General features: G+C 49.4%; 1 protein-coding gene across 2 annotated transcripts; it reads left to right on the forward strand.

The window, feature by feature from the left end:
- Window positions 1-11,421: 11,421 nt before the first annotated feature.
- Window positions 11,422-17,093, forward strand: SLC52A3 (solute carrier family 52 member 3; the record flags this gene model as incomplete). 2 transcript variants are annotated; one of them, XM_082671643.1, is made up of 4 exons in its annotated part: window positions 11,422-12,003; window positions 13,647-14,152; window positions 16,186-16,309; window positions 16,817-17,093. In XM_082671643.1, 4 exons carry the CDS (start codon window positions 11,437-11,439, stop codon window positions 17,027-17,029), a joined length of 1,410 nt encoding a protein of 469 aa, XP_082527769.1. In that variant the 3' UTR covers window positions 17,030-17,093. The 2 variants fall into 2 exon arrangements, with proteins under 2 accessions (XP_082527769.1, XP_082527768.1); XM_082671642.1 differs by having other exon boundaries at window positions 11,437-12,043; window positions 13,687-14,152.
- Window positions 17,094-71,710: the final 54,617 nt, after the last annotated feature.

Genomic DNA, 71,710 nt, shown 5'->3' on the forward strand with positions numbered 1-71,710 from the left:
ATGCCGCGGAGCGGCTGGGCCCGTGAGTCATGGCCGCTGAGCCTGCGCGTCCGGAGCCTGTGCTCCGCAAGGGGAGAGGCCCCAAGAGTGAGAGGCCCGCGTACCGCAAAAAAAAAAAAAAAAAAGTCTGTGGTAGATTAAACGTATCAGTGCACCTCAAGCTCAGGGCCTGGCACAGAGTCCGCTCAGCACACACTGGCTGTTTTGACTTCTGCTCCACAAGGAGGGCGTTATTATTATCCCCACTTTCCAAGTGACTTATTTAAGCACCACTATTTGAACCAAGAGTTTCTGCTCCAGGGGGCGCCATTTCTGCACGAAGGGAATTACGGTGGCCCGAAGGTGGGGCCGGAGCCAATGCCTGGCCGGCTCTTTTGTCTTCTGGGGGTTAAAGCGCTGAGTAAACAGCCCTTTATTGTTAAGTTGAATCATCAGGATCCTCTGGATTGGGCTGCTTGGGCTGATTCAGACACACAGTTAGGCTCTTAGTGAGCCCCGCCCACCCTGCCCGCGCCTTTCCCCCTCCTTGGGGCGGGGACAGGTTAATACTAACCGGCTGCCTCTGGCCCCTCCCCTGCAGAGCCATTTGGGAACACGACCAGCAGGTAAGCCAGCCGACCTGGGCGACTCAGGCCTGTAAGTGCACAGCTGCAGGTACCAGGGGCCAGTCTAGTCCGGGGACAGCAGGTGGCCCATGGCCTTTCCCTTGGCCGTGGAGAAAGGACATTTCAGCTGCTGGGTTGGAGGCCGAGGGATAGCGGGGAAGAAGGGTCTCCTCCTCCGCTGGCCCGCAGGTCCGGCTGGAGTTGGGGCACCCTGAGCCGGCTGGGTGGACTCCAGACCCCTCCTCCCCAGGCCAAAAGACTGCGCCCCCCGCCCCGACCTCTATCCGGCTGCATCTCCACACCATTGGGACAGCTGTTCCTACCAGGTGGGGGCCGGAATCTCACCAGCCTGGCACGGAGACCGAGGGTTGGGATGGGCCCTGAGGGGAGAGGAACCCAGCCAAGGTCAGCCCCTTGGGAGGCCTGAAACCCTTCCAGGCCCTGGGAGAGGCGAGAGGGAGAAAGGGAACTCACAGTCCCCACTGGCTGGCTGGGGTCCTGTTATCTCCTTGCTTCCTCCCCGGCAGCCGAGCGCTAAAAGCCTGGGCATCCTCAGACCCTTTGGAGACACAGAGACCCAGAGAAGGTGAGCAGCTGGCTTGAGGGTGCACAGCCAAGTGAGCACAGGCCTGGTCGACCAGGGGTTGGACAGGGTGTGGGCAAGCACTGCTTCCTCTCTGGGCCTGGATTCCCCACATCTGTGAGATGGGAACATTGAGATGGGATGCGGCCCAAGGTAACGCCAAGCTTATGGCGAGGAGAGGTGAAGCCCTCTTGATACACGTGGATGTGAGCCACGAGGGCGGTGGCTTACCTGGGCCGGGCCTCCAGCACACACAGACTCTCCCCTCTGCTTCTACCTCCTGTTCATCTCAGCCCCTCCTTTTGCCCTGCCTCTGTGCCTCTGCCTTCCTGCCCATTTCTGCTTCTAGCTTTTGGTTCTTTGTGTCCCTCTGTGTCTCAGTCTCTGTCTTTATCTCTCCATCTCTTCTTCTAGGTTTTTTGTTTTTGCCCCTCTCTGTCTCCCTCTTCTGTCCACTCAGAGCCATCTTGCTCCTGCCTGGACCACATCCCCACCCCTCTAGTCTTACTAGGAGTCTGGAACCTGGGACAACATTGACTCAGACCCTTGTCTGGGAGCAGTGTGTGGCCAGTGCCCATGCCGTCACCTGGCACTGCCCGGGCTGCCCTGGCCGACTTAGCACACATGGTTGGGGAAGGCTCGATCAGGTGGCCCAGCCCTTAGCAAACCAGGTGGCCATCTGGACACTGGGAGAGAGGACAGGGCCGGGCTCACGTGGGAGAGAGCAGCACACAGAGAAGCTCCCGTCCCCAAGCTGATGCCCAGCGATGCTGTAAAGGAAGAAAGCAGAGAGCAGGACCGAGCGCAGGGTTGGAGGCTCGGGCTCTGATGAGCAAGGCTGGACAAGGCCCTTCCTGCCTGGTGGGGGAGGAGATGGCCCAGCCCACACATTGAGGGTGTGCTGGCCCCTCACCCTCTACTCCCTTCACTCCCTTGGGCCTGGGACTCAGCTCTCTGTGCAAGAATGGGAAGGGAAGGGACACCTTTGCCTGAGGCTGTCCTTCTGGCTTCCCTGTGTTTGCCCATCTGTTGTGGGGGCATCTCAAGTGTCTCACTCAAAGCCTTAGGTTTCTGGTCTCCCACAGTCACCGAAGGGGCCCGGGAAACAGATATGTCTTGGAGTCTCTCCCAGGTTCTCCAGGGCCTGAACCCCATTTCTCCCTTTCCTAGCCCAAGTGCTGGGGAGACTGGAGGTGAGTGGAAAGGGATCCTGCTCAGCTTGGCCCCTGCAGCAGCTTCCTAACCCCCTCACCCACAGGGCCCTGCTCAGGCTGGTTAAGAGGGCTGGATCCACAGTCAGATATGCCTGGGCTCAAACCTCAGCTCCCAGATGACCAGCTGTGTGACCTCGGGCAAATGACTTTCCCTCTCTGAGCCTCAGTTTCCTCATCTCTTAAATGGAGACAATTACAATGCTTGTCCCAGGATTGTTGAGAGGATTTGATGGATAGCGTGTGTGAAGTGCTTAGCGCCAGGCCTGCAAGACAAGCAGCGAGAAATAGCAGCCATTGTTGTAGTTGTTGTTACTGTTATTGTTTTTATCTTTTCTGCCTGGGGAACTGCACCAGCTTCCTAATGGGTTAACAAGTTTCACTCCTGCTTTCACCCTGGCCCCCCATTATTCTCCTCACAACAGCCAGCATGGTTCTGTTAAAAACGAAATTAGAGCTGGTCCCACCTCTGTCCAGCAATGGAGATTTTAGCTCAGAGAAAACCCCCAGACTCTTGCCTACAGGGCCCTCACATGACCTGCCCATTCCTCCCCACGGGAATTGCTGTGGCCACGCTGGCCTCCTGGCTGTTCTTCCAACACCAATACCTGTTTCTGGCTGGGGCAAGACAGGTGAGACCCTGCCCCAGGGCCTTTGCAATTGCTGCGCCCTCCCCCACCACCACTCTTTCCCCTGACATGGCTCACTCCCAGGCTTCCTTCAAGCTCCCTCTGACAACCCCATTTACGACTGCAGCCACCCTTCCCGATTGCCTGCTCCCCCGGCCAGCTTCTTCCCTCCACAGCCCTATCACCAGCTGACTTGCTCTGTGTTCCTACTTTGCTTAGTGACTGTTTCTTCCCACACTTTCCTGAGAGCAGAGGTTGTGTCCAGCACACACCAAGTATCCAATAAATACTGGATAAATGAATGAACAAGAACTGCAAGGTCACTGTGGAAAACAGATAACAGAGATGTGCACTTTTTTTTTTTTTTTTTTTTTTTTTTTGCCATACGCGGGCCTCTCACTGTTGTGGCCTCTCCCATTACGGAGCACAGGCTCCGGACGCGCAGGCTCAGCGGCCATGGTTCATGGGCCCAGCCGCTTCGCAGCATGTGGGATCTTCCAGACCGGGACACGAACCCATGTCCCCTGCATCGGCAGACGGACTCTCAACCACTGCGCCACCAGGGAAGCCCACAGAGATGTGCACTTTTAAACAATATCCCCAACACACTCTGAGCCACTCCTTAGATCTCTGAAGAAACGAGGCCTCTGCACAGGCAAGTCCCTCTGCCTAGGACATCCCCCATCCACTGCCGTTGATGGCTGTGTCGCCGGGGTCCAGGAGCACATGGCACTTGGTGTGGCTGGCTGGGAGTGAGCCAAGGCAGGGGAACCATAAAGGAGATGGGTCGCGCTGGACCTTACACCACTGTGACTTTTTTCCAGGTGAAGAAACAGAAACTTGCAGAGCCAAATCAGTTCCCTTGCAGCTGTGGTGGCACCTTCCTAAGGACCCAGAGAAAGCTCTGTGGGCCGTGGGGATTTAGGCTCTCAGTGCATGGGACCCATTGCACATAAATGAAATTTAGGTTCCTTATTTCCCCTGTCTGCCCTCTTCTCCCCTTTAAGCCCACTGTTCCAGCCACACTGGCCTAGGTTCATTCCTGCCCCAGGACCTTTGCACAAGCTGTTCCCTCTGCCTATATGTTCTTTGGAGTATTTTTATGATTTTTTTTTAATTTAAAAAATATTTAAACATTTGATCCAGCTAAAATTGATTTTTTTTGGTGGGGGTGGGGGCTGAGTAAGAGATAAGAAAGAGGTCCAACTTTATTTATTTTCCCTAAATGACAACCCAATAGAAGTCTTATTTTCTAACTGGTTCTATTCAGGAAAACTACATATTTGTCAATGTGTAACTGGCCACCTTGCTGACCTCATAGTTGAATAGCTGTTCAAGTGATAAAAGGTAACCATCTTCTGCAAATTCGCTTCCTCCCTTTAATTATTTACTTATTCCTTAATAGACATAGGCATATGCCTATCATATCATTTATTGCATATCATTTATTGCCTCTTCTAGATCCTTGTTTATTTTTTACCTTCTTCTCTCAAGGCCTGGAACAATGAGTCAAAACCCCACCATTTACTGTGCTTCTGTCCTTTCTCCCAGCATTTCTGAGGCTTCTGGAGAATGTTATTCAGAATATAGATGTTCACCACTGTTTTGACTCCATTATGAATTTGTCTTTATCAATATGAAATGACTCTGGGTCTCAGTTCCTACTTTTGACTTTTGCCATCAAATTCCATATTGAGAGCTACCTCTCCCTCTCTCTCCCCCCACCCTGCATTTTTCTGGAAGACCTTTGCCCCCACATTTACTCCTAACCTTTTCCTTTTGGTATCTCTTTAAGGTGTGTCTCAACAACTAATTTTGTTTGAGTTTGGTTTCTGATCAGATCCTAGTTGTGGCAGGACCTGAGTTTCTGAGGCTGGGCTTTGATAGTAAATGAGATAAATGTACTCATTAGTTTTTGGCTACTATTGTAACCAGAAGTGGGGTCCAGCTGCTCGCAGCTCAAAAGCCAATAAAGAGGCAAGCTTGGTGGAAAGGAAAGTTTGCTTTATTTTGAATGCCAGCAACCAGGGTGGTGGGGGTGGCAGGCAGATGCCTGTCCAAAGGCCGACGTCCCCCCCCCCCGCCGCCCCCGTCCCGACAATCAGGGGAAAAGAGCCTTTACAGACAGAGGGAGGGGGCTACATGCAGAAACAGCATAGTCGGCTCTGACAGTCATCTTGAAATTGATCATCAGTGGTCTGACCAGTGTCATCCTGATTAAGTACAATTAATCTTTAGTTCCAGGGTTGGTTTGTTTCCATTTCTTGAGGCCAGTTCTCGGAATTGTGGCAGCTTATGTCATGGCTACATCCTGATCATCATGCAGTTAACTTCTCCACCTGGCAGGGGTTTCACTATCTATAAGACTGCTCATAGAATATGGCTCAGAATATTATCTAGAGCCCTTTGAGAAGGAACTACAGGTCCTTGACTATGCTTAATGACTAAACTATTATTATTTAGTTTTGTTGGACTGTTTTCCTTTGTTTCTGCATTTTCTCACTTTTCTGATTAAACTTATTCTTTGGCTAAAGTTTTTCCACAGACAAAAGGCAGGCTGAGGACATGGGGGCAAGGACCGTAGGGTCCTGCTCCATTTCACTATCACTGGTCAATATACATCCTTGAACATATATCTCCGTACACTTAGCCAGTGCTTTGCTATTTATAAAATAAGAGTGGCTTAAGCAAGATAGAAGCTTATTTATACCTTAACATTAAACAAGCAAAATGGTCCTACGGCAGACAGAACAGGGCTGGTGTGGCAGTTCTGGGCCACAAAGTCCTGAGGGCGTCTAGTCTCCATCTAGCCCCCGTGTCGTCTCCCATTGTGCCAAATGGCTGCTGGCGTTCTGGCTATCACATCTGAATTCTAGACAGCAGGATAAGGAAGGGCACACTCCCTTTAAGGAGACTTCCAAAGTCGCTTCCAACTTCGTTGGCCTGGTCTTGATTGGATGGTCATGTCCAGCTACAAGGGAAGCTGGGAAATGTAGTCCTTTAGCTCAGTGGCCATTTGCCCAACCAAAAATCTGGTCTCAGTAATAACTAAGGAAGAAGGAAGAGTGGCCAGTGGGAAGCAGCTAGTAGCCTCAGCCTTGGAATATCATACAATGCTCTACCTTTTCTTTCCTTCTGTATTGTTTCACCAATCCTAGGCAGAACTCTACCTTAACTGATGTGGGTCAGCTTTTTTCCAGTGGGATTCTGCCTGCTTTATACCAGATCCTGGTCTCAGGTGGGAGTGGGCGGGCAGCACCTATTTCTGGGTCTACTTGGACAGTACTTTGGGCAGCTGAGAAGCTGCAATGAATTGCTGGCTTTTGAGAAAGGTTCTCTCCCTCCTCCACTCCGCTGATCCTCCAGGGCGGGACAGCCCCTGTTTTGCAGCTATTGAGTTACCTGCCTTGGCCAAGGTAGGGTGGTGTATTGCCGAAAGCCTGCTTTCAGTTTCAAGGTTCGTTGGATTCGCTGGCAAAATAACCACTCGTCTCACACAACTGAACAGATTTAATTAATTTCTTTAATAGAAGATTATTTAACATAATTTCAATATACAGTCATTAGAAGGGGATGAATAAAAGTATTAGAGAGATATAACCGAGTATACATCACCAGATTGGGCCAACACCTTCATCCAGGTTCAAACAGCAGCTGGGAAGTCCCGAGTAACAGCAGTCTGAAGTCCCAGTTGGGAAGGGTCCCGGGCAGTGCGTGGCCGCAAACGGATATCATCTGTTTGCGTGCAAAAATGCAGCTCTGGTTCAATTGTAACAATGCTGTTGATTTCACCATGTGAGTCACAAGATTTTCCAGACGGCAGGGGACTGGCCAAGTCCCCAGGGCTCAAGAAATTCCAAGACCCACTCCCTTTCTTATGGTAAGTGCTGCCTGACTAGTTAGTAACAATTGTTAAGTGTGTAAACAGGCAGGCAGCACAGTCGAGGCAGGGTCACAAGTCAGTCAGAGGCCTACTTCTGCCTCTGAAGCCTGAACAAGACTACTTTACTAGTTTTCCCAGCAGGTGGGAAACCCTGTCTTTCCATCCAGTCCCAGCCACTGCACCCTCCCCTCTACCTGCAACTCTGCCCGCTTTGGCCCATGATGCATCTGGGTCCTGCAGCCCACACACCTCTTCCTCACACTTTTCTCTGGGCATAGCCCCTGTGGCTTTTCTGCTTGCATCCTCACAGCACTGGGCACAAAGTAGGTGACTAATAATACCGGGTTGATTGTTTAGGGGGAAGTGATGACAAAGTTTTGCCATCAGGAATGTGTGTTGTGGTATCTAGAAGTGTGCTCAGGAAAATTGTGTGTTTTTAAATGCAATTGACATGTTTGCTGAAATCGTAATCATGATCATTCACGTTTATTGAGCACTTACTATGTGTCAGGCATCATGCTAGTATTTTGCAGGTTCATGGTCCTAACAATTCTGATGTTGGTACTGGGACCCTCCCATTTTGCACAAGAGGAATCAGGTTAAGTTGTTTGCGCAGGGGTTGAAGCAGAGGTTAAGCAGAGGTTAAGTTGTTTGCACAGGGTTGAAGCTGCAATTTCAGGCCAGGCGTCTGCCTCCAGGTGGCTGGACTCAGTGCCCGGAGTCCAGTACTGAGAGGCCCAAGGTTGGATCCCAGCCCCCATTTTGCCCCCAACTAGTGGGGGATCCTGGGCAAGCCACATCTTGCTCTCAGAAAGAAGGGCTAGGCTTGATCAGGGGTTGCAGTGTCTACCGGGCATGGAGGGGCCCAGGCAGGTGCCCTAAGTTACAGAGGGCCAAGGGTGATTGTTGCCATGTGGGCACATTGTCCTGGTGTGGTCTTCCAGAATATTCCCAAGAAGCCAGAAATCCTGAGTTTCGTATGCCACCTCCTTCCTGACTTGTGGATTTCAGTAACTAATTATTTACAACATGCCACACATCAAAATAATACATCTGCTGCTCGCCTGCGGCCAGTGAGTTACCAGTTTACAAATCCTGAGCTAGGTCATCTGTAAAGGCTCTTCTGCCGTCAAAATGCCAGATTCCAGGGCTTCCCTGGTGGCGCAGTGGTTGAGGGTCCGCCTGCCGATGCAGGGGACACGGGTTCGTGCCCCGGTCCGGGAGGATCCCACGTGCCACGGAGCGGCTGGGCCCTTGAGCCATGGCCGCTGAGCCTGCGCGTCCGGAGCCTGTGCTCCGCAACAGGAGAGGCCACAACAGTGAGAGGCCCACATACCGGAAAAAAAAAAAAAAAAAGCCAGATTCCAAAGCAGCCCCTGCCCTCCAGGGGCTTCAGTCTCCCCGGGAAATGTACCAGCATACACCCACACCAGGAAAACTCTAAATGGAGGGTCCTGGGTCCCAGGGCTGGGCAGCCAGATGAGGTTTCCTGGGGGGTAGGGTCCTGCAGAAATCTGGGATATGGACGGGAGGGAGATGGCGCCCCAGGCAAGGAGCAGTGAGTGCACAGGCGAAGGCAGAATTTTGCCCTCTCTCCATGGGTCCTCTGGGCATGCCCAGAACCAGGCCTGTCCTGGGCTGTTAGTGGGCCAGCTTCGCAGGTGAGGAAATGGAGCTTAGTGACTCACCTAAGGCTCCCAGACAGGAGGTGGTGAAGTGGGACTGAAAGCAGGTCGGGCTGCATTCTGCATTCTGCCTCCCAGAGAGGAAGAGGTGGCAGCCCGAGGATTGTGTTCCCTCCAAGGCGGAAGGAGGAAAGGAGTCTGGAACTGGAGAGTCAGTTCTGTATGTGGGAACCTGGAGGGGAGCTTCCTGGGTGGGGCGTAGCCACAGGGCTGCCCCTGCGGGTTCTAGAAGAGAGACGAGGAGTTAAAGGCTGACCGTGTGAATTGAGCAGAACCAAGATTAGCGTCATGAGGAGAGGTAGGTGGAGCCAAGTGCTGCAGGGGACCAGCTCCAAATCCCATCACCAGCCTCAGCAGAGCCCCTACACCCCTGCAGACCCTACCCCTTTTCCCATCGGTAAAAGGAGGTGATTGGCCCAATCAACATCTCTTTCCAAAATGGTGCATGTGCCACCAGTATTTCAGGTGGTACCTCATGGGGAACTTTTTTCCTTTATTAATTTTAATAGTCATATGTTAATTTCCATGCAAATTAGAAAAACATAATTGTCACCAAACCTGGCGTTGCACCATAGCAAAAACAGCTAACCCTTAGTGAGCGTTTTCTGTGCGGCAGGCACTGAGACGACACATTAACACATTGCATCTCATGACAAACCGTGAGGTCGTGACTATCATTGCCCTCTATTTACAGAGGGGGGAAATGAGGCACAGAGGCAAACTCAGTTGTCCAAAATCATCCAGTTAGTTAAGAGGCAGAGCTGTGTTCAAGTCCAGGCAGCTGGCTCCAGAGTCTCACTCGAAGCTGTAAACAAAGAATGTTGTCTGACATTCCAGCTCTCCAAGGATCTAGCTGCAACCCACAGAAGTTGACCACGGACGGGGCTCCCTGGGGGGAATTCAGGATGGAAAAACAGCATGAAGCATTCTGTTTTGGATATAGAGCCCCTAGACAGTTAAGATGCATATCTAAGGAAGAATTTCAATGACCCAGAAATCTTGCATCTTCCCGTCCATAGAAAAACACTAAAATCATTAGCTTGCGCTATCTGGGTTTGTGTGTGTTTGTGTGTGACCTTTTACCAAGATGTATGCATGACTACGTGTATTTCCCAGCCAAGAAATTCCTACATATCCTGGCTCCTCCCCTACCTCTCCCGAGCAGTTCCTCAGAGCTATCTGAGGCTGTAGTCCTCAGTAAGACCCCTGAATAAAAACTGAAACTCACTGCCCTTATGTTGTGCGGTGCTGATTTTTTTTTTCAGTTGACAAAGCCTCTCCAATATTTTTCCTTAGACTGAGGGTAACTGCACAGGTGGTGTGACACAGGTAACTGGGAAGGTGGTAAACAGATCACAGAATGGTTCCAGGGGGGCTCCAGTCAGGCAGTCTCCCAGGGCCTGTCCAGAGAGGGAGCTCTATAATTTGAGGAGAAAAACTCCAGACTGCAATTTTATATCAGATAACCTTATTTTTGTAACAGGTAGTATGTTTTTTTAATGTTTTTTTGACAATGATCCTGACTTTTTTTAATATTTATTTTATTTTTTTGTTTTGGCCGCATCGGGTCTTCATCGTGGGATGCAGCATCTTCGTTGCAGCATGCGGGATCTTTCTGTGGCGCGCAGCCTCTTCGTTGCAGCATGTAGGCTTCTCTCTAGTTGTGGCATGCGGGTTTTCTGTCTCTAGTTGAGGTGTGCGGGCTCAGTAGTTGTAGCGCGTTAGCTTAATTGCCCCATGGCATGTGGGATCTTAGCTCCCGACCAGGGATCAAACCCACGTCCCCTGCGTTGGAAGGTGGATTCTTTACCACTGGACCACCAGGGAAGTCCCCAGATAGTATGTTTACATGGTTCACAAATCTAAATTATATAAAAAGCTCTATACTGAGGTGCTGAACATCCCAGCAGTTTCTGTGTGTCCTTCAAGGGCTGCTTTGTGCAAATACAAGCAAAGAGAACATATCCTTCCTCCTTTTCTCCTGTCTACCTACCTTGATGTTGTTCACTTATCAGCTCGGCCTCGAGGCCTGTCGTTATCCTATCAGCCAGTGAGCTCTCCTGCATCCCTCTCCTTGTAACAGGTGTGTGCTATTCCAAGAGGCAGCCATCCCTTCCACTAGCCCCTCTTCTGTGGGTGGCAGGGAGGTTGTCTCCCATGTTTTGCTATTACCAACAAGGCTGCAAGAAATAATAACCTCGTACATACATCATTTTGTCCAGGGCAGGTAAACATTGGCTTTGGGACAATCTCACAGTGCGAAGTGGCACCTTGGAGTCATTGTTAATTGACATTTCCCATGGTGAATGAAGGTAATCTTTTCATATGTCTAAGACTTCTTTGTACTTTTTCCTCTGAACTGTTCATATCCTTTGTCTACTTCTCTATTGGGTCTTTTTGTTCTTAATCTATAAAAACTCTTTATACATTAGGAAGATAAATCTTCTGTCTGTGATTTACATGCAGTATTTTCACCCAGGATGTCATCTGTCTTTTGATCTTGTTGTTGGTATTTTTTGGCATTTTTGCAGAGGCTGTTTTGTTGGTTTTCTTGCTTTTGTGTGTTCTAAGGTTTATGCAGTTGAAAGTATCAAATTTTTCTTTTGTGGTCTGGATTTACAAGTCATGATAGGAAAGACTTCCCCACTGGAAGCTTGCTTATAAAGGAATTTGTCCATGTTTTCTGCTAATAAAAAGCCACCTTGTTCGTGGGGAGGGCCCAGAAGCACAGTCTTTTGCTCGATGGTGAACCTGACTTTGCTCACCTAGTATTTTTCTCCATCAAACACTGCAGGCTGATCTGTGGAGGCAGCAGCCTCCGGCCCAGGGCAGACGTCACCATGGCCTTCCTGATACACCTGCTGGTCTGTACCTTCGGGATGGGCTCCTGGGTGGCCATCAACGGGCTCTGGGTAGAGCTGCCCCTGCTGGTAACGGAGCTGCCCGAGGGCTGGTACCTGCCCTCCTACCTCACAGTTATCATCCAGCTGGCCAACGTCGGCCCCCTGCTGGTCACCCTACTTCATCACTTCCAACCCGGCTGCCTTTCCGAGGTGCCTATCATCTTCACTGTGCTGGGGGTGGGCACCATCGCCTGCACCCTCTTCGCCTTCCTCTGGAATGTCACCTCCTGGGTGCTGGGCAGCCACCACAGCATCGCCTTTCTGGTCCTCACCTTCTTCCTGGCCCTGGTGGACTGCACCTCCTCCGTCACCTTCCTGCCCTTCATGAGCAGGCTGCCCACCCACTACCTCACCACCTTCTTTGTGGGTGAAGGACTCAGCGGCCTCCTGCCTGCCCTGGTGGCTCTCGCCCAGGGCTCGGGTCTCACCACCTGTGTCAACATCACTGAGACATCAGACACCACCCCGATCCCTGAGACCACCAGGAACACGGACAGCCCACAGGTACCTGGCATTACCCAGAGCTGTTGCAGCTCTGTTCTTGGTCATAAGCAAGATCCTGCGGAGGGCTGGTGTTCCCTAGATGTTGGGTAGACCAGTGTTCTTGACCTGGCCTGGGGGAGCTGCTGAGACATATGCCAGCGGGCACCCCCCTCACCCCCAGCCCTGAAATCCTTGGGGTCAGGTGTGTTTTGGAATCTGCAGTTTCAGATTTTAGAACACACTTACCCCAAGTCTGGGACAGGGCCTGTGACTCAGCAATGCAGCACAGTGACCCCCGCTGCCCACAGCCTGGGGCGTTCATGCCCAGTAGGCAGATGAAGGCTGTAAATAGACTCATATCCAGCTCAAGTGTTGCTGTCAAATGAGTCACAGAAAAATTCTGGCTTTTAGAGCTTTCTGGATTTCAGAATTGCAGATAAGGGATTGTAAACGTGTATGTATGCAGAGTTCCCCAGGTGTCACTAATGTACAGACAGGGCTGAGAACCATAGACTTCAGACGTTGCTTCAATGCCTCGTGCTGTTACAACATCAAACTTCCTCACTGGATTTTGGACAGTATATACACCTAACACTATCCAAACCACCGCAGTACAGCCGTGTTTGCGAACCAGTGGCCTGGGCCACCAGAGCATGAAAGCATTTTTCTTTTTCGAGAGTTTGAATTAGTTGATAACATTTAAATTTTTTGAAATTTCACATACATAAATCTAGAGGCGTGATATCTCTCGGAAAAAAGTCGCCACAGGGCGCCTTTGGGTGGGGCCGCTCTCCTGTCTCCAGCCAGCCCCTCCTCTGAACATGTATATTTGTGGTTACCAGCCCTGGAGGGCAGTCGGGGGGGAAGCTGTAGCTTCTGGGTCAGAAAGAACCAAGTGCGCTGGCTTCGCCACGTACTCCCCGGAACCCTCAGGTAAGACAAACCGTCCTGACACCTCTGTGCCCTCTAAAACCAGGGGTGACGGACCCCACTGCGCGGGGCCGTCAGAAGGCGCACGCGAGCTACTACGTGCACCGTGCTGCTGTGCAGTGAGCAATCAGTCAGCGTGAGCGTTTATTATCCATCACTTACTTATTAATAATAATGCCTAATATTATTGTATACAGGCAGACCTTGGAGATAATTGAGGGTTTGGTTCCGGACCACTGCAATAAAGCGATATTGCAATAAAGAGAGTCACACAAATTTTTTTTGGTTTCCCAGTGCATATAAAAGTTATGTTTACCACTATATGTAGTCTATTAAGTGTACAGTAGCATTATGTCTAAAACAACAATGTACATACCTTCATTAAAAAATACTTTATTGCTAAAACATGCTAACCATCATCTGAGCCTTCAGCAGGTCGTAAACTTTTTGTTAGTGGAGGGTTTGAAATATTTCGAGAATTACCAAAATGTGACCCAGAGATACAAAGTGGACAAATGCTGTTGGGAAAATGGCACCAATAGACTTGCTCGATGTAGGGTTGCCACAAAACTTCGGTTTGTGTACACGCACACACAAAACGCGACATCCACGAAGTGTAACCAAGTGAAGCACAATGAAGCAAGGTGTGCCTGTATTGTCATCATTAATTGGGTTGTTACCTGTGCCCTGACGTCACCCAGGGATCCGACTGACCCTTGTTTTGTCTTTCCCAGGGAGCTAGCAGCACTTTGGTGTCTGAGTTCGCTAGGACAGCACCCTCCGTGGTCCACCTGGAAAGCCACTACCTCCCCGCCACCTTCTCGCCCTTCGTCTTCTTCCTCCTGCTCTCCTTCATGATGGCCTGCTGCCTCATTGCTTTCTTTTTCCTCCAGCGTCTACCCAGGCGCTGGCAAGCTTCCATAGAAGACCTCCTCACCTCTCAGGTCACCCTCCACTCCATCCGGCCGCAGGAAGGGAAGGCCCTGGGCCTCCGAGGCCCGGAGGACAGCGGCAAGGGCCAGGAGCCTCTGGAGGAGAAGACAGCCCCCCGGCACCTGGCCCGCCTGACCTTCATTTACATCCTGGTGGCCTTTGTGAACGCGCTCACCAACGGCGTGCTACCCTCCGTGCAGACCTACTCCTGCCTGACCTATGGGCCTGTGGCCTACCACCTGTCCGCCACCCTCAGCTCCATGGCCAACCCTCTCGCCTGCTTCCTCTCCATGTTTCTGCCTAACAGGTCTACCCCCACCTGGCCCTGGAGAACTCTGGTTGGGGGCACACTTCACGTCAGAACCCAGAATCCCACACCCACCTATCAGGCTGGATGTGTAGTGGTTAAGAATATGGTTTCTGGGGCTCAACTGCCTGGGTTCAAAGCCCGGCTCTGCCACTTACTAGCTTTGTGATACTGGACAAGTCACTCCACCTCTCTGTGCCTCAGGAATCTAGAAAGTGGGGATAATCATAGGTCTTCTTCCTAGGTTGCTGGGGGCATAAGACGAGCTAATCTGGTAAAGCTTTTACAGCAGTGGCACATGTCAGGTCCACCGTCACCACCATTGGCCCATGTGGAGGAGCAAGCAGGAAGTGAGGTTCCCATTGACAAATAGAAACCCTGAGGCTTGGAGAAAGGGTCTGCCATGGTCTAATTCCCAGGATCTCAGCCCTGCCCTCCTGCCTCTGGCCCATGCTGGCTCCCTTACAGCTGCGGTTCTAGAAGAATGGCTGGGCAAATTGATAAAATGCAGATTGATCCAGCCTAGATTTCAAATTTTTTTTAATATAAATATTTATTTATTTATGGCTGTGTTGGGTCTTCCTTGCTGCGCGCGGGCTTTCTCTAGTTGCGGCGAAGCGGGAGCTGCTCTTCGTTGCGGTGTGCGCGGGCTTCTCATTGCGGTGGCTTCTCTTGTTGCGGAGCACGGGCTCTAGGCGTGCGGGCTTCAGTAGCTGTGGCTCGAGGGCTCTAGAGCGCAGGCTCAGTAGCTGTGGCGTACGGGCTTAGTTGTTCCGCGGCATGTGGGATCTTCCCAGACCAGGGCTCGAACCCGTGTCCCCTGCATTGGCAGCAGATTCTTAACCACTGTGCCATCAGGGAAGTCCCAATTTCATATTTTAATAAGCAGCCTAAGTGGTTCTGATGTAGGGACTTCGGATCCGTACAGGAGAAACACCCACCTTGGGGTTGTGAAACTTTAGGTGTCCCTGCCTCCCACGTGCTCCTCTGCCCTGCCTGGCCTCACAGCCTCTCAGCCCTGCCCACCCCCCACCCCCCAGCCCGGGAAGGAGGAGTAATGAGGACAGGAGAGCTGCACAGAAGATGTCACTTTGCCAGAAAGCTGATTTTTCTCCCTTGAGGTTTAAAAACTGTGGAGGGAAGCTGGAGATTTCTCAGGGAGCAGGACCAGAGGCCACAGACCTGTGGACGCTGAGACGCCCAGAATGTTAGAAATACAGAGTCTGAGAGTCTCAGAATTCAAGAATTTTGGAGCAGGATGAGTCCTTAGAGGCAGGGCAGCCCCTCCACTGTCACCTAGGGGTGCATACCTGTCAGTGTTCTGAAGAATGTGGCCAGGGAGACCCCAGGGAAAAGGCCTCAAATGAAGGATGGTGTCCTCAGTGGTCAGACCGAGGGCCTACATGGAAGGCCACCAGTGTAGTGCCTCTAAGCCAGCCACCAGGACCCCCAGATCATGCAAACCTCACGTTGTAGACAAGGCAGCTGAGGCTGGAGGGAGAAGGGTCACCTGAGGTCGCACAGCACACACCCTGCAGTGCCAGTAACATGATCCAAGCCTCCCGCTCATCAGCGCAGTTTCCTGGCTGGGCTGGGGAGTATCACAGCAGGAAATGGCAGCAGATGGTAGCAGGTGGGCCCACAGCCAGGGCCAGGCCCTGCACACTCTGCTCCCCAGCCTCACAAGACTCATTACGCAGGTGAGGAAACTGAGGCTTAGGGACCAGTCCTGCGGGTGGAACTGAGATTTGAACCAGGCTCATGTAGCACTAGAGTCTATTCTGTTTTTCCTGCTGGGATGCTGGGCCCTGCTGTTAACACTCAGGATGACTTAGGCCAGCCTTGACCCCAGGAACCTCGCTGACCCACTTGAACTGGGTAGCCTGGAAGTTTCCACATGGGTCTAACCTCTAAGCCTGGAGACTCTGACCACTCCCTGTGGCCCCCTGGGGCTGGGGCAGGGTGGGGGAGTAGGGGCAGAGGTCAGGCTACTCACCTCCTCTATTCACGTCCCACCCCCCGCTCTGTCCTAGGTCTCTGCCATTCCTGGGGGTCCTTACAGTGCTCGGGACCGGCTTTGGGGCCTACAACATGGCCATGGCCGTGATGAGCCCCTGCCCCCTCATGCAGGGCCACTGGGGTGGAGAAGTCCTCATCGTAAGTATCTGGCCTGTGGAGCTGTCTGCCTCCCACCCCCCAGCTAGCCAAGGCCTGGGAGGTCGAGAGTATAGCCCCTTCTCTTGACCAAAGTCTTTGTGGTTACTCACTCAGGAAGCCCAAGGTTGGGGGGAGGGGGAGGGATGCTTCTTATTTGGAAACAGAGGCTTAAGAAGGTGAGCTGGCTGGTCCAAGGTGACAGTCCAGCTTCTCCCCTGAATGCCACACTCTTTCCACTATGTGTATGTCAGCGTGGCCTTCTCTTAGTTGCCCTTGACTTGATCATGAGACAGAAAAGCTATTGGGCTCTCCTTTGTCCTTGGGGAGGTCAACTCAGGGGGCCCCGTTAGTCCAGCAGAGTCACCCGCAAAAGGCTCTCCTTGAACTTAGAGGTTATTCCATGGGGTCCCCTTAGCCCTGTTCGGTCACCCTAGAAGCGCCCTTCGCCCTTGGGGCTTGCCCCAAAGTTACCTTCACTGCTGAGTCTCTCCCAACCAATCCCCGCAGGTGGCTTCGTGGGTGCTGTTCATTGGCTGTCTGAGCTATGTCAAGGTGATGCTGGGCGTGATCCTGCGTGACCGTAGCCGCAGCGCCCTCTTGTGGTGCGGGGCGGCGGTGCAGCTGGGCTCGCTCCTCGGAGCGCTTATCATGTTCCCACTGGTCAACGTGTTGAGGCTCTTCTCATCCGCTGACTTCTGCAGCCTGCAGTGCTCCACCTAGGCCAACTGAAGTGGCGTGGTCCATCACAAGGCCCCGCCCCCATGACTAACACCCGGAAACTGGGACCCCTCGAGGCAAGGCGTGTGCCCAAGGTCGCAGAGCCAGTGGTAGGGAGCTAGGAGGCAGAGCTCTTTAACTGATTTGCAGCACCCTGCTGGAGGATGTTAGAAGCGGAACAGCTGGGAGGTTGAGCTGCCCATTATAAGCTATGTGACCTTGGGGAAGTCACTTGATTGCTCTATCCCTCTGTTTCTTCATCCATAAAATGGGGATTATAAGAAATAACACCTACTTCATAGGTTTGGCACAGGGATAAAATGCAGAAGCACCCAGCACATCCCGATCTGACGCCCAACAGTACTAACAGGAGTGACAATCTACAAAGCCTAGAAGTGGCCAGAGGCGTTGAGAGATGACCCCTTCCCCATATCCTTTTTCCCCCATTGTCTCAGAGAAGCTTCTAGAAGACAGATGGCTAACGGTGGAATCTCAGGCACCTTGGCTTCCCAATTCCCACTATGGAGGAACATTGCACCCCTTCCTGTCACCCCTGCTGACCCAGGAAGGCCCACTCCTTGGAGATTAAGTGACCTCCTAAGAGGCAGAGAGAGGATTGGGGCGGAGGGGCCACAGCAAGACTCTGAACGTGAGTCCCCCCCACCCCATTCACCGGCCGACACTGAACTGGGAGGCAGTCCTCTGAACTGGGGGGGGGGAGGAGAGTGGGGAAGAGTATGTTAGCTACCTGATAGTTTTTTGGTTTTACTTTTTGTTTTTCTTTTTTTAAATAAAGACATTCCCTGCTTTTACACTAAGGTCAGCCTTCCAAGAAAAAGTCCAGCATGAACACCAAAAAAAAAGTTTCAATATAATCAGCTTTCAGTTGGTTCTAAGGTCAAGGCTGAGCTCAGAAATAAACAGAATCAAGGGCTTAGAGAATGTCTGGTCCTGGGACTTCTTTGCTTTTGAGGTTTGTTTTGTTTGCTTGCCGCCACCCTTCCTTTTTAATTTTGAATAGATAATATAGTCACATGTTTCAAAAGTCAGAAAATATAAAATGATGTTCAGCAAAGAAATTCCATCCCTGTCCACTCCCCCCTCTGCCCAGTTCCCCTTAACACATACATGAGCACTTTTATTTGTTCCCTGTTTACTCTTCCAGAGATTATGCAAATATAAGCAAATTCAAACATAGAGCCTTTTTACATAAAAAGTAGTAAACTGCTGTGTACTTTGCACTTTCAGGCAACAGTGAAAATGCAGAGAGCCTTCTTGTTCTTTGTCGTGACTGCATAGTATTCCACTGTGTGGAGGTGCCAGATTTGTTCAACCAGCCCTCTGTAGAAAGACATTTGAAGGTGTTGGAGACAAAATTAAACACTAAATCTCCCACCAACCCCAAAAACCTCTCCATAAAAGTAGAAAAGAAAGAAAATAGTTTTACTATTGAATATATGTTCAACCTGATTGTGGTGCACATCACAGACGGTCTGCTAAAAAGATTGCACAAGCAGAAACTCTACCCTTCTATATAGTCCAGTAGACACAACCTATTACATCCAGGTTCTCAAATGATAACCTCAAGTAAGAGAAGTAGATAACACGGTTTGTCATTCTGAACTCAGCTAGTGATTGGGGTGGCTCTCTGTGTTAGCTAATTGTCCTTAACCACAGGAAAGAAGAACTCATATCTTTATGAAAGGAGGTGGCTTCGCAACTTGGAGCCAAACCCTGAGTTAAGCTCCCACACTCCGGAGACTGGGTGATGGGGTGTGGCTTCCTGATATTTACATTGCAGACAGAGGGTTCCCTTGTGTGGTAAAACTGGCAAGAGGCTCATTCAGCTTTTTTAAAAGCCTCTCATACATGCAAAAAGGAGCAGAGAAAGAATTTACGTTTTCTAAATTAAATGCTCAAGAAAAGGGAGTGGGGATGTCTCTTTCCCTTTTGGGCACCAGAAAGAAATGTTTTTATTTGTATTTGCCCTTACAAGGGCATTTGGGTTGTTTCCAGTCTTCTCTCCCAGAAAAGACATTGGAGTAGATAATGAGCAAGAAGACCATCTCTCTACTGACGTGGGAAGATGCTCCAAGATTAATTACACACGTGGGAAGCAGATGCAGAAGAACGTGTAGAGTGCGGTGCTGGCCATGCTAATACACTCTGTCGAGCACTAGGTGGGAGGGCGGGTGACTTGCTGTTTGGAAAAGGCACCTCCATCTGACAGCCCTCTCTATGGTTTTGCTTCCGCCCTCCTCCTTGGAAGCCTGTGACCTTGACAACCTTTTAGTTACCAGGCACAAGTCAGCTGTCCTCCACCTCCTCCTCTGTACAATGGAGACAATAAAAGCCCCTCCCTTTCAGGGTTGTTGTGAGGGTTAATCAGCCTCACACTTGCAAAGAGTGAATGCTCAATAACTGTCATTAAAAAGCTTCCACTTTGAGAGAATATCTGCTATGGACCCTGGATGCCCCTTCCGCCCCACCCCCACCCACCCCCTCCCTGAACTTAAGTCCAGTTGACCCACGTCACGTGATGTCTCTACAGTCCAACCAAGGACGTTTCCCTGAAGAATGAGAGCAGAACTCTGGACTCTGCCTAGGGTTGGCAGCGGGTGGGCATCCCTGAGGACGACCCCGCTCCCCAAGCTGGTATCTCAAGGTGGTTGGAGGGAAGGAGGTAAAGCAAGAAGGAAGGAGCCTTCTGGGCAGCAGAAACTGCACTTGCAAAAGTGGTGGGGCAGGAGGCAGCAGGCCGCATTCAAGCGCCTAAAAGGAGGCCAGATTAGGGAGGCCAGGGGCAGGCACAGAGGCAAGGGCCTGAGAGGCCAAGGTTGTGAAGGGGTGGAGGGTTGTGTTGGCCTCTGTGGGTTTTGGCGGGGAGGTGGTGATATTGCCGGGAACCACAGCAGATACAAACAGACTTGGAAACTACTGCAGCCATCTGGGCAGAAAGGGCCCTGCGCTGGGTGAGCCATGCAAAGGCCAGCTTATCACACAGGCTGACATATACGATTTGTCCTTTTTGGTCTCCTAAGAAATTTTCCTGGAAGTCAATGACTGATTGAGCAAAGAGTCTCTAAATAAAAAGGACAGAACGACCTTCCTTCCACCCCAGGCCATGGATGGGAGCTAAAGGGATCCGAGTATGGAGAGCAGGTAAGGTCCCAGCCTCTGCCCCGAGAAACCAGAGCAAGAAGGGCTGATCTGGTTTGAAGCTGGCCACCCAAATCCCGAGTGGGGGTCCCCAGGAGACATTCCCTCCCACCATTTTGCTGGTAGTATACTCTGAGAAATGTTTAGAACTGTCTGGAAAACAGAGCCTGAAAAGTGACATCTGGGGCAGGAGTCTCACAGGCCCCGGTGCTCTGGGGAGATTGACCTGGTCAGAGCTGCCCTAGGTTTAGGCAAATCCAGCCAGCCTCTGCCCAAGAGCGCTGAGCCCGAACCCAGCTTCAGCCCCGTCCTGTCATTTTCTGCAGTGGAGACACCCTGCAAACCACCTTCCAGAGAAACTGCAGAGAGCAGGGGGCACGGCGATATGGTTTGATTTATACCTTCTAATGCTTTAGACGGATGGCACATGGGCCTCTGAGTGGGTCCCAGGCCCTGCAAATGGGGTCATGTGCGAGCAGTGGTCCTCGCTCTTCAGGGCTCCGAGCTCCATGAGGGAAGGCTTGCATCTGGACTGTTTATCCTGGACCCACAGGCCTCACCATGCCTTGCCCTGAGAAGGGCTCAGCGAATATTACTTAGTGGTGGGAAGAACGGCCTCTCCAAAGCTGTGCATGCCCTGATTCCTGAAACCTGTAAATATGTTACCTTACACGGCAAAAGGGGGTTTACTGATGGAATTAAGGTTACAGACCTTAAAATAGCGAGTTTATTTTGGATTTCTTGAGTGGGCCCAATCTAATCACATGAATCTTTAAAAAACAGAGAATCAGAAGAGATTCAGCTGAAGAAATGAGAAGAAAGATGCAGCACCAGACACTACAACAGCAAAAAACCCAAACAATCCTATTAAAAATGGACAAAGGACCTGAATATATGTCTTTCCAAAAAAGACACACACATGACCAACAGGTACATGAAAAGGTGTTCAACATCACTAATCATCAGGGAAATGCAAATTAAAACCACAATGAGATATCTACCACATGGCTGTTATCGAAAAGACAAGAGTTAAGTGTGCGTGGGGATGTGGAGAAAGGGCAACCCTCGTGCACTGTTGGCAGGAGTGTAAATTCACGCAGCCACTATGGAGAACGGTATGGAGGTTCCTCAAAAAACTAAAAATAGAACTACCATACGATCCAGCAATCCCACTTCTAGGTATATAACTGAAGGAAATAAAATTACTATCTCAAAGAGATATCTGCACCTTCATGTTTATTGCAGCCTTGTTTACAATAGCCAAGACATGGAAACAACCTAAGTGTCCATCAACAGATGACTGGATAAAGAAATGTATTTTTATACACAGTGGAATAATAATCAGCTATAAAAAATAAAGAAATCCATGGGACTTCCCTGCTGGCACAGTGGTTGAGAATCTGCCTGCTAATGCAGGGGACACGGGTTCGAGCCCTGGTCTGGAAGGATCCCACATGCCACGGAGCAACTAAGCCCATGTGCCACAGCTACTGAGCCTGCACGTCTGGAGCCTGTGCTCTGCAACAAGAGAGGTCGCGACAGCGAGAGGCCCACGCACCGCGATGAAGAGTGGCCCCCGCTCGCCACAACTAGAGAAAGCCCTCGCACAGAAACGAAGATCCAACACAGCCAAAAATAAATAAATTAATTAATAAACTCCTACCCCCAACATCTAAAAAATAAATAAATAAATAAATAAAATAAAATAAAATAAAGAAATCCTGCCATTTGTGATAATATGGACGGACCTTGAGGGGCACAATGTTAAGTGCAGTAAGTCAGACAGAGAAAGACATACTGTATAGTCTCACTTATAAAATCTTAAAAAAAACTGAACTGATAGAAACAGAGTAGATTGGTGGTTGCCGGTGAAACCATGCATCTCAGAGTGGGACTTGAACCCACGGTCTTTTAACTGTGATCACACACCTGGTCTCAGGACTTAATGAAGCTCAGGTTCTTGATGTCTCGTCACAGAATGAATTCAGTGAGAGACAAAGTGATAGGTAAGAAGCGGGTTTACTTAGAGAGAAACACACTCCACAGACAGAGTGTGAGCCGTCTCAGAAGGTGAGAGTGACACCAGGGTATGGGGTTGTCAGTTTTTATAGGGGTGGGTAATTTCCTAGGCTAATGAGTGGGAGGAGTATTCCAGATATTTGGGGGAAGGGGCGGGGATTTCCAGGAATTGGGGCACCGCCCACTTTTTGACCTTTACGGTCAGCCTTGGAACGGTCATGGCACCTGTGGGTATGTCATTTAGCATGTTGATGTGTATAAGCCTCAGCGTATACTGAGGCTTAAGGTCTAGTGGAAGTCTTGTCTGCCATCCTGGACCTAGTTGGTTCTAACCATTTATGTCTTGTCATATGGCTATGTCGTTCTTTTAAAGGTTGTGCCCTGCTCCCTTCACCCCTGTTTCACCAGGGGCTGGGGGTGGAGGAAATGAGGAAATGTTAGTCAAACAGTACAGACTTCCAGTTACAAGATGAATAAGTCCTGGGGAAGTAATATACAGCATGATGACTATAGTTAACAATAATACTGTATTGTATACTTGATGACTTCCCTGGCAGTCCAGCGGTTAAGACTCCATGCTTCCAATGCTACGCGGTGCAGCAAAAACAAACAAACAAACAAAAAAAAAACTGTATTGGGACTTCCCTGGTGGCACAGTGGATAAGAATCCACCTGCCAATGCAAGGGACACGGGTTTGATCCCTGCTCTGTGAAGATCCCTCATGCCGCGGAGCAACTAAGCCACAACTACTGAGCCTACATCTAGAGCTCTCCTGCCACAACTACTGAAGCCCACGTGCCTAGAGCCCGAGCTCTGCAAAAGAAAAGCCACCGCAATGAGAAGTCCGCGCACCGCAACGAAGAGTAGCCCCCACTCGCCGCAGCTAGAGAAAGCCGGCGCGCAGCAACGAAGACCCAATGCAGCCAAAAATAAATAAATAAATTTATTTTTTTAAAAACTGTATTATATGCTTGAAAGTCACTAAGAGAGTAGTTGTTAAATATTCTCACCACACACAAAATGGTAACTATCTGAGGTGATGAATGTGTTAAGTAACCTCATTGTGGTAACCGTATATATACATGTATCAGATCATCAGAATATACACCTTAAACTTACACAGTGTTATATGTCAATTATATCTCAATAAAGCTGAAGACAGAAAGAAAGAGAGGAATGGAGAAAGAAAGAAAGAAAGAAAGAAAGAAAGAAAGAAAGAAAGAAAGAAAGAAAGAAAGAAAGAAAGAAAGAAAGAAAGAAAGAAAGAAAGAAGGAAAGAAAGAAAGAGGAAGAAAGGAAGGGAGAAAGGAAGAGAGAGAGGGAGAGAGGGAGAGAAAGGGAGGGAGGGAAGGAAGGAAGAGAAAGGAGAAAAGAAAGAGAGAGAGGAAGAAAAAGAAAAAAGGAAAGAGAAAGAAGAGGGAGAAAAAGGAGGAGGAGGAAGGAAGGAAGGAAGAAAGGAAGGAAGGGGAGAAGGAAAAAACAAAGACTTGGCAGAAGTCAGAGAGATGCCAAGTGTCCTGGCTCTGAGATTCAGGAAAAACACACATGCAAAGGCCAAGAGAGAGGCCCTGAGAAACCAAACGCAGCCCTGGCTGACAGCCATCGAGGAAGCAGGATCCTGCAACTGCAAGGAACTTGATTCTGCCAGTGACCTGAATGGCACGGAAGCAGATTCTCCCCCGTGGACACCTTGATTTTAGCCCTGTGAGACCTGTTTCCGGCTTCTAACCTAAGAATTGTGAGGTAATAAATTGGTATTGTTTTAAGCTGCTGTTTGAGGCAATTTGTTACAGCAGCAACAGAAAGCGGATACAATGGTGTTCCCTCTCTTGTTCTCACAGCCCCTTTAAGCTTGTAAGATGCATTCACGTGCATTGACAGTCACCCCCAGAGTCTGACATCACACTGCAGATGTGGAAGCAGAGGTCCAGATGGGGAGTGACCGAGCCAGAGTGCCCCAGAAAGTGGGCTGCAGAGACAGGGCACAGACACTGCCTCTGAATCTAGGGTTCTTTCTAATGAGCTGTTGGCATAAATACTGAGGTATCACACTTCAGCTTTATCCTGGAGGAAGGTGGTCCCAAGAACTTGGAAGCATAAAATCAGGGCTGCTCTGAGGAGAGACCCACAGAGTCATCTGAAAGGGAATTGAGAGGCATTCCACCATGCTTCCTCGGGGTTGGTCAGCACCGGAATCCCCGAAAAAGAAGCATCCACCGTGTCACCCCCGCTCATGTCCACCATGGTGACCATTAACTTTGTGGCTATAAAGAGCTTCCCACTGCTGCCCTTCCTGGTGGGCCAGATGCCAGGGCACAGGGCCATTGCCAAGGGCCTCCACATACCCCGGGCTCCTCCTGAGCCTTTACTGATTTAAATCTCACAGAAGGGCTTCCCTGGTGGCGCAGTGGTTGAGAGTGGCTGATGCAGGGGACATGGGTTCATGCCCCGGTCCGGAAAGATCCCACATGCCGCAGAGCGGCTGGGCCCGTGAGCCACGGCCACTGAGCGTGCGCGTCCAGAGCAGGCTCCGCAACAGGAGAGGTCACAACGGTGAGAGGCCCGCGTACCGCAAAAAAAAAAAAAAAAAAAAAAACTCACAGAAGCACTATGAAATACTTTCTATTATTATCAGTCCTATTTTGCACATGAAGAAACTGAGGCACAGAAAGGTTAAGTTACATGAGGTCACACAGCCAGTGAGTGGCAGAACCAGGACCTGGACCCAGAATGCCTAGGCTCTGTATCACATGATCTTTCAGTGTCAGCGACATGAGTCTCAAAACACGTGAACTCGCCAGAAAAACCTTGGCTTCAGACGAGGAAACTGGGCCACAGAGAGATACAGCGGTGTCCCGGTGTCATGGTCATCTGGTTTGAAATAGAAACAGAAAACTCCAACTTCATCACCCCCCAACACACACACACACACACGCACACACACGCACACACACGCACACATTCAAACTCATCTGGAAGTGAAAAGAAGAAATTAGTGCTTTTGTAGGCAGGATGTGATTTACACATGCAGAGACTAGTGGTATCCCTTTAAGAATGAGTAGCAGAGGCGCTAGAAGTTGCCAGAGTTTTGTCATATACAACGCCTTGAAATTCCGATTTTGCCGTGGCATGGCTTGTCCCGATTCACTTCACGATGTTTATAGAGGTAAAACCTGGGGAAACCGCCATGACAATGTTTGGTGTTTCCAGGACTCTGCCTTTCATTTGGAAACTGGTGGGTGATCAGCTGGCTTCTGGGTGTGCCTGAAGAAAGAAAGGCTGCTCTATTACAACTTGCAATTTGGCCCAGACCCGTGTCTTCTCACAGGGCTCAGTGGTTAGAGTGTAAGATACATAGCTTTCTCTCTTGATAGGAAAGATACTCTTATTAAGAGAACAAAGATAAGCAACAAATAGCACTGCTAGTTGCTACAATGTCCGTTCTCCTGTCTCTTTCATAGTCATAGAACCCCTGATTTTTATTTATTTATTTATTTTTATTTTTTATTTGTTTTTGGCTGCGTTGGGTCTTTGTTGCTGCACGCAGGCTTTCTCTAGTTGCAGTGAGCGGGGGCTACTCTTCGTTGTGGTGTGCAGGCTTCTCATTGTGGTGGCTTCTCTTGTTGCAGAGCATGGGGCTCTAGGCATGTGGGCTTCAGTAGCTGCAGTGCGCAGGCTCAGTAGTTGTGGCGCACGGGCTTAGTTGCTCTGCAGCAATGTGGGATCTTCCCGGACCAGGGTTCAAACCCGTGTCCCCTGCATTGGTAGGCAGATTCTTAACCAGTGCACCACCAGGGGAGTCCATAGAACTCCTGATTTTAGCTGGGCACATAGAATAAAGGCCCAGAATAAAGGCCACATTTCCCAGGCTTCCTTGTGGCTGGGAATGACCACGTGACTAAGTTTAGACAAATGGTACAAGAATAATGCTTATAACTTCCAGATTGTGTACTTAAAAGGCAGAGCAGGACCTCCAATTCCCATTTCCCCCTTCCTGCTGGCAGAAATGCAGATGTGATGCCTGGATCTGCAGCACCTATCTTAGACCAAGAGGAGGAAGCCACAGGTTGAGGATAATACAGCAAGAATATAGAAGGAGGCTGAAACCATGATTGTGGAGCTACCATTCTGCCTGGAACCCAGATCTAACGTGACAGAGAAATAAATTTCTGTTTTTTAAGCTTCTATAATGTGGGGGACATTTTGTTACAGCAGTGGAATTCTCATATTTGTATATGTATGTTTCTGTGTGTGTGTGTGTGTGTGTGTGTGTGTGTGTGTGCATGTGTGTGTGTGTGTGTGTGTGTGTGCATACATACACTCACACACTCACAGTTAGTCACACAGAAAGAGGCGAGGACCTGGAAAGATATACACTGAAATGTTAGCCTAGTTAATTCTGGAGGAAAGGATTTCTTGGTGATTTCTTTTTTCTTCTTGACACTTTGCTGTAATCTGAATTTTTTTCTTTGAGCATGTGTTATTTCAAAACTCGACAAAAATAAAGAAAAGCCTAAAGAAGGGAGCATCCTATAAATAGATCCCATTGTTTAAATCACCTTCATTTGCTTCATATGAGCCTTCATAGGTCACACACACACACACACACACACACACACACACACACACACGGACATAAGATTTTACAGAATATTTGGCTTTGTTTCCTGTGGGTTGTGGAACTTTTTTTCAGATGTTCTTTTTACTGAACAAAATGTCTTGGAGATGGTTCCATGTCCCTATGTGTAGGGTGGCCTCGTTTCTTGTAAGCAGCACAAAGCACTCCCTGGCTGGGCATGCCAGGTTTACAGAAAAGCTCTGTTGATGGACCTCTGCAGTTTCCAATTTTAAGCTACTGAAAACAACACAGTGATGAAAGTCTTGAGACCTACCTCTCTGAACTGTATGGAGCTTTGAAGCTTCTTATCTGGCTCCCCTGCTTATTCACTGTGTGACCTCAGGCAACATACCATGCATCTCTGAGTCTCTATCTTCTCACCTGTAAAACAGGGGAAATAACGAAGCTTGCTCTATAACATTATTGTGAGGATAATATCTAAAATGTATCACGGCTTACTGCATGCCAGGCACTTTCCTAAGTGCTTCTCAAGAGTTAACTAATTTAATGCTCGCAATAGGGTGACATGAGGTAATGCTTAGACAGATGCCCTGAAAGTTTTCTAGAATCTTCCAGCTTTCAGACAACCACCATGAAATCCTCTGGCTAAATCTTCATGTGGAACCATTTCAGAGACTTCTTAGAGTTGGTGGTCAAAGAAGATATTTGTATGATTTCAATCTTTTAAAATTTATTGAGATTCATTTTGTGGCCTGACATATGGTTTATCCTAGAGAACTTCTGATGTGCATTTAAGAAGAATGTATTCTGCTGTTGCTGGGTGGAATGTTCTACAAATGTCTTTTAGGTCTAGTTAGTTTATAGTGTTGTCCAAGTCTTCTATTTCCTTGTTGATCTTCTGCCTAGTTGTTCTATCCACTGTTGAAAGTGGGGCATTAAAGTGTCCACCTATTATTATTGAATTGTCTATTTCTCCTTTTAATTCTGTCCATTTTTGTTTTTTGTTTTTTGTTTGTTTTGATATTTTATTTATTTATTTATTTATTGGCTGCATCAAGTCTTAGTTGTGGCATGCAGGATCTTTCATTGTGGTGCGTGGGCTTCTCTCTAGTTGTGGCACACAGGCTCATTAGTTGTGGCACACAGGCTCTGTAGTTGTGGCACGTGGGTTTAGTTGCACCACAGCATGTGAGATCTCAGTTCCCTGACTAGGGATCGGACAGGCATCCCCTGAATTGCAAGACGGATTCCCAACCACTGGACTACCAAGGAAGTCCCCATTTTTGCTTCATATATTTTGGGTCTCTGTTGTTAGGTGCGTATGTGTTTATAGTTTTTATAAAATCATCCTAATGAGTTGACCCTCTGATATTGCTGTTTGCATGATATATATTTTTCCATCCTTTAACTCTCAACCTATCTGTATCTTTGAATCTAGAATGTGTCTCCAGTAGACAGTATATAGTTAGAGCTTGGTATTTTTATCCAGTCAGAATATCTCTGCCTTTTGATCGAATCCATTCATATTTAATGCTATTAAGAATAGAACTAGATTTACATCTGCCATTTGACTTTATGTTTTCTATATGTCTCATGTCTTTTTTGTTCCTCTATTCTTCCTTACTGCTTTCTTTTATATTAAATGAGTAATTTTTATTATAACATTTTATCTTCTTTAATAGTTTTTTCACTTTTTTAAAATGACTGCTCTAGGTTTACTATATACATCTTATCAGAATCTATGTCAGATTGACACTAACTTAATTACAGTGAGATATAGAAGTGTTACTCCTCTATTGCTCTATTTCTTTTCACCCCTTTTTGTACTATTCTTGTTATATGCATTACATCTCATATGTTTAAAAAGCCCACAACACTCCCTCTAGGAGTGTTCACTCGCAAGAAGGGAGGCAAAAGGAGGGAATATTTGGTTAGATCACCTGCTTCCCCCAAAATCTGTTCCAGGCTCCAAAGCTAATAGCAGCTTTCCTTCCAAGGAAATCGAGGAGGCTCCTTATCCCCCAACTGCCATGCACACAGCCAACAAGGTTCATAAAGATCTGGCCTGCTGGTGCCTCAAGACACCCTCCATGAGGGCTGTTGGATAGCAGGATCATTAAATAATATCCCCCAAACTGAGAAGGAACTTTGAGACCTAAAAATGAAGCAGGCAACTCCATAAAGTACAATTATGAAGTTTATTGTGGGTAACTTACAGACAGGCAAAACTGAGCAGACAACAGTCCAGAGGCACTCTGCGCAGCTAAAAGGAATACAGGAGGATTTAAAGGCGCCAAAGTTAAAAATAGAATCTGACTACCAAGGGAGAAGTACTCGGCACTGATGGGAACCGGGGTTATTTCCTCCCCCGGGGGTCTCATGGCCATTATTCCTTGCAGACCATTAACCATCTGTGTCAGCAAAAGGCATTCTTTCAGTTTTCATATCAGATGGAGGAAAGGGTAAAAGTTGATAAGGAACTTTTCTGGCTTGGGCACATTCTTTGTGAGTAGGTTAAAGGTCAGTCACACAAAAGGCGAGGGAGTAGGACTGCAGGTCTAAGATAGAACTGCCAAATGGAATCAGTGTGGTTCACCCACAGGGACCTTGACCTGAGGATACACGTTGCCATGGTCAAGTTCCCCCCCCACCCACTTTTTTAAAAAAATAATTTATTTATTTATTTGGCTGCGTTGGGTCTTCGTTGCTGCGCTCGGGCTTTCTCTAGTTGCGGCAAGAAGGGGGGGCTACTCTTCGTTGTGATGCGTGGGCTTCTTATTGCGGTGGCTTCTTTTTTGCGGAGCACAGGCTCTAGGTGCGTGGGCTTCAGTAGTTGTGGCACGCAGGCTCAATAGTTGTGGCTCACGGGCTCTAGAGCTCAGGCTCAGTAGTTGTGGTGCATGGGCTTAGCTGCTCTGCAGCATGTGGGATCTTCCCGGGCCAGGGCTTGAATCTGTGTCCCCTGCATTGGCAGGCAGATTCTTAACCACTGCGCCACCAGGGAAGTCTCTGTCAAGTTCCCTCTTTGACGCTGCAAGTCCCATTCCCATCACTCCCTTTCCTAGAGTGGGGAAACAAGAAAGTTCCTCCACCTCCTAGGCTTATTTATAATATTAATAAGTAACATTTATTGTTCAAAGAGAGCAATAATTATGGAGTAACATGGATGCTCTCATGAAACCCCTAATGAAATAGGTAATCATCTTATGGATGAGACTACTGAGGCTCAGAGAAGTTAAGTAACTGAACCAGGTCACATAGCTGATAAGTAATAGTTAGAGTCTGAGCGCAGGTAGTGCGGCTCCAGAGCCAACAGGTGAGATCACTCCACTGTGCTGCTCCCCGAAAGTAGTCATTAGAGGATCCATTTCCTCCTGGCAGTGGTAAATGGTTAACATCTCTAAAGGGAAATCCCGCTGTTTGTACCATTGCCAATTTCCATGGTGTAATTACTCTCACTGTTGCCGATTTCAAGCTACAAATATGTTACTGAAAGCAGCATTGGGAAAAGAATGCACACAATCAGCTCTCCCAGGCTGGTGCAGACTGAAAGCCCAAGGAGGGGGTCAGCGGGCGGTGGGCAAGGGAGGACAGAGGATCTTTAAAGAGCTTTCCCACGGAGGAGCTCGTTGGGTCCCCCAGCAATCTGAAGTGCTGACTCTTATTCTTGTCTTACACATGGAGAAGCTGGGGCTCGGTGAGCCTGATGCATTGGTTCAACAGTTACTGAGCATACATTCTGAGTGGGCCCCAGTTGAACGGGACCAGTACTGGGGATGCAGACCAGGTTCTAGCCTGCCTAACGGAGCTTGTGGACTGACAACAGACGCACAGACGCATACACGTGGCTCCCATGGGGCCTCCCTTCAAATGGGTAGCATGACAGTTAAGATGGTGGGTTCTGGTCCCAGACTCCCTGGTCTCAAGTCCAGGCTTTACCATTTACTAGCTGTGTGATCTTGGGCTAGTTACTTAATCTCGCAGCTCCTCAGTTTACTCATCTGTAGTAATGGTACCTACCTCATAGCATTGTTAGGAGGATGATATGAAGTAACGCAGACAAAGGCCTCAGAACAGTGCCTGCTGCATAATAAATGCTCAATAAATGTTAGCTGTTTTTATTATGTAACTTCAGAAATGCAACTCTGTGTGCCCGGAAAGAGAGAGAGAAGGGAGAATGAGTACATGGTGTGGGCGATTCCGCCTGGACGTGAGCCCAGCTGTGAGCAAGAGGCTGGGGGCATGGAGAGAATCCCACACATCTGAGTGAGAGCCGAATCTAAAATTACAGTGTGCAAACCAATGCAATGGCTACCACACACTGCCACTTTTTATGTTCAGAGTGTATTTATTACTGCAAATGACTACATTCAGAAGACTGCCAATACCTTTCTTTATGAGAGATTGAAAGAATTTTTCAGAGTTTTAAAAAATCTGTTTATTTTTATAATTTTCTCCTCACATTAGAACCTAACACCCACGTTAAAAGCTCTCCCTGCAGTAACCATCGTTTCAAAATGATAAGCGCTAGAATAAACAGTGGGGACTTTCCAAAGGCTATTCAGCTGGTGGTTGGGAGAGCTGGAGCGAGACCCCAGCTTGAGGACTTACAGTCCAGTGCTCTTTCTTCTTCAATCTGGGCCCTGGGAGACAACAGTGACGTTCTCCCAAAGACCCCGACCTCCACTTCTGGCTCCTTTCTGAGTGGAGGGGAGGACGGGTTCATCTGCAGAGCTTGAACTCACCCGAGGAGGGTGTTTGGAGTGGAGAGAAAGGGCCTGTGGATTAGAATCCCGGCTTCACAGCTGGCTCTGTGTGACCTCCCTGGGGCTCAGTCTCTATAGATAGAGGTTGACACCTACGTCAACATGTGTATATGGTGCATACATTATATGTATGTATTCTGCACGCAGCAAGGGCTCTCGTGTTTACTCCCTTCCCTCCGTACAGGTGGTGGGCTTTGGATGCATAACTTTGAGCCAGCAGGTGGCGCTGCAGCCCAAGAAGCAGGAGAAAGGGCAGGAAAAGGGTGTGCCTGGAGGGTTGATCAGCTGGGGTCCTGCAGATGGGGGGGGGCATTCAGAGGGAAGGTAGTAGTCCAGGCCACACGAGTGCCTCCCACGCCCGCACAGGCAGACATACCCAGCACCTCACATATGTGCATAACCAAGGATCGACCTTGCATGGGAAGGAGGCCTTCCCGTACAAGATGTCCTTGAATCCTCACAACGGCCTTATGGGTAGTGCCAACGTGATTCCATTTTACAGGTAAGAAAAAATGAGCCCAGAGAAGCAAACTGAACTGTGCTAGGTCACACAGCAAGTCCATGGCAGAGCTGGGATTCGATCTTTGCCCATAATAATATTAATATCTACATGTGTTAATACTGTCCCAAGGCCTTCTGTACACATTAACTCACTGAATCCTCATAACAGCCCTATGAGGTAGGCATTAGCATTTTTAGTTTCAGGTTACAGAGGAGGAAATGGAGGCACTGAGAGATTGGGCAACTTGCCCAAGGCCACGCAGCCAAAGCTAAAGAGCTGGGATTTCAACTCGAGTGTCTGCTTTAAACCACTGCACTCCTTGGCCTGCTGAGGCACAGGGGATGCACGGACACACCCTCCTCTCCTACTCACATTCTCAGCCAGGGCGGCGCCGAACTGTACAGAGTGCAAGGTCCTTGGGTGCTATGAGGTGAACAGGGCCACAACGCACCCCTCACCTGGCCATGACACCACCTCCCCTGTCTGGCCACAGCAGGAGCCACTCCTCTGTGGTGGTGAGGGGGAGACCTCCCCTTGGAAGGACTCTGTTAAATGCTCCCACTTCCCCAAGGGAGCCTCCTCCGCGAAATTTTCCTGCAGCCCCCCCACCCCCGACACCAGGAGGTCACCCCTCCTGTGGCAGCTCCACTTATGCTGAAGGCAAGATCTCTCTCGCTGCTGCCACAGCCCAGGCTGGCAAAGAGCAGGAGTGAAGCAGGGAGACCAGTGAGGAGGCCGTGGCAATGACCCAGGTGGTGGCGGTGGACCCTGTGGCAGCTTTGGAGGTGGGAGGAAGGATTTGGAGTCGGGATTTGTTTTGAAGGACGAGCTCACAGAATTTGATGAATTTGATATATGGGTGTGAGAGAAGTTGTTATGATATGTAATAAAATATATTGCATACATTTTGTAATACGGCATTAGTTATCAAGCGCTGCACAGCAAATGAACTCAAAACTTAGTGGCTTAGGATGGCAATAAACATTTATATCTCAAACCGTTTCTGTGGGTCAGGAATTCAGGAATGGCTTAGCTGGGTGGCTCTGGCTCAGAATTTTACATGAGGCTGCCTTCCTCTGAAGGCTTATTGGTGCTGAAGGATTCACTTCCGAGGTAGGTCACTCACAGGGTGCTGGCTGTTGCCAAAGGGTCTCAGTTCCCCTCCATGGACAGCTCGAGCGTCCTCATGACATGATGGCTGCCGGCCCCCCAGCCAGTGACCAAGCGAACAAGATGGAAGATGCAGGGCCTTTTATGACCTAGCCTCAGAAGTCACGCTCTCTCCTTCCTGCACTACCTGTTGGCTTCACAGGCGGCCATCAAGGCAGGAACGGCAGCAGGCATGGACCCCTGGGCACCACCTTGGAGATGGCTACCACATAAGAAGAAAATTGTTCTCCTTTCCTTTTTTTTTTTGTCTTATTTTTTTAAATTGTGGTAAAATATATATAACATAAAATTTATCGTTTTAACCATTTTTAAGTATACAGTTCGGTGGCACTAAATACATTTACATTGTTGTGCAACCATCACTACCAATCATCTCCAGAACTTTAGCGTCTTCCCAAGCTGAAATTCTGTACCTGATAAAAAATAATGTCCCATTTCCCCTTCCCCTGAGTTCCTGGCAACCACGATTCTACTTTTCGTATCTATGAATTTGATTACTCTAGGTATCCCAAGTAAACGAAATTATACAACCTTTGTCCTTTTGTGTGACACATTTCCCTTAGCCTAACATCATCAGTGTTCACCTATATTGCAACATATGTCAGAAATTCCTTCCTTTTAAAGGCTGAATAACATTCCATTATATATACCACGTTTTATTTACCCGTTTATCTGTCGAGAGATGCTGGCGTTGCTGCCACCTTTTGGCTGTTTCGAATAATGCTACTATGAACAGGGTGTACACATATCTGTTCAGGTCTCTGCTTCCAGTCCTTTAGCTATGTACCCAGAAGTGTAATTGCTGGATCATATGGTAATTTTATGTTTAATATTTTTGAGGAACTGCCATACTGTTTTCAGCAACAGCTGCACCATTTTCTATTCCAACCAGCAATGCACGAGGATTACATTTTCTCCATATCCTCACCAACACTTGTTATTTTCTGTGTTTTTCTTTTTTAATAATAATCATCCTCATGGGTGTGAAGTGGTATCTCATTGATTGTGATTTTGATTTGCATTTCCCTAATTATCAGTAATTTTGAGCATCTTTTCACACGCTTATTGACCATTTGTATATCTTCTTTGGAAAAACGTCTAATAAAGTCTTTTGGACATTTTTTCATTGGGTTGTTTGGTTTCTGTTGTTGTTTTCTCCTTTCTTGGCAAGTATATACCCTGGACGCTGCAGCAAATCACACATTTTGGCTCTGCCTTTTTCCACTCACTCTCAGTCCATGCCAAGCCCTGCCCTATATGATGGGGATGCTGTGGGGAGCAGAACCCGAAGCTTCCTGCCCCATGGAGCTCACTCCACGGGGAACCAGGCACTCATGAGATGTCAGCTGGTGACAGAGTGGCTTTTATTTCAGGGGACAGCAGCAGGCAGCCCCAGGCCCCTTTCAACCCTTACACCTGGCATGTCAGCTCCTCATAACACGTTCTAAAAGTCTGAAAGAGTTTCCAGCGTTTTTAAAAATTGGGAGACAACATCAAAATGTAGATTTATTGCTACTCTTGAAAAACTGGAAGTTCTGACCACTTGGGCCTGCTTTCTCACCTGGCCAACATCACCGGGATCAAGGTACCAGCCCCCACCTATGCCCACAGTGTTGGCTACTGATGGCTCGCCTTTCCCAGGGGCACTCACTCCAAAGACTGGTCAGTGCAGAGCACAGAGGCCTGACCTGCCTGTTTCAGACTGTGACATCTCTGAAGGGCTGTCCCCGCTCTAGAGCTCCTGATGGGACTGCCCAAGGCCTCTGTTGCAACTGCCTAACCCTGCTACCTTCACTCCCCCAATATCTGAAGAGCGTTCCCTGGAAAACCACCTGCACCCAAATTTCCATCTCATGGTCTGTTTCCTGGGAACCCTAACCTTCAAGAAAAGCATGTGCTTGCCTGTTCCCCAAGGCCCTGGCCTAGCCCACCTGGCATTTGAGTTCTCCATCCATGGTTGTGTCCTGGCCTCCCCACAGTGATAACAAAAGGAGGAGCTGATGCTTCCAAGACAGGGACCACGTGCTCACGTTCTGGACATTATTCTCAGCAATATACTCATGTAATCCTCACAATAAACCTGTGACCCTAAGATCACTAGGTACTTATTAAAAAGGCTAAATTTTTTTTAAAAAAATTGACAATACTAAGTGCTCGTGGGAATGCAAAATGGTACAGTCATGTTGGAAAACGGTTTCTCAATTTCTTATAGAATTACAAATACAGTTATAATATGACCCACTAATTGCACTCCTAGGTATCTACCTTAGAGAAATGACAACTCATGTCCACACAAAGACCTGCATGTATGTGTTCACAGCAGCCTTATGGGTAATCACCAACAATTGGAATTGACCCGAATGCCTTTCAACTGGTGAATGCAGAAATAAGTCATGGTGTATCCATACAATGAAATACTACTCGGCAATAAAAAAGAACAGACTTCTGACAGATGGAACCGCACGGATGAATCTCGAATGCATTACGCTGAGTGAAAGAAGCCAGGCTCAAAAGGCTACATACTGTAAGATTCCATTTATCCAACATTCTTGCAAAGGCAAAACTATACAGACAGACCACAGGTCATGGTTATTAGGCCTATTCATTTCCGAGGACTACTGCAATACAAAGTACCACAAACTGGGTGGCTTAAAACAACAGAAACTTGTTCTCTAATAGTTCCAAGTCCAGAAGTCTGAAATGAAGGTGTTGGCAGGGCTGCACTCCCTCCACAGTTTCCCAAGGACAGGCTGTTCCTGCCCCTTCCAGCTTCTGTGGCTCATTCCTTGGCCTGGGGCCACATCACTCCAATCTCTGCCTCTGTGGTCACATCAGCTCTTCCTCTGCATGTTTGCCTCTCTCTTATAAGGACATGTGATGGCATTTAGGGTCTGCCTAAATAATCCAGGGTAATCTTCAATTCAAGACCCCTAATTTAATCACATCTGCAAAAATCTTTTTTCCAAATAAGGGCACATTTATGAAATTCAGGGTTAGAATTTTGGACCTTTGTGGGGTCCTTATTCAACCTACTATACAGGGATTAGGGGAAAAGAGATGAACTACAAAGGGGCATGAGGGAATTTGGGGGGTGATGGAAATGTTCCATATATCAGTTGTGGTGACAGTTGCATAACTTATACGTTTGTCATGCCTCCCCCAGTCGTAAGTGGCAGAACCGGAATGAATGAGGCAGGCTTGGCACTGAGACTGTTTTCAAGGTAATCAATGCACCATTTATTACATGGGGAGAAAAATGAGGTGGGGTGGGCGTTCTGCATTCCACTGCTAATAATTAAGCAGAAAAGTTTGAAAATGACGAGAATGGATGAACTTCCCTCCAGTGATGACATTTCACGATCCTCCAGTTCTCTGGCTTTCAGACGCTTTCCTTCAAAATTCTGTGAAGCTGAAGATGCGGCCCACCTTGGAGTCAAGAGGGTAGTTGTCTGGGATGCGCTGGCTGGGTGGGGGAGGGGAGAGGATGCTGGGGATGGATGAAAATAATAGCAGGGGGAGGGTTCTGACCCCTCTCCCCACAGAGCACTCATGCCCTTTCCCCCCTGGGACAAGGCCTCTGTCCTCTCCATTCACTCACCCCAGCTGATGCCACACACCCCCCACCAGAGACCTCCCCACCTCCTCTCATTGTCTGAGGGGCTCAGATGGAGGGGCAGCCCATTAACCCCTTCCTGGCCTCATTGCTTCACTCTGCAGCTGTCACACCCGCAGCCTCAGGCTGAAGCAGGGAAGAGGACCGGGTAGTTAATCACAATTACTGTGCAGAGTGTCAGCTGTGAGGCTGGCTTCCTCCATTGACTGCCAGCCGGCCCAGGCCAGGGACGACCAGCACCAATCATGCAGCAGATTCTAAGGCCTACAGAGGCAAAGAGAGGGCAGTCTCTTCCTGGTTCATTTCTGCGGACTTCCCCCAAAGACCCCAGCAAGGTGTCCTCCATTGTCAGGGCTGCAGCCAGTAGCCTACAAACCCCCAAGCCCGCCCCCTGTCCTCAGCACCTTTGCGTGATCCTCAGGTGGTGGACGCCTCATCTAGAAACGCCACCTCCTCCAGGAGGCCTTCCCTGAGCACCCTGGCTGATGCGGCGCTGCTGTTCGCAGTCACTCTTTATACATGCCCTGTTTATAAGCTGTTTCATTTTTCCAAAGCACTTGTCACTACCTAGAATTGTCTCAGGTGTTGACTGGTTTAATGTGAATATTAGTTTCCTGGGGCTGAAATAAGAAATTACTACAGGGCTTCCCTGGTGACGCAGTGGTTGAGAGTCCACCTGCCGATGCAGGGGACACGGGTTCGTGCCCCGGTCTGGGAGGATCCCGCGTGCCGCGGAGCGGCTGGGCCCGTGAGCCATGGCCGCTGAGCCTGCGAGTCCGGAGCCTGTGCTCCGCAACGGGAGAGGCCCCTGTACCGCAAAAAAAAAAAAGAAAGAAATTACTACAAACTAGATGGTTTAAGGCAACAGTTATTTATTCTCTCACAGTTCTGAAGGCTAGAAATCCAGTGTCATGGTGTCAGCAAGGCCATGCTCCCTCTAAAGGCTCCAGGGAAGGACACTTCCTTGCTTTTCCCCAGCTTTGGGGGGTTGCCCACAATCCCTGGTGTTCCTTGGTTTGTAGACTCTTCACTCCGCCTCAGCCTCCGTCATCACATGACCTTCTCCCTTCTTGTGTCTGTGTCTGTGTACAAATTTCCCTCTTATAAGGACACCAGTCACTGGATTAGGGTTCACCCTAATCCAATATGACCTCATACTTGATGACATGTGCAAAGACTCTATTTCCAAAGAAGGTCACATTCGCAGGTGCCAGGGGTCAGGACTTCAAATCACACGATCCCTCAGTGATTGTGCCGCAGTGAAGCATCCCACGATGTGGGGTCACCAGTTTGTTGACGGAGGTTGAGCTGCCTCCATTTACTGTCTATTACAAATGAAACTGTTATGGACATTTGTGTACAAGTCCTTGTGGGGACATATATTTTTATTTCTTTTGGGCAAAAACGTAAGGGTGAAGTTGCCAGGTCATAGGTACGCGTATGTTTACCTTTCTAAGAAACTGCTAAACTGTTTTCCAAGGTGGAATATCTGAAGTGCTGTTTCATGTCAGTGTACCGTGAGTGTCCTCGTTTGTGTCTCTGGCTGTGTAGTGCTCCAGTGTATGGATGTCTCAAAATGTGTTTAACCAGTCCCCTATTGAGGTTGTTTCCAGTCCTTTGCTGTTACAAACAATACTGCTGTGAATAACCTTGTAGATATGTCACATGTCACATGGGTGAGCGCACCTGTAGGACACACTCCTAGAAGTAAAAGTCCTGAGTGTGACAGAGACTACTGGCTGTCCTCCAAAAGCCAGGCTTCACTTCTTCCTTTGAAACAGAACCTACTGTTTTTGTCTGGATACATGATGCCTGGAACACACACTGTATTTCTCAGCCTCTCTTGTAGTTCACTGTGGCCATGGAATCAAGTTTTGGCCATAGGAATGTAAGTAAAAGGATCACATTTGACTTCCAGAAAGGGTCTTTAAAGGGACTTCCCTCCCTTTTTGACTCCTTTCTAATGACCGGAATTCTCTCCCTCTGGGATGCAGATGTGATGGCTGGTGTTTGAGCAACTATTCTGGGCCATGAAGTAGAAGCTATATACTGAGTGTGGTGGAGTAAAAAGATAGAAGGAGTCTAGTTCTCTGAACTATGGAGTACCATGCCAGCCCTAGACTGCCAGCCACCAGACTTTATTTACATGAGGGAGAAATGCCTCTACTTTGTTTAAATCACTATTAGTATGGGTTTTCTGTCACACGCGGCCACTGGGTTATAGATCCTATGCATTTGTAAGTTTGAAAAGTAGTGCCACATAGCTTTGCTTTTAGAAAGGTCATTTTGGGGGACAGAGTGCAGGTAGACTGACGCTAAGGAAATCAAGGAGACACCGGGACAGTGGTAAAGGGGGAGAATGATAAGGCCTAAGCCCTCGTGAGAGCAGTTTAGGTGGTGGGGGGTGGTGGGGTGGGACAGCCAAATTCATTCCAAATCTAAAGGAGAGAATGATAAACTAGAAATGACAGGACAGGTGCTCCTACCCCACTCCACCCTCAGCCCACACTTTCATCTGACCCCAGCCTGCTTGGCCACCCCCCTGCACAGTAAGTTCCAGGCCCCTCCCCAGTGAGCCAATCTTCCCAGGTACACCGTACTTGCTCTTACTGCAACACTTTGTACCTGCTGAACCCTTTTATGGGCAAAGCCCTCATTTGCCACATCCCTCCACCCCCTCACCTGGCTAATTTCCACTTGCCTCTCTGGCCTTATCTCAGACTGGGCCTCCTCCAGCAAACCCTCTCCGGCTCCCTCCTCTGCCGAAAGTCCTTCTCTGAGCCCACGCCCTGTTGCTGCCCTTCCTCTAGCATTTTCCAGGTTGTGTTATAATTATATAGAAGTCACCCTGCAGCACTAGAGAGCCTTTGGCTGGTGAGGGAGAAACCAAGAGGGGCCTAGCCCAGGATGCAGCATTTAAAAAAACATGACCCACTTGTCAAGGCGCTATTCTCAGCACTTACACTTGCCTAACTCAAAGCAACACTGTGAATGGGCGAGTGAGCGAACGAATGAATGAATGAGTGAACGAATGAATGAGTGAACGAATGAATGAAGTACCCACCAGGGGGCGGTGGCGCTTTACCGCGGAGCACCGGGTGGAAGAGACTGGGAAGAGCCGCTTTCCCACTGCCCCTCCTCTTCGGGTCTCGCCACACACACACCCCCAGCCCCACGAGGGAATCACCCAGCCCCGCCCGCCCCCTCCCCGCCTCAGATAATTAACTCGAACCAATAAAACGCTGATTGCGGCGCCTTTGTACCCGCCGCCTCGGCATTGTCATGGTAAACGGGGTCCCCTCCCCATCCGGGCTGCCGGCCCCTCCCCAGCCCCCGCAGCTGGCCCGGAGTCGGCTCGAGCCACCTGGACGGGACCGGGGGACCCAGAGCCGTCCGGCGCCCCATCCATCTGGTCCTGCTCCCCACCCCCGCCCTCACCGTCAGCTGCGGACCCGGCCCAGCCTGGAGCCGGCGAGGGCTGCCTGCGAAGCCCGCACCTCTTTCCTCCGCCTCACCCCGTGGGACCCGCAGAGCGGGCGCCGGGGATCCCTCCTGCAAGCCTGCGGTCCGTCCTCAAAGACGACGCGGGTGGAGGTGCGTTCATGGTCAGAAATAATAACAATGCTGAGAAGCCAAAGGGTACAGAGGGACCCAGTGGGAAAGCGCACCCCCGTTCCTAGTTCCCCAAGCAAAGCTTCCAGAAACCTTCTAAACATATATACATATACATATAGGAATATATTTTAAAGAGGATACAAGTAACACAGGAAAACAAGCTGGAAGTAACCAATTTAAAGAATGCAGTAGGTTTTACAGGACTGTTCCCCCTTCATCCTCACCACCCCCCTCCCCACGACTGTCAGTTTGGGGGTATTTCTCCAGAGAGCTTTCTCTGCATGCGCACTCATAAGTGTATCTGCGTATACACACATGCATTACCCTAAATGGAATCATGCACTACCTTTTATCCACCGGTCGCTTTACTTTACTCGACAAAGAATGTGGTAGAGATCTTTCCGCGGCTGGGTTGTTTATAGAACAACACTACCGCTACCGCAGGCCCCCTCTGTCAGCTCCCACCCCCACCTCCCTTCAGCCTGGGTGTGATCTGCTGCCTGGCCTGTGTGCCTTTCCCCGCCGTGGGAGAAGGTTCTGTCCTTGTGTCCCTGCGTGAATGGGGGCAGGGTGGGATCTGTGTGTTTCTGGGCTTCTGGGAACTTATCAGGTCTGTGAGCTGCCTTTCAGCAGAGAGAAGTGGAAAAATAATAATAATAACAACAACAGCGGCAGCAGCTGTAAAGCAGAAATATCCAAAACATAAGAAATAAGACAAAAGGAAGTCTGTGTATCTTTTCAACTTCATCCTAAGCACTGTCTGATCAGCCTGCCTGGGTCACCTGATTCTCTAGGCAATACACCTTTGTTTGACTTCGCTGTTTATTATTGCTCAATGTCCCTACTCAGTGAACTTACAAGCTATCTTGTAAAAAGAAGCACAGGGACTTCCCTGGTGGCGCAGTGGTTAAGAATCCATCTGCCAGTGCAGGTGACATGGGTTCAATCCCTGGTCCCGGAAGATTCCCACATGCAGCAGAGCAAGTATGCCCATGCGCCACAACTACTGAGCCTGCACTGAAGAGCCCGCGAGACACGACTACTCAGCCCGCCCGCCACAACTACTGAAGGCCAGGCACCTAGAGCCCGTGCTCTGCAACAAGAGAAGCCACCACAGTGAGAAGCCCGGGCACCACAACGAAGACCCAATGCGGCCAAAAAACAAATAAATACATAAATAAATAAATAAATAAAAAAGCACAGTTGCAAATGATTTCTGTCCTATAGTAAAAATAACGCAAAAGCTTGTGATTTGTTGCCCTGTAAGACATTCACCTAACTTGGCCGTCTTGTCCTCCATTGAACCAGCTTTACCATCCTGCTGGTTCCCCCATTAATGAGTTAAATAAAGCTTTGACATGTGCTTATTATATATTTGCATGAGCTTCGTGTTTTCAATTTTCTGAAAATAATACTTTGAACCAGTTAACCTTTCTTGAAGCCTCTCTCTGTGCCAGGCACCTTCCTCAGGGCTTCACTAGGAAGAAGGAGCTTAGAGGCTGACTAGGGTGACAGATCTGGGTAAGCACCGTCTCTGTGCCAGGCTCACCCACATTCTTATCTCTTACTCAACTCAAATGGCATGACATCACTGCAAGAGGAGATTTGCTTTCACATTTTCCAGTTTTGTGCATCTCTTTCCTCAAGACATAGGGCTTCGAATATGAGGCGAGGTTGGTGATAGCTGCCTCCCAGGATTGTGTGAAGGTGTGGTGGGATAATGCTTGAAAAGGCAGCTCCACCAGTAGTGCATCGTGTTACTTGTGGTTCAGCAGCCGGAAGCTCAGGGAGGGGAAGTAACCTACCCAAAGTCACAAGGTCCCAAAGCCTGGCCATCACACCTGCTGCCTTGGTCACATAATGTCCCAGAGCCACCGTTTCCACATCTGTAAAATGGGAATAACAAAACCTCCAGGGGATGTTGCCAGATGAAAGCAGACTGCCTGGCAGAGAGGTCAGCTGTCGTGGCAGCTGCGAACTTAGTTTCATGGTTGTGTGAAAGCTCGAAGGTGCTTATGTCACACATCAGGTCATCGGTTGAGATGCCTTTTGGCTCTTTCCTTTTACAGCCAGCACCCGAGAGGAGGGGTATTCTATCTTCCACCCCAACACAATGATTGTTTGCGCCCTGACCTCCAGGGTCTTGCTAGGGGGTCCTTGGCAGCTTCGTTATGGGTCTAGGGTTTTCTTTCCTGAAATGGAGCCCACCCAGATTTGGGGTCAAAGGTGGCAGCTCCCAAGACCTCAGGCTTGGAGATTGTATTAGTTTTCTGGGGCTGCTGTAACAAAGCACCAGTAACTGAATGGCTTAAAACAACAGAAATGTATTGTCTCATAGCTCTGGAGGCTAGAAGTCTGAAATCAAGGTGTGAGCAGGGCCATCTTCCCTCTGGGGCTCTGAGGAAGAATCCGCTCCAGGCCTCTCTCCTGACTTCCAGGGCTTGTCCACAATCTGTGGCATTCCGTGGCTTGTAGACGCGTCACTCCCATATCTGCCTCCATCGTCACATGACGTTCTCTCTCTATGTCTGTGTCTGTGTCCAAATTTCCCTCTTCTTATCAGGACACTAGGCATTGGATTAGGGTCTGCCCTACTCCACTATGACCACATCTCAACGATTACATCTGCAAAGACCCTATTTCTAAATAAGGTCACATTCTGAGGTTTTGGGTAGACACCAATTTGGGGGAGGGGGATGTTATCCAACCCCAACAAGCATCTCCCTGGTGATCCTGAAGGGAACCGACCCTCCCCACATTCTCTGGATTGCAAAAAACCCCAGGATTCCTGTGAGACCCTCTGGATGAGCAGTATCAAGCGTCTGACCATCCTATCAGCAGGGAGCTAGGTGTTGCATTTCCTCTGATTAGATAAATAGAGCATAAGCGTGCCAGGGAGGAATGGACAGTGCCTACCACCCATGTCTCTTCGCTCAAAACTGTGCACACAAGTGCTGGGCTCTGAGCTGCCAGCAGGTCTCTGGTCTATATTTTCCTCATCTGTCAAATGGGCATGGTGAGTATACATACACAAAATTTGAGAACACACAACATTTATGGTGATAAAAATCAGAATAGTGGTTACCTGGGGGTTGGGCAGGAGGGAGCCTGCTGGGTGGTGGAAATGTTCTATAGATCTGGATGGTAGTCACACAGGTGTATACTTACGTAAAAATTCATTTAATTGCACACTTTAGATGTGTGTGCTCTAGGTACTTTTTTTAGTGTGTATATTTTATACCTTAATAAAAAGGTTAGAAAAAAAGGAAGGAAGGAAGAAAGGGAGGGAGGAAAGTAAAGAGAAGGAAGAAAGACGAGCACAATGACCTTTGCCAAACCTTGCTTCCAGAACGAAGAGGAGAGCCCCATGCCCAGACCTTCCTGCAAATGGCAGGCAGAGGGTCACCGAGATGTAGCCTTGGCAACAGAAACAGAACAGAGGGGCTGGTGTCGGTCAAGGCCTTCTTTCTTTGTTTTCTCACCCCAGGCCTCACTCCTGGAAGACAGAAAGTGGGATTTGGGGGTCACACCCACTGGCTGTGTGACCTTGCGCATGTTGCTTGCTTTCTCTGGGCCTTAGGCTCCTCACCTGGAAAATAAGGACAATACTCTCAAGAAGCGTGGCAAGGACTGGGACACTGGCTGAGCTGCCCTCAGCATGGTGGTGGCCCTCTGGTCGGTGCTTCACTCCACCGCTGTTCTGCTCGCTGCTGCTCCTAGCCCAGGCCCAGCTTGGGGACGGAGCCATGCCTGAGCGCCAGCTACGCTGTCCTCTAGTGGTTACAGGCAGGTGAAAAGCAGTGCTGGATTCCCGGGTTCAAGTCCTGATCTTTCCCACTCACCACCTGTGTGACTGTGGATCAGTCGCTTGTCTTGGTTTCCCCCTCAGTAAAATGCCTTCCCTCCTGACGTTGTCATTTCATCCACTCATGCAACCCGGGGCAGCTTCCTACACTTTTCTGTGACTCAGTCTGCTCATCTCTAAAATGGGGATGAGAACAGTCCCTATGGCATAGGATTGCTGTGATGATGAAAGAAATCTGCACTCAGAGCAGCGACTGGCCCAAAGCAAGGACTCGGGAAGCCTTAGCTGATACCACCCTCTAGGCCCGCCCATTGATTGAACTCCTGCTGTGCGGTGGGCACCGGGCTGGGCACCGGGGGGTCCCTGTGGGCCCAGTGGTCCAGCAAGTGGATGACAAGGGAGCCACGGAGCACCCCCCTCCCAAGCCTTCCAAGGCTGCTGCCTCCCAGGCTGAGCGTTTCAGCTGTACCCAGGCCAGAGGCACGGTTCTGCCAAGTGAGGCGCTGAGAGAGGCTGTCACCGGGCGGCACAAAGGCAGCTCCGCACGTCATGGGCGGGGCCGGTGAAGAGCTCCAACCACCTGGCTCTGCAACTGCTCCCGGGGCAGCCTGGCCCCAAGCCTGTGCTCCCTGCCTCTCCTCTCCCGGCCAGGAAAGATGCAGCAGCAGGGCAGCCAGGCATGGGCAGGAGGCAGGCCCAAGATCCGGACAGAGAAGGGGCAAGAGTTGGAGCGCAGGGCCTGGAGGCAGGGAGGGAGGGAGCCCACGCGCAGTGACGAGCAAAGGAGGGGAGGGAAAAATGTTCACACCAGCAGCTGACGCTCGCGAGCACCCAGAGGGCTGGGCCCTGCCCTGGTCTCAGTTACTCCTCATAACAACCTCAAGAGAGATGCCCATTAGTTAGCGCTCCATTGTACAGCTCAGAAAACCGAAGCACAGAGAGATTAAGGAATTGCCCAGAGTCACACAACCAGTACATAGCAGAGCTGGGATTTGAACCCAAGGCAGCTAAGGTCCACGCTCTAAATCATGATGAAGAGGAGGAAAAGGAGAGGGAGGGAGAAGAATGACTAGAAAGGCAGAGAGAAGGAGAGAGGAAAAGGGAAGCAAGGAAGGAGAAATAGAGAAAAGGAAGGAAAGAAAAACGAAGATGGAAGGAGAGAGAAGGAGGAAGAAGAGGGAAGTGGAAAGGGTGGAGGCGTAGAGAGAAGCAAACATTCAGGAGGGAAGGAGGCCCCTCCTTGGGGGCCTGGGGGAGGGAGGCTGCCTCTGCCTGCCCCAGCCCTCCCCCTCCCCCTCCCCTCCCCCCCATCTCCCCAGCCCTCCCCCTCCCCCTCCCCCTCCCCCATCTCCCTCACCTCCCCCACCCCAGCCCCCCCAGCCCCTCACCCCCACCCCCCACCCCACACACACCCACACCCCACTGCACAAGCTGCTTCCTGACAGGCACACCAGGAGAGTTGGGACCCTGGAAACAGTGGCTTTCCTGAGAGGGGCTGAGGGGCCCAGAGCCAAAGATGGGAAGTTGAGGGCCTAAGAAATGGAGGGCCTGTCAGCCCCTGTGTGCCTGGCCTGGAGGGCTAGCTTCTACCCCACGGCCACCCTCCAGGGGGGCTTGTGCCCAGTTCAAGGTTGAAGAAGCCAAAGTCAGAAGGTGAACTTAAGTCCCCCAGGGCACAGGGCTGGTAAAGCTCTGGTGCAGGGCTGGGGCCCACAGTCCACCCCGGAGGCTGCTGCACTCTCAGACTCCACAGTCTCCAGCCTCTGTCCCCTCAAGGTGGAGCCTCCAGCCAGCTCTCAGCTTCAGCAGCAGGCAGAGCTCAGCTGGAGAAGCCAGCGTGTACACAGTCCTATGGGCACGCTCACCCTCTTCCTCTTAAAGTGACCTACTCCGCGGCCCCAGCCAAGGGCACAGAGAAGGGAGCCCAGGCTGCTCACATCCAGCCTGGACCAAGCTGAAGGCCCGCTGCAGTCAGCACAGGCTGCGTCATTAAGCACACATCGGCTCAGCAGCTGAGGCCCTGCTTACTCCTCACTCAGGTGACGTGGCCACTGGGGGCCAGCTGGGGCCTCTGGAGTCTGGGGGCCCAAGATTCTGTTTTGGATGGCTTAGGATCCCTTTGAAAGTGTACCCCAATTTAATTCTGTGCATAGATTAACTATTCTGGTCTTTGGTTTTCATCAGACTCTCAAAAAGGGTTAAATCTCCCAAAACGTTAAGAGTCACTCAGAGATATTCAGCTCAAACAGTCTGTGACTTACTGCAGGTGAATTTAGAAAATCATAGTAGAACAGGAGGCCTGAATCTGGGAACTCCGAGGACAGGGCCCTGGTCTATTGTAACCTGTGTCTCCAGTTCACAGTAGGTGACCAATAAACATTCATAAATGAATGAGTGAACAATTTACAGAAGGCCACCAGAGGAACAAACAGGAGGAGCCAAGAAGGGGTGTGGAGGACCCTCATTATTTAATGCTGCGTAACAAATCACCCCAAAACTCAGTGACTTACAACAACCACCATAATTTAATAGGTTTCATGCTTTCTCAGGGTCAGGAGTTTGGGACCAGCTCGGCTGGGTGGTTCTGGGGCTGGAAGATCTGCTTCCAAAGTGGCTCGTTCCTATGACTGGCAAGATGGTGACAGCTGGAGGTGGGCCTTTCCACAGGTTGCTTGAGTGACTTCAGAGCGTGGCAGCTGGCTTCCCCAGAGTGACCAAACCCAGAGACGAAGGCAGAAGCTGCAATACTTCTCATGACCTAGGCTTGGAAGTCACATTCCACCATTTCCACAAAATCCTACTGGTTACACGGGTCAACTTTATTAGGATTCAAAGTTGTTGTGAATCTCAGGAGAAGAGGATCCTTGGGGGCCACCTTAGGGGCTGGAGGCCACAGAGGAGTCAGAGAGGTGAGAGGAAAATCTGGAGAATTCAGAGCCCTGGAGATCAGAAGCCTCTTGCAGAGAGTAGCCCTGCCTTGAACAGAGTTTGGGTTCAGAGCTCGACGACACTCCCAAGGCCAGTCTTCCACTCTCTGCCTCACTTCTGGCCATACCTTTGCCCCACTATCTCAGCGTTCCAGACGTGCTGGGTTTTGATCAATTCTCTAAAAGCAACATGAATTCTCCCACCTCCAAGCCTTTGTTTCTACTCTTCCCTCTTCCTTGAATGCCCTTCTCACTTCTCCTCTCAAGCTACCTCCTCCAGGAAGCTGCCCTAAATGCATCCCTCCATGAGTCAATCACCTTGCCCAATCCCCAGTGCATTCTCCATGGCTGCATAGACCCCTCTGTACAACTCTGCCTCCCCCACCCCGAGTGCCCTGGGTTGGAAGGCTGACCCACAGGTGCCCAATGCTGTATGCTGAATGCATGAATGATGGTAACACTCCGCACACAACAGGCACAGGGAGGAACTGAGACATGGCTGATGACCTCCTTGGGCCTCAGTGTCCCCACTGGTCAAATCCCCTCCAGCCCCGAGATTCTGCTTTTACATCCTCCTGGAAGTATCCAAGCACCTTGCAATTAGAAGAGACAGGTCAGAGCAGGGCTCAGACCCCAGAGCCTCCACTTGCTTCATCTTCAAGGTCAGGCGTTGACCTCGCCACACCTCAGATTCCCCAGCTGTAACAGGCCCTAATGTTATTCACCTTCCAGGTGGAGAGGCCTGAGCACTACGGCACGAGAGGTGTTCATATCCTGGCTCCACCTCTGGGCAGATGACCTCATTCCTCAGAGTCTCACTTTTCCTCTCTATTAAATGGAAACAATTATATTTGAGTTGTCAGATTGCTCTGGGTCTGAAACTGCACGCATCCAAGGAAATGTTCTGCCCGGAGCCTGGCACATGGTAGACGCCATGGCAGCCTTGGCAGCGTGCTCAGTCTCCCTTCAAGGGAGAACTTGCCCTTCGGGTACCAGGAGAGCAGTGAGCCGACAGCCTCCAGCTGCGGCAACTTCAGGATCCACCTCAGCTTTTTTTTTTTTTTTTTTTTGTGGTACGCGGGCCTCTCACTGTTGTGGCCTCTCCCGTGGCGGAGCACAGGCTCCGGACGCGCAGGCTCAGCGACCACAGCTCACGGGCCCAGCCGCTCCGCGGCATGTGGGATCTTCCCGGACCGGGGCACAAACCCGTGTCCCCTGCATCGGCAGGCAGACTCTCAACCACTGCGCCACCAGGGAAGCCCCCACCTCAGCTTTTGAGCCAAGGTCACACCCTTCCCACGCAACCCCAGCCAGTGTCCAAACCAGCAGGGGAAACTCCTGCCCAGAGTGGGGCTCCTCTGATGGGCACACTCTTCTCCGGAGCTCCCCATTGGGGTGGCGGTGCCAGGTCTGTGTGGTGGTCTCGAGTTCTCCCTGTCCAGTTCTGCTCCCCCTTGTCTGGCATAGGCATCAAGCCCCAATAAACCCCTTACTCTCTTGGCTCCATCTCAGTGTCTGCACCTCAATGACACAAACTGACAGGGCACTCAGAATGGAGCAGTGGCTCTCAACGTGTGTCCCCAGAACCAGCAGCATCGCCATCACCGGGGAACTTGTAAGACGCGCACATTCTCAGGCCTCACCCCAGACCTGGGGGTGGGGCCCAGCAACCTCACTCAACTTTCAGAACTGCCTAAGAGAGGACAGCTATTGTTCAGACATCACAGTGGCAGTGCAGGGGGGGATAGGGATGGGGGGTGGGACTGCGGGAAGGGGGGGAACGTTTTATCACAGTCTCAGCAATTCCCCATGTGCCAAGTCCCTCTGTCATTTATTCCAAGAATCCGGAGGGCTGAACCAACAAGGATCCCTCTCCACCCCACTTGGGGAAGGGACCAGTCCAACATCCAGCTGGAGACTTCACAGGTCTGTGAGGCTACACACAGCCCTGCCTTCGTTTCTCCTGCTTCTCGCCCCTCTCTCTTCCTTCCCTCCGCAGGGGCACCCCAGCCCCACCCGCCTACCTCCCCTTTGTCTGCCAAACTGTCTCCATCCCAAGATGAGCCCCGGGCCTCCACCAGCCAGTCTGTGCTCTACCTACAGGACCCAGAGAGAGGCCTCTACACTCCCAACTGCTTCTCACTTACCCTGGGGAAACGTCCAGGGGAACAGTTCATACTCCTGGCCTCCCTGCCCCAGCCCAGGCCAACATTTGCCCCCACCCCCCCAGGTCTGGAGTATACTCTCCCATCTAAGGCACTCAAAGCATCTCCACGTGACAAGTGAGGAAACGGGACAGAGAGGCACAGAGATTTGTTCAAGATCACACAGCAAGAAAGAGAAGCAGCCAGAATTTGGACCTTGCTCTCACTTCCCACCTCAGCCTCCCACTCCCAGGCCCCCAGAGTTGGCAGGTGACAATTCTGAGGTGGTCACATGTGGCAGGGACATTGTTGGCCCTGGAAAATCCGAGGCCTCACCAAAGCAGCCGCAGCTTATCCCTGTGGCATGGTGGTGCTGCACTCTTCTTTCCCCGGTGGGTGTGATCCTCATCCTTCTCGCCGATGCCACAGCCCAGCAGATAAGGCTCAGAGACAGGCAGACACTGGGCAGACGTCACACAGCTGCTTTCACTTTTCTAAACGGGAAGTAGGGTGGTACTTTATGGGTGCCCAGCTCATCCTCTGTCCAGCCCCACCTCAGAGAACCCTGGACTGTCAGGGCCAGAATAACAGTGGCAGTAAAGACAGGCACATTTACTGAGCACTCACTGCGTGGCAGGCATGGCTGGCATGTGCTCTGCAGGCACTGTCCTACGTAATCTTCCCCAGGAGCCCACGACAGATATGCAGTTATCTGGCCCACTGCGGTCACGAGACTCAGAGAGGCTCATGTTTTAACTCTAACTGCCCTAGACAAACCCCTCTTTTATTTTATTTTACTTCATTTTATATTTTATTTTATTTTATATTTTATTTTATTTTTATTTTATTTTGTATTTTATTTTATAGATTTTAGATGCGCTGCATGGCTTGTGGGATCTTAGTCCCCTAGCCAGGGATTGAACCCTGGCCCTCGGCAGTGAGAGCACGGAGTCCTAACCACTGGACCCCCAGGGAATTCCCCAACCCCTCCATTTCGTAAATGGGGGTTTGAGGCCCAGAGAGGTGCTATGATTTCTTCAAGGACACACAGCTAGTTAGTGTCAGGACCAGCCTTTCCCAGGCAGCTTTACCTAATGAGAGAAATCCTGGTCCACTCATACAGCACTTGATGGTTGCCAAGCTCTCATCCCTGCTCAGAAAGACAAGGGTTTCTTTTGCTTAATGGTTATCATTCGGGGATTTTTATTATGATGTGCCAATATAATTCTGAAAACTTTATATTCACTAATGTAATGTTCACAAATACTCTACAAGGTGGGTGCGTTTATTATCCTGATTTTACAAAAGAGGAAACTGAGGCCAGAGAATTTAAGTCGTCTGCCCAAAGTCACACAGCCAGGATTCAAATTCAGGCTGCCTGAGGTTTTAACCACTATGATGTCCTGCCCTTTTTACAGCTGAAAAACCCGAGGCTCAGAGAGAGAACATGACTTGCCTGAGGCCACAGAGGTAGAGACTGGGGAGGAGGGGGCGGCCGGACAGCGGCTCAGACCTCCTGCCTCCAAACCCAGTGCTGGTCGTCCTCCCCAGCAGCGCTCTTTCTCACTCCTTGTTTGTTGATTAACAAACACTGGCTGGGAACCTTCTTTGCCAGAACAACCTACCCAAAAGGTAAGGCAGACAGGAAACAGACGCCCACAATACTGAGGGATGAATAGGTTCATGGAGGTACCAGAGGCAGCTGTGGGAGTACCTGGCAGGATGCTGACCCACCCTGGGAATAAAGGGAGGCTTCCAGAAGTCTGATCCTTGAGTTGAGTCTTCAAGTTCAAGTGGGAACTTTTCCAGAAGGATGGGGGGCATAATGCATCCCAGATTGAGGAAAGAGCATGGGCAAAGGCCAGCAGTGTGAAAGAGAGTGTAAACCTTTGTGAAGAGTTCGGTTCAGTCCTGAGCAAAGGCGGGGACAGAAAAGGCTGAACAAGGAGGATCATGAAACACTCCTGAGGGAGTCAGGATACTGAAGTCCCAAATCTGCCCATATCTAACAGAGTGACCTCAGTATTCCCATCCTCAAAATGGGAGTGGGGGTAAAGGGTTGGTGTCTAAGGGCCCTGCCAGCTCCAAATTTCAGCTGGTGGAGTCAGGATAGATTTGAACAGGAGGATAGTTTTGATGTGAATGAAGGAAGCAAGGGAAAGAAGGTCATTCTGGGAAGAGGGACCCACGGGAAGAAAGGTCCAGAGGAAAGAAAGTGCAGAGCAGGTGTTGAAAATGGTAAGGAAAGGATATAGCTTCTATACAGGGTCTCTGGGATGGTGTAGACAGAGGAAAGCAAGTGAAAAGGTTGTATCAGTCTGGACTCCTCAGTTACAAGTGAAAGGAAGAAAAAGAAAGGAATTATTGATTTATATAACTGAGAAGCCCAGAGCACTGTCAGGTATGGCTGGATCCAGGTGCTGACAAGTTATTGTGAGGACCATATCTCTCCCACTATCTTGACTTTGATTTCTTCATTACTGTTTTTACTCTCATGGAGTTTCTAACCTCATGGAGGCAAAGGTGGCCACCAGTACCTCCAGAATCCATCACACATGCTACACTCCTAATGTAAAAATAGATTCTCAAACCCACTCATGGCATTATCCTGGGTCCTTTTCTTTCCCTCACATCTAACATTAGATCTATCCTCAAATCTTTTTTTTTTAAGTCTTTATTGAATTTGTTACAATATTGCTTCTTTTTTTTATGTTTTGGTTTTTTGGCCCCGAGGCATGTGGGATCTTAGCTCCCAACCAGGGATCAAACCCACACCCCCTGCATTGGAAGGTGAAGTCTTAACCACTGGACTGCCAGGGAAGTCCCTATCCTCAAATCTTGTAGGATTTACCTATAGAAGAGATCCAGAATCTCCCCACATCTCCCCACCTCCACTGATAACAGCCTGGTCCAAACCACCCTTATCTCTCTATTCTATTTTTTAATTGAGGCATTGCATTCATGTGGACGAGAACACAACCAGAGATGTATATCTGTCTCGATGAATCTTCACACAGTAAGCACATGATGTAACCTCCACCCAGATCAAGATACAGAACACTAACAGCATCCCAGAAGCCTCCCTCTAACCCCTTTCTAGTTAATACCCCCTTAACAGCGTGTCCTCTTATGTGTCTGAGTCACCATCATCTTTCACCTGGTTCAGTGCACCAGTTACTGGCTGTCTCAAGCTTTCACTCTTGCCCCTTTCAGTTAGTTTAGTCAATTCAGTCAGTTCAGAGATCCTGTAAAGTGTAAGTCAAAAGATGTTCCCCCTCTGCCCAAACCCTCCCATAGCTTCCATTTCACTTGGTATAAAAGCCAAAGCTTTTACCATCGCCTGCAAGGTCCTACACAAGCTGGCACCTCATCCCCTCTCTCCCTCTCCCTTCCCTCAGCATCCCCTGCTCCATCCTCACTGCATCCTTTCTGTTCCTCAAACACTCAGGCACACATGCACAGGACCATTGTACTTGGCTGTTCCCACTACCTGGAATCCTCTTCGTCCCCCCAGCCCCATATCCCCATGGTTCACTCCATCACCTCCTTCAAGTCTGTGTTCAAAAGTTCCCTTCTGATGTCTGCTCCCACCCAAGATGGAGTAACAGGAACTGAATTTACTCTCCCACTTGAAACAAAAACAACAACAAAAAGCAAACAAACAAAAAAAACAGGCAAAATATATAAAATGACAGTTTCAAGACACTGGGTATCAGGCAATGAAGAACAGTGATCCCTGAGTGATGGGAAGCAAACAATGTAAGCCCCGTGATTGCCCAGGTTTACTGCCTGGGAGGAGTTTCCAGATCCTAGTGCAGGGAGGTGGTGAAGCCCAACAGACACTTTGAGTTAAAGAAATGCAGCTGAGAGTCCAGGAATACCAAGGAGAGCAGAGTTTGCAGGACAGAGTATCGGAGAGGAGAGAGCTGCACAAAAAGAGAATTCCAGAGATCTGCAGGAAGTTCCCCTAGAATATTAGGCTGAGCACTGGTTGGTGCTTTTCTGTGACAAAACTACTCTGGGCTGGGAAAAACATGGGTAGAGATTAGAGAGCAGTGCCTAGCAGTCACACAGGACCAAATATAGTGCCAAATAGAAAAAAGTCATAATTCATGGGGAAATGGTTAGAGTACTCAGGAAGGTCTTCTCTCAGTATTGGTAAAGAATTAGCCCTTAACAGAGCACCGTTCTGGGCCCATTCAACAAATCATAAAAGCAAGACTTGAAAGGATCAAAGTATTTCCAAGTAACCTAATTGAATCTCAGAACAAAACTCAAAAAGATATAAAGAAATATAAAAATATACAGCATCCAACAACGGTAAAATTCACAACGTCTGGTATCCAAACAAAAATTACAGGCATGCAAAAAAAAAGAAAGATTTCAGTCATGCAAAGAAGCAAGAAAACATGGCCCATGATGAGGAGAATAATGAACCAGTTGAAATTGACCCAGAACTGACGCAGAAGTAGTGGATAAAAATACTAAAACAATTATTAAAACTGTATTCTAGAGACTTCCTTGGTGGTGCAGTGGTTCAAATGCAGGGAACGTGGGTTCAAACCCTGGTCAGGGAACTAGATCCCACATACATGCCGTGACTAAGAATTCGCATGCCACAACTAAGGAGCTCATGAGCCGCAACTAAGGAGCCTGCTGGCCGCAACTAAGACCCAGCACAACCAAAATAAATAATAAAATAATAATAAACTTAAAAAAAAACTGTATTCTATATACTCCAAAGTTAAAGAGACAAATGGAAGATATAAAAAGATCCAAATTAAACTTCTAGAAATGAAAACTACAATGTCTGAAATGAAAAATATGTTGGGATTAATGGCTGACTAAACACAGCAGAAGAAAAGATAGTGAATTTGAAGACATAGCAAAGAGAAACTATCCAAAATGGAACACAGAGAGGAAACATTTTTTTAAATAAAAACAAGAAAAGTATCAAGAAACGTGCAACAACTTCAAACAGTCTATGTGTAATTGAGTTGCCCCAAGGAAAGGACACTTTGCAAAAGTCTGGCTAAAGAATGGCTGAAAATGTTCCAAATCTTATGTAAACTATAAACTCACAGATGCAAGAAGCTTAACAAACCTCAAGCACAAGAAACAGGAAGAAAATTACCCATGATGATCAAATTGCTCAAAACTGGTGACAAAGAGGAAAATATTTTTTAAAAAATCAGAGAAAAAAGGCATGATAAATAATAATGGCAAAAAAATAATGATAATGGCAAATTTCTTATTGGACATAATGGAAGGGAGAAAATAGTAGAGCAACACCTTAATTTATTGAAAGAGAAATAAATGTGTCAACATAGATTTGTTCCCTGTTAATATATCTTTCAAAAATGAAAGTGAAATAAGATGCTTTCAGACATACAAAAGCTGAAAGAATTCTTCACCAACAGATCTGCACTATAAGAAATGATAAATGAAATTTTTCAGGCAGAAGAAAAATGATACCAGATGGAAATCTGGATCTATGCAAAGGAATAAAGAGCACCAAAAATGTTAACTACATGAGTAAATATATGATTTTATATTATCATTTAGATGTCCTTAAAAGGTGATTTACTATTTAAATAAAAATAATAATATTTTATGGAGTTTGTAACATCTACGTAAGTGAAATGCATGACAATAACAGCATTAAAGTCAGAAGAAATGGAAGTATACTATTGAAAGGTTCTTACACTACATATGAAGTTGTATAATATCACTTGACAATAGACTGACAAGTTAAAGATATATACTATAAATTCTAATGCAACCACTGAAATAACAAAATGAGGAATTATAGCTAATAAACCAATAAAGGAGGTAAAATGGAATAATGAAAAATACTCAGTTAATCAGAAATGAGGCAGAAAAAGCAGATGGGACAAAGAGAAAACAGATAGCAAGATGATAGACTTAAATCTAATCCTATCAATAATCACATTAAATGTAAATGGTCCCAACACTCCCAACTGGGAGTGGGACAAATTGGGAGATTAGGTTTGACGTAAATACACTACCACGTGTAAAATAGATAGCTAGCGGGAACATGCTGTATAGCACAGGGAGCCCAGCTCAGTGCTCTGAGATGACCTAGATGGGTGGGATGGTGGGGGTGGGAGGGAGGTCCAAGAGGGAGGGGATATAGGTATACTTATAGCTGATTCACTTCATTTACAGCAGAATCTAACACAACATTGTAAAGCAATTTTACTCCAATAAAAAATAAAGTATTTCTTTGCTATGTTTGATATATTATAAAAATTGTAACTAAAATTTATTGAGAAATTATTTGGCAATGCTGTGCTACACACTTTCATGTATCATTTCATTTGAAAGTTAAGAAATCTGAGGTTTTAAAGAGCTAAATTAAAAAAAGAGAGAAAACAAATAGCAAGATGATAGACTTTAATCATATCAATGATCACATTAAATGTAAATGGTCTAAACACTCCCAGTTAAAAAGCAGAGATTGTCAGATTGGAGTTTTATAAAGACCCAGATATGTGCCACCTACCAAAACAAAAACAAACACACATACACACTTCAAATATAAAGACACAGTTAAAAGCACAATGATGGAAAAAGATATACCATACTAACACTAATCAAAAGAACACTAGAGTGGTTAGTTTAATATCAGACAAAGTTTATTTTAGAGCAAAGACTCTTACCAAGGATAGATAAGGTCATTTCATAACGAGTAAGAGGTCAATTAATCAAGAGCATATAACAATTTTAAATGTTTATTCCCCTAATGACAGAGATCCAAAATATATAAAGCAAAAACTGGTAGACCTCCAAAGAGAAATAAATCCACAGTTATAAACTGAGATTTCAAATCTCAATAAATGAAAAAGCAAATAGAAAATCAAATTTTACCTTCTTAGTGTGCCCTACCTTGACCGTCCATTTAATTGTGCCCCCTCACTCCCTCCCCCTCCCTCCTGTACACCTTGTAACCTTCTAACAAAATATGTATGTATGTATGTGTGTACTTAAATTTATTTATTTGTATAATCCTAGAACAGCGTCTGGCAGTTAGAACATTCTTAAAACAACAACAACAACACAAACTGTTGAATAAAAACATGATTGAAAGACTGTTAATTGCTGTTATGACTAGTATCATGTGACTCTGCTTGTAGTCTTTCTCTATTGTTATTTCAATGAGTAGACCCCAACAAAATCAATATTGGAGTCCCAGAATTCTAGAACATAAGGGCAGAAATCACAGAAATCCAGAATGTTCATGTAAGATGCATAGGATGTTAATATTCTAAAAGTCAAGAGTCTACAATGTTAGAATTCTGGAATGTTTAGAGCCAGAACATCAGAATCAGGGACCAGAGTTGACAAGGGATCTAAACCTAGTGTGTATGGGGAGGAGGGGGTGGCGCATTCAGAGTCAAACAGTACATTCTTTTATTCTACTTGCTAGTTCTGGGTGTCCCCTAACTTTAGTACCCATAGGGAGGTGTATCTGCAGCTCACTAACTCAGCTTAGCAAGGCAAAGGGACTGAGAAACTATTCACCCATGGCCTCAGGGGATGTAGAATGAGGGGAGTGGTGAGCGGGGGAGGGAGGCTGTATTCCTCCATTTTAATAGAGCTCCTGCTCACAGGGCCCCTTCTGGACTATAAACCCGTGAGGCCTTTCGGTCATGCAAGACTAGAGGCTGTCATTATCAGAGGGAACCACCACCACCACCTGCACAGGAATAAGGGGCAAGGCCACAGCAGCCTGAGGTCTGCCCATCATCCCAGGGACCCTGCTCCCCCACCACAGAACTGGCTGGGGAGGCTGAGCCCTAGGGAGTGGAGAGATAGGCTGCGCAGAGTCAGGGCGGCCTAGGTCTCTAGGTCCAGGAGTGTAGCCTTCACTGCCCTGGCAATGGGGCATCCTGTGGAGGTGGGGGTCTCCAGCAAGTGGGGCCCACACACTAAATCAGTTGTCCTGCTTTGTTTTTATCTACAGCTCTTATCACCCACTGAACCTCATGACTCATGTGTTTATCTTCTTTCTCATCCATCTCCCAAACTAGATTGTGCGTCCATGAAGGCAGCCAACAGCTCTGCTTTGCTCATGCTGTCCTAGCACCTAGGGGTGCTCTTGTGGACTCTGCAAACAGTGAATGTTCAGTCAGTGTTGCTGGTGGATTGCATGGGTGAAGCTGCTTTGCCAGCTCTGTACACAGGGATTCTGTGCACATTGGGTCACACCCCGCTTATGAGAACTAGTGAAGGCTGTGAATCCTCTATCCAAACAAATCTCACACGCTGTGCAGACACTTAACAAGGAACACACACACACACACACACACCCCAGCCCTAAGCTCTGCACAGACAACTTTTGCACCCATGCCCAGGCACCAGTCTCTACCCCACTGGCCCTGGTGTGGGATGAAACTCAAGGGCCTGTTTCCAGCACCGTCTTTCACCCATCAGTCCTGTGCTGTCCAGGGAAGACCAGAGAAAATACCAAGAACCAACACTTGTGAGCACATGCTGGGTGTCCAGCGCTGTCCCCACATGGTCTCAGGCCGTGGCCTCCACCACCCCTGGGCACAAAGCCACTACCTCAGACATAACCTCCCACAGTGAGTGGGGAGCCCTTTCTGAACCACTTTGTTATTGGCCTCTACAATAGCCCTGCATTTAGCCTCCATTTAGGACCCGGGTTCTCAACATTCTTGAATCACAGGCTGCGTTTTTGAGGCTGGGTCAACTGCTGGCAAAACCCCAGAAAAATGCACAAAGAAGCACGATTTATCAGGCAAATTCCCAGGGACTCTCCCTCTTTGCCCCTACCCCAACCGCGGTCACTGGAGCCTGTAGAGCCCCAAGCCTGGAACCAGACGTTACACACTTGGGGTACACGATGGGGGGCAGGGCTCCCTCTTTTTTGGACACTGCTCGGAAGCCCCCCCAACCCTTAGACTGCGATGTGCCTCTCGCCCCCCTTCTTAATTACTACCGCTCTGCTTAATTGGGCGCCCGTGCGTGTGTGTGTGTGTGTGTGTGTGTGTGTGTGTGTGTGTGTCTCGGGAGCTGGGGCGGGGGTGTCACTCCTACACATGGGGCGGCCGGGTGGAGGGGGTGCTGGCTCCCGGCCCGAGACCGAGACCCCTCCCCCCGCCCGGCCGCTGGAGGATTGTGAAGCTCAAACAGATGGACCGAGCCGAGGGGGCGGGGGCGCGCTGACGGGGTGCGAGACAGCAACGGCGGCCGCGCCTCCCTGCGCCCTGACAAAGGCGGGGGCCGGGCGACGCGGGCGCCTTATCAGCGCGAGCAGACCCGGCGGCCGGGCTGGCGCCCGCGGCCCGCGTACAGGCGCACAAAGGCTCGGTCTGGGCCGGGGGGTGCGGGGGTGCGGGGGGCTCGAAGATTAATTGCCCAATCAAGTTGTGGGCGCGGGGCGGGGGCGGGGCCGCGGCCCCGGGGGACGCGGGGCGGCGCATAATGAAGTGTGCAAAAAGTTAATTTGCTCCGCGACTCGCTGCTCGCCACAATCAAAGGCGGGCGGCGGGGAGGGTGGATGTGGGGAATGTGCCCGCCTGCCCTGCCTGCGATCTGGGGGGCGCCGGGGGAGGGGACACAGGACACCCCCAGCGCGGGAGCGGGGGGTAGAAGTCTTCAGACGTTCGTTCGACAGCCACTTCCGCCCACCGAATGTCCCCAGGCAGGTCCCGTCCAGTCTCCCAAGCGCCGCTCGCCTCTCCTGCACGCACAATGGTTGACATTTCTGGAGCGTTCACTCAGGGCCGGGCTCTGCGCCAAGGTTTCTCCTGTCTCAACCTGAGGAGATAGGGCCGGTGAGCATCCCGGTTTTGCAGCAGAGGAGCCGCATGGAGATGCTCGGGAAGTGATCCAAGGTCACACAACAGTGCCCTAAAAAGGCCCGGAGCCTTGGGTGAAAAATGGCACGGTGGAAAGTGTCAAATACAAAATACACCGGACAATGGGAGAGATGATTTGTTTCAAGCTCTTGCAATAGGGGGATCACCTGTAATCCCAAGACCACAGCGTCTGGGCAGGACCGGTCTGCCTTAGACTTTTATAGGGTGGAGTAGACAGGTTTCAGGTGGGGGGATTTAGAGTTGAGATTGTTTTACAATCAGGGGAAGTCGCCTCAATCAACTGAACAGGAAATATTTATCTTTGTGTCTAGTTTCAGATGGCACAAACAGTTCTAATCTCAGCTAATCAACCATGAGACAAAGAATGGGAAGGTGGGGGGTCTTTGTCTGGCCTTAGCAGGTTCAGGCAAAAGGCGAAAGGTCAAAGACAAACAAGGGAGTCATCTCCAGTCTTATGGGAGCCATGAGAAATATGGACAAAGTCTTACCTAAGTCTTATGGGGAAGGTGGTGGCTTGCGGTGAGCCATTTACCGGAACACAAAAGGGTAGAGGGATTGCAAAAAAACAAAAGGTTGGGGGGATTTTTTAACCATTCATGTTTCCTAAGAGCACAGGGCGCAGGTAAAGTTTAACACTGTCTAAAGGTTGGCTGATGGCACAGGTAGAAGCTCTGGTTTCCTTTAACAGCAGCTTTGCTGAGTGGCTTAGAGCCACTGCCTTGTGAGGCGCTCATCCTCAGTAAGTAGAAATGCCCCTTTAGTCATTCCCCTGGGGTTGTGGCCTTGGGCAAGTCATTTGACCTCTCCTCCATACAGTGGGAGCCATAACGACACCCACCCTATAGGATACCATTATCAGTGAGAGCATACAGTAAGCACAAAGCAAAGCACCTGGAACATAGGAGGTGCATCATTACTGCTAGCTCTGAGTGCTAGTATTTTCTCAGAAAGCAGAGGTATCAGGATTTGAATTCAAGCTGCATGGTTCCAGAAACTACAAGCTCACCCACGTGCACAGCCAGATCTCTGTGTATTGCTTCAGTCCTCAAACACCAAGCACATCCAGAACCTGGGCATCCTGACAAGAAAAGGCGCAGGCCCTGCCCTCCTGGAGTGGCTCATCCTGCAAGGCCAGCCAGCCCCAAACAGACAATGGCACGGAAGCTGCAGTGGCCATGGGAGCTCACGGGAAGTGCCAAACTTGGGGTTAGGGCCGGCTGTGGGAAGGCCTGGCAGACATGTCCCAGATCCCCACAGGCCAGTTGGCACAGGGAAGTGGCGGCCATGGCCCCAAGCCCCATCAGACTCCTACCAAGACCCCCTCCTCAAGAAGCAGCTTCCAGGACGGGCTCACCCCCTGGAGCTGACTGATGGCTCCTGAGTTCTTGTTCTCTGACCCACTGCCCAGGCCTGTCTCTGGGCCCAGGCTGTGCCAGGGGACTGGGGAGGAAGCCGTTGAGGGTGACAAGAGCCAGGCTTGCAGGCGAGAAGGGGCGGGATTACAGCCAAACCAAGATTTATGGGCCTGATCATAATAATGAAAGAAAGAAAGAAAAAAGGGATGCGTGTTGGGCAATGCCCAGGGACCAGGGCTGCTGCCCTATTACCAAAAATGTCGCAGCTCTCGACTCTACATATTAGCATAAAACATGCTGTTTTGCATCTATTTGCATCCATTTGCATGCTAATGACTTGACGCCACAATGCACCCAGTCCCCTAAGTGGCTTCTGGTCCTTGCTTTTCTCCCAGCCACTGCCCCTTGTCTTGCATTGAGAAAACCAGGAGATCTGGGTTCTAGGCTAGGCTGAGCCACTCACTCCCTATGGGGCCTGGGCTGCTCCCTGTCCCTCTCCTGAGTCTCAGTTTCCCTGCCTGTGAGCTGAAGGAGAAAAACAGAGCAGGAGTTTTCATATTATGCTCCAGTAGTCCCCTTGGGGGCTGCAGACACAGAGACGGGGGGAGCAGGTGGGGCAGGCGCCCCCTCCCACTATCCCCTTGAACAGCTGGGCCTCTGAGTAAAATTTCTCTTGAGCAATGCAGACCTTCTTGTTAAAAACAAAGACCAAAAAGTTTGCAAACAAATGGACTCAGTTATCTCCACTGAGTCTTTCCACTACAACGTTCTCTAAAGATCTGAATAATAGTAACAATCAGAGTTAAGTATAGCACTTACCATGGGACAAGCAGGATTCTAAGCACCCGGCACACATAACTCAATCTTCAAACAAGCCTTGAAATAGGTGCTATTATTATACCCTCATTTTACAGATGGGTAAACTGAGGTACTGAAAGTAACTTAGCTAGGTTCAAACAGCAACTACACGGTAAAGTGAAGATTCAGACAGTCTGGCTCTAGAGTCCACACCATGAATTTAGCCAAGCCAACCCTTCCATTATACAGAGGAGGATACTGAGGCCCAGAGAGGGAGATTAAGAATTTCTAAGCATCACAGGTAAACTGGCACTTGAACCTTGCTTCCTGCCCGAGCCCCAGGCTCTTTGCCATCTGGGGGAGGACAAACAGAGAAGGGAGGTCTGGGGTTTCAAAGATGCTCAGGACTCCTCTCTTGGTCCAGTGGGCTTGCCAGGTTGAGGCATGCTTCCTACCCTGGCCACTACCAGAGCCTGCTTCCTTCTCCTCAGCCAGACTCGTCCCAGCTGGTGGACCTCAGGGAACAGGCCCTGAAACCAGCCAGGATGAGCCCCTAAATCAGAACAGACAGCAGGCTAGTGAGAGCACCAGGTGTGCCCATCAGAGCCAGCAAACAGTGCCCTGGCTGGCTGTGCAGGTGGAGGAACTGCCCAGGGGGCTCCACTGCAGGGGGCTGGGGGGCTTTATCTCTGCAGAGGCAGGCAGTACCAGGCCAGCAGGTGCTCGGCCCCCATCCCTCAGGGGTCTGGCTGGGAAACTCCCAGATGTAGGGATGACTGGCTTCCCTGAGCAGTGCCCCCTGGGGATCTAGTCATCCCTCGCTCTATTCAGGGCCCCTGGGTGGCACCCTGGCCCTTCTGAAGTGCCCTCCCTCCTGCCAACCTCCCCGTCTGACTGCCTCCTCTCACCTTGCTCCAGCCACCCTGGCCTTCTCTCAGCTCCTCGCACACCCCCAAGCTCAGTCTTACCTCCGCACCTCTGCCCTTGCTGTTCCCTCCACCTGGAACACCCTGCTTGGCTGCGTCACACCCTTCAGGTCCAGGTCCAGCAGCTTCCTCGCTACCTCGGAGAGGCCTTCTCTGGCCACACCCTCTAAAGCTCTCACTACCTGCCCCCACTCACTCCCTGGCACTTAACCTTGATGTCTTCTCCACCATTATTACAATCTGAATTTATCTTGTTTATTGATGTGCATTTAGTGCCTGTCTCCACCACTAGACTGTCACTCCAGGAGAGTCAAGACCGTGTCTGTCTTATAGAAATATGGTTCTCAATAAATATTTGTTGAAGGAAAGAAATAAAGAGGGAAGACAGTTGCTGCTGAAGATTTATTGGTTGTTTTCAGTCTCCCCCTCCCCAACTCTACCCTAGAAGGTCAGCTCCATGGGGGGCAGGGATTTATGCCTGTTTTCTTCTTTGCTGTGATTCCCAGAGGCTAGCACAGTACCAGGCACACAGTAGGTGCTCAATAAATATTTGTGCATGAATGAGCTAAGTGTGTAAGATCCCTTCACTGGAAGTCAGGGGACCTGGGTCCCTTGCCAGCAATGCCCTTGATGGTGTGTAGGACCCGGGGCAAGTTCCTTCCCTCTGGAGGCTTCAGTTTCCTCATCCAAAGACTGGACTTCGGAATCCCTGCCACTTTCACCAGGACCGTGGTGGGCAGAGTGTGGTCCGTCCTCACTCCTCCCCCAGGGAGGCAGATGGGGCAGCTGCCAGGAGGCAAGGGGCAGGCAAACCTGGATTCCAATCAGGACATGGCTACTACCTGGCTGTGTGACCTTGGAGGAGTCACTGTCCCTCTCTGAGCCTCCATTTCCTCATTTGCAAAAGGGACACAGTAGCTGTGAGGACTGAACAAGATGATGGAAGAGTGTTGTGTGCCTTGCCCCCAGAGGTGATGTCATTTCTCGTCAACAAGGCAGTGCAGCAAGGAGATCATGACACAGCCTCACCCAGTACGTTTCTGTATTTTTCATCTGTAAAAGGGGTTCTTAATAGTACCAACCTCAAAGGGCAATTGCAAGGATTAAGATGAGAAAATGTTATAAATGTACCTGGCACATAGTAGGGACTTTTCCAAATAATCAGAGCACAAAGGAGACTCAGAGTGAGGGTGGGTGTGGGTGTGGTTTGAGTTCAGTGTTGGGGGTGGGTTGGGGAGGGTGAGGCAGCAGAGGTGGGTCAGGATGAGATCAGGCAGCCCTGAGGGCTGGATGAGAAGTTAGCCTTTATAGTGGGAGCAGTGGGAGCTACAGGATGGTTTAAAGCAGGGAAATAAAATGATCTGATCTGACTTTAAAAACACTCACTCTAGCTGCCAGGTTGCCAGTATGGCTGGCATTGCTGGTGGTTCCCCATGTCCATTATCTCCCTTTCCCTTAGTATTGGAACACCTAGACATAGCTGGACACATGGACACCAGAATAGAGACCATACTTCCTAGCCTCTTGCAGTTAGGTGTGGCCATGTGTCTCTAACCTGGCCAAGAGGAATTAAATAGAGTACCACATGCAATTTCTGGGAGAGATCCTTAAAGAGAGGGGGAGCATTCTTTGCCTCTTCCCCCTTCCCTCTGGCTGGAATGTAAACATGATGGCTGGAGAATCAGCAGCTATTCTGGGCCATGAGGTGTTAAGGAGTGTAGAACAATAAGATAGAAGGAGGCTGGGTTCCTGGGGATCAAAGTGCCATCTTGCTAGCTTAGGACTGCCTGCCTCCAGACTGTTTATAAGAAAGAGAAATCGGTGGTTTTCTTCTTTAAGTCACTCTTCTTTGGAGCTCTCTGTCACTCACAGCCAGCTCCAAAACGGATGCAGTTGGCACAGGTGATCTTGGAGCGCTGTAGCCCATCTTGAGGTGTGCAGGGCAGAGGACTCACCTGGGTCCTTTTTCTGCTCATACTGGCCCTGAAGCCCCTGGCCTTTGCTGCCCAGCTCTGCCTGTCCGAAGGCACAGCCCAGGTCAGCCCAGTTAGTAGGCATCCCTGGCTGGGCCAAGCTCTGACAGGTGCAGAGCTCACGAGGGCCTAAGACCAGGGCTCCTACTGCGGTTTTCACAGCTCTGAGAGGCAGGGCTGAGAGCAGACAGCGGACAATGGCAGGATGGCATTGCCCATCCTGATGGCCACCTCCAGCCCCTTCTCACCCCTCTCCACACGGCACCCAAGAGAGCCTCTTAGTGCCCTTTCCCGATCTCACAAATTCTACCACAGTGCCCCCCTGCGGCCCCACTGGGCCCTCAAACTGACATCCAGTCCCCTCTCTGGCCCACATCCTGGAAGATGGTGTGCAGTTTGAGTCAGACTCATGAGGACAAATCCCCTCTCTTATGTGCTCTGTGACTTCGGGCAACTTGCTAAAGCATCCCAGGCCTTAGTTTCCTCCTCTATGAAATGGAGATGATTATAACAACTATTTCCTGAGTCAGTGCAGGGATTCCAGCTATTCACTGTTGAGTAACAACCCACCCCAAACACAGTACTGTTAACCAGTTCCTTAAGCTCACAGATGATTATGGCTCAAGAATTCAGACAGAGCACATTAGAGATGGCATCCTGCCATTCTACAATATCTGGGGCCTCCGCTGGAAAGAGTTGAAGGCCGGGCACTGGAACCGTCTAAAGGTGTCTTCCCTTACGTGTCTGGCAGCCAAGCCTAGCTCAGCTGAGGCTATTGGCCAGAATAGCTACGTGAGGCCTCTCCTTGGGTCCAGGGCTTCCTCACAGCATAGCAGCTGAGTTCTGAGAGTGTGTCCTGAGACCCGAGCACAAGCGATAGGCCACATCTAACCCATCCTCAGAAGTCACACGGTGTCACTTCTGCCACATTTTATTTCTAGAAACTATCACAGGAGGGCACATAGACCCCACCACTTGACAGGAGGAGTGTCAAGGAATTGGGAGCCGTATTTTAAAATGCTTGAACAATGCGTAATACGCACTCATTAAATGTTAGCTGGGAAAAGTGGCAGTAGTATAAAAGTGGCAGGGTTCAATCCTATACGTGTTGAGACAGTCATGTGACACTAGACATAAAAAAGGTTAATGGAGGAGGCACAGGAAGAGGTCCCTGGAACCTAACATCCCCTCTAGGTTGAAAGCTAGAGTTTAGATAATAAGAGCTAATAGGTATCGAGTGCTTACTAGATGCCAGGCTCAGAGCCAAGCACTTTCCATGCATGATCTTATATAACCCACACAGTGGTCTAAGAGGCGGTTCCTAGCATTACGCCCATTTACTGACGAGCGGCCAGAGGCTCAGAAAAGCGAAGGGCCTTGCCCAAGACCACACAGCTAGAAAGAGGCACAGCCAGGATTTGAACCTAGGCAGCAGGTTGTCAGAGCTGGTCCTCATTTCCCAAGACGAAGCTGGGCAATAGCCAGCCTGCCAGGTGGAAGAGGCCATCCTGACTGTTTGGTGACAGACAGGGAGGGCTCGTGCTGCTGGATGGAGAGCCAGGACCAGGAGGTTTGTCAGCTGCAAGCCCACAGTCACAGGCTGGGGGAATGGGGCCAAGACCTCCGTCTGGAGGGATGGGGGAGGGAGGGAGAGAAGAGAGCCCAAAGAGCAAGGCAGAACCCCCGTCTAGAGGCAGCAAAGCACTAACGGATGAAGGTAAAGCCTGGGTCACCAGAGCTGAGCCCCAAGATCACAGCAGGGCCCTGACCTCCGCTCCCTGAAGCACCCACCCGGCGGTCACTGGTCTCCCACCTGGAGCAGGGCTCAGCCTGCCACTGGAAGTCAGGAGGCCTCAGCTGTAGCAGCAGGAGCAGGGGTATGGGGAGGGGACAGCACTCCACACACCAGCCAGGAGGGGACTTGCCACAGCTCTGGGTCCATTAGGGCAACAGCACACCGCCGGGGCTGAGACGGCTCTCCCCGGTGCCCTCTGGCCTGGACTTTTCTTCTCAACTACTCTTTTTTCCCTCCTTCCCTCCTTATTTCCATCTACCCCTCCTTCCATCCTTCCTTCTTTCCTTCTATCCCTTCTTTCATGCCTTCCTTCCATGCTTCCCTCTCTTCCTCTCTTCTTCCCTCCCTCCTTCTCTCCTTCCTGCCATTCCTTCCCCATTATGAAATCTCACAGGGAGAAGCTACATTCCCCAAAGTCAGGGGTCAACCTGGTCTGAACCTGGTCATGACCATGGACTTCTTCATGAAGTGAAACATGACTCCCGAGCCATCACGAAGCCAGTCCTAAGGATGTCGTAAGTCTGTGATGAGTTCCTTCGACTCTCCAAAAACAAATCAGATACAACAGGGGTGTCCACTCCTCTCTGCCCCAAAGTCGGAGGGTGTCTCCCGGAGCACGTGAGTATCGCGAGCGTTACTAGGAGGCAGCTTCATGGGGCACCGGATTACAGGCTGGATCACCTTGGACTAACTGTTCAGCACCTCTGAGCCCTGGTTTTCCTGGCTGAAACCACTTCACAGGCTGAGAAGAGGGTGGGACAGGACGACACAGTTGCGCCCAGTCCCAGGAGTGCCTCTGCTTCACCCAGCCCCTTGCTGGTACAGGCCTCTGACCTTTCCCCCAGGCCCATGGGGCGGAGCCAACTCCCAGCTGACATTGGCAAGCGGCTGGGAGGCTGGACCGGCAGGCTGTCGGGGCCGGCCTTGTGCCCAGAGAACCTTCTGTGCCACTGTTCCTCGGCCAGGCAGGCCCAGACCACCAGCCACTTCCCGTGCCCCTGGCAGGACAGGGCTGGAGGCCCCTCCTCTCCACCTCTTGTTCAGCTGACCACGGTGGCCACCCTCCTCCCTCCAGGCCCTGGAAACAGAAGTCTCCAACATAAATGCAAATTCACTGGGGTCCCTAGTCTCAGGCTGGCAGCTCCAGCCTGTACTGCAGGCTGGGGACATGAGCTGACACTGGCCCAGAGGAGATAAGGCCCTTCTGGGCTACCCCCGCCCCAGGCCCTACCCACTCCTCAGCCTGTCATCTCCACGAAGACCCCAGAGAGTCTTAGCCCTTCCTCTTCACTGCTCCACAAGGCCTGTGACGGGCCTGCGAAGGCCCCCCTCACTGTAATCAAGGACTGCAATCCTCAAATAGTGATGACGTTCTACCCACTGCCCTCCTGGGTTGGCAGGGACAAAGCCTCAAAGCAGAGAGGAGAAGGGCAGACGACATGGAGGCCATTGTCTACCATCATAACACAGGGCTCAGGGCTGCCACTAACCCACAGCATTCCTTTGTGTGAATTAGAAACAGGTACCCCCTCTTTCTGGTGTGAGGCAGCCTCTTAGCTCCCAACTGGGCGCCGTTGAGCCCAGCAGTTGCACAGCTGTAAGCAGGGCCCATCTCCTCCTTGGGACTTGGTCACCCCTCTGGCCAGAAGGATCACCTAGAGAGACCTTCAGGTGTTGTACAACTCCTCTGAGGCTGAGAACATAAAGCCCTTGGAACTGGACAGGGCAGCCCCAGGGGTACGAGCTCTCTCAGCTCAGGTGTCTTACCATTCTTCCATTCCTAGGTCCCAGACACTCCCACCCATAAGCCATGACTCCAGGACATTTAACAAGGGAGCAAGGCATCTATGGCAGAAGCACCTGTGATCCACACGAGACAGAGGTGGCATAGGTTTGAGGTCATGAGTAGGACTCTCGAATGGCCCAGGTTTAAATCCAGTACATTCCTGGCTCCAGCTTTAATGTCACCTCCTCAGAGAAGCCTCCCCTCATGGCCTCATATGGAACAGTGCCTTCCCTACCTCCAGAGACCATATCATATTGCCCTGTTGATTTTCTTCATAGCAGTTATCGTTACGTGAAGTTATCTCGTTCATTTATGTCTTTCCGTGGTTATTTTCTGTCTCCCTTTCTCTTATTGGAATTCAAGTTTCTACAAGAGCAGGCACCATGAATTGATAATTTCTCCCTCAACACTTTCTGGGAGATGACAGATCCCACGCCATAGGGTGAATGTAAAGAATTCATGGAGCTGGCCAAGGTTGCTTAGCAGAGAGCCAGCACACAGCAGGCACTCAATAAATGTTGATGGTTGCTGTTGTTACTGTTATCATAAAAGGGCTGTGGGTGTCCTGGTCCCAGAGGTCCAAGTCCTGACACACTTCTTCACAAATTCCAAACCCGCCACTGGGGTCTAGTCCTTCTCTCCCGTTTACTCACCTCATGAGCACAAGCTCCAGGCCTCAGTTTCTCTCTGTAAAGTGATGGGGTAACCTCCTCCATAGCCTGAAACTGCACAAAGTGGCTACAAGTGTCATAAAGAGGGAAAGACACTTTTTAGTCCCTAAATGCACTTTCAATACCTTGAAGAACGGCTTGCCCCTCCCCCAAATGGGATGTCTGCATCTCCTGAAGCTGCCCAGAGCCATCCCTAGGGTCCTGAGGCCCTGCTATTCGCTGACGCAACCCAGCCATGTCTTAGACTTCTTTGAAGGAAGGGGCTTCCATTAAGGCAGAGTTTCTCAAAGTTTTGACATAATCATACCACCTCCCCCCCTTGCACCTCCCCATTTGCACTCTGTCTGTATTTCATACAATTTAAAACAAAAATTTTGTAAAGCCTTTATTGAATTTGTTACAATATTGCTTCTCTTTTATGGTTTTTGGGTTTTTGGCTGCCAGGTATGTGGAATCTTAGCTCCCCGACCAGGGAGCGAACCTGCACCCCCTGCATTGGAAGGTGAAGTCTCAACCAGTGGACCACCAGGGAAGTCCCTGTGTTTCATACAATTTACTTAATATTTTTCTCTAAGTTGTCTCATTTTTTAAAAAAATAAAGCCAATTCATGCTAATAGGAAACTTTACACCACCACCATAAACAATTAGTATCGATTACTGTTTTTAAAAAAATATATGTTGATATTTGCTAAAATAAATAGTTAACTATTAAAAGGTTGATACTCCCAGCAAGACTGGAGTTCTGATCTAAGGTTTTCAAGCTCTCAAGCTGAGAGTTCTCTGGGGGACATTTTTTTATTCCTTCGTTCACTGGACAAACATTTCAGGAGAACCTTGCTTGCCCTGCCACGGTGGCAGCAGCTGTAAGAGACACTGTTTCCAGTCCTCTACACACAGAGGGGCTAGTTGAGGCAGCCACTCACACCGTTCAAAATACAATTAGTTACGGAATTCCCTGGCAGTCCAGTGGTTAGGACTCCGGGCTTCCACTGCAGGGGGCGCGGGTTCGATCCCTGGTGGGGGAATTAAGATCCCGCACGCAGCGCAGCTCGGCCAAAAAAAAAAAAAAAAAATACAATTAGTTAGCAGAGAATCACCCAAGCCGGTCTCACTAGGCATTTCTTGGCTCTCTTTGCTCAACACCACCTAATAAAGGCGTCTTCCTGTGGGGGAGTGGGAAGAAAGAGAGGGAGTAAAATTCCCCCAGAGGGACCCTCTCCATGCCCGCAACTGAACACGCCTACGAACTGTTCCTGCTCAAAACACAGTCTCCAGGACCCCCTGCCCGCTGCCATTCATCCACTTGGCTGCTTCTAGACTCTTGGGAAGGGCAATTTAATACAATGTCATATTGTTTCTGGGAAGGGAATCAAAAGTAAGACCTCTGTCAAATTTGGTACAGTGGATCAGAAACCTTTAATTGAATGGGCAATTTCTCTACTAGGACTGTATCTACAAGGAATCATCATGAATGTGGACCACAATAGCTGCAGGATGTTCTTGGCAACTTTGTTGATAATAGTGAAAAGTTGAAAATGTAAATGTTCATGCACAGGGGATTCAGTAAATAACATAGTATATCCCCTACAATAGAAAACTATGCAACCATTTACCAACAACCGTTGTAGAATTTTAGACATGCAAAAATGTTCACACTATATTGTTAAGTAGAAAAGTAGCTACAAAATAGGACATACAATATGTCTCATTTTTAATATATGTACATATGCATTGTAGAAAGATTGGGATGATTTAGGTTAGAGAAGATTTCTTAAACAGGGACTTCCCTGGTGGTCCAGTGGCTAAGACTCCACGTACCCAATGCAGGGGGCCTGGTTCGATCCCTGGTCAGGGAACTATGATCCCACATGCTGCAACTAAGAATTCATATGCTGCAACAAAGAGTCTGCATGCTGCAACTAAAAGATCCCGCGGGCCGCAACTAAGATCCAACGCAACGAAATAAATAAATAAATACTGGGGGAAAAAAAGATGTCTTAAACAAGAAACAAAAGTCCAAACAATAAAAGGCAAATATTAATAAACCAATCTACATTAGAATTAAGCCTCTGTTCAAAGTTCACCATAAAAAACTGTAAAGATAAGACACAAACTGGGAAATGTCTGTAACAACCTGACAAAGATTAGTATCTGAGGGACTTCCCTGGTGGTGCAGTGGATAAGAATCCACCTGCCAATGCACGGGACACGGGTTTGAGCCCTGGTCTGGGAAGATCCCACATGTCATGGAGCAACTAAGCCATGCGTCACAACTACTGAGCCCGTGTGCCACAACTACTGAAGCCTGTGCACCTAGAGCCCATGCTCCACAACAAAGAGAAGCCACTGCAATGAGAAGCCCGCACAACTCAACGAAGAGTAACCCCCGCTCGCCACAACTAGAGAGAGCCCACGTGCAGCAACAAAGACCCAACCCAGCCAAAAATAAATAAATAAATTTATTTTAAAAAAGATTAGTATCCAAAATATATAAAGAGTTCCTACAAATCAACAAGACAAAGACAGTCAAAAAGAAAAGTAGGCTGAAGATTTGAACAGACATAGAAAATAGAAAACATGAACAGCCAGTAAGCATATGAAAAGATACTCAACCTCTTAGTAATTAGGGAAATCCAAAGTAAAAGCTCAATTCATGTCCACTAGATCAGCAAAACTTAAAAAGCTGGACAAATCCAAATATGATCACTTATGTGGAATAAGGAAAACTCCTTCACACTGGTTTTAGGGGGGTCAATTTGTACAATAAATTTGGAGAACAACTTGGCATTATTTTGCATATTCTACAACCCAGCAATCCCATTCCTGGAGACATTCTAGAGAAACTTATACCTGTGCACAGGAGAGGTGGGCAATGATGTTCAGATTGGCAGGACTGAGCCCTCAGCCTCCTGCCTTTGGGCACTTGATAAATTCTTCTCCCTTCCACCCTGCCTTCTGACTTTCTTTGGACAGCATTTGCCCTGGGGCTGGGGCCTTAACTCTTACACACTTCTCGGTGGTGTGACCCAGCCTTGTTGGGCAGCAACTGGGCAAGCAGATCCCACACCCATCATCTGAGTGGAAGTAGTGGGATGAGCTGGAGTTTCAGTGACCCTCCCAGGGGCCAGGGAGAGGCCAAGAGTGCTTAGGGTGCTGGGAGAAGAAGTGGTAGGGTTGTAGGCAGAGCTGGTTCACAGCCAATGTTCATCC

The sequence above is a fragment of the Grampus griseus genome (assembly GCF_964374135.1).
Source record: "Grampus griseus genome assembly, chromosome: 14".
NCBI classification, from domain to species: domain Eukaryota; kingdom Metazoa; phylum Chordata; class Mammalia; order Artiodactyla; family Delphinidae; genus Grampus; species Grampus griseus.